This window comes from Vicugna pacos, chromosome 3 (genome assembly GCF_048564905.1).
Source record: "Vicugna pacos chromosome 3, VicPac4, whole genome shotgun sequence".
NCBI lineage: Eukaryota > Metazoa > Chordata > Mammalia > Artiodactyla > Camelidae > Vicugna > Vicugna pacos.
Window position 1 is genome coordinate 36,421,615 of NC_132989.1, and position 72,089 is coordinate 36,493,703.

Below are 72,089 nucleotides of genomic sequence, written 5' to 3' on the forward strand. Positions count from 1 at the left end.
GGCCCTGGGCTCTTTTGTGTCTTTTCTCCTGTTGAACAATTTTTTGGAGAAAAGAAGATTCCCAGTCACTAACTCAATTAAAAACATTTCCCTGGAGCAGAAAGAGCAGGGAGTGGCACGTTATTTCAGAAAGCACAGGGACGGGAGGGAATCCAAAGAGTTGCCTGAAGTCACCACCCAAAGTCTCTGTTCACTGAATAATTGCCCTAATTGTGAGGTTCAAAATCTTGTTCAGGAAAATAGACCAGAAGAAAAATGGCAACAGTTGGCTCTGAGATTTCCTGGAGATAAAAATGCCAGCTCTGATGAGGTGTGGCCCACGTGTAATTCTGCCTGACAACCATGTGACATTCAAGGCCCCCGACGTGACTCGGCACACGCACACAGCCGCTGAGTAAAAGCAGTGACGCAGCGATCACGCCAGGCGACCAGAGCACTGAGCTTGGCGTCCCATGCCCGATGGCCTTTGGTCATTTCAGTTTTCCTTGTTTCCTCTCCTCCCCTTCTATTTCTCCTCCCCACCCTATCCTAGCTCTTTCAAAAGGATTTGATTTCTGTAACTCTTTAGTAGAGAGACAGGGCTTTACTTGGCGACTTTTGGTTTACAGGATCGTTGGTGAACAATCAGTCTGTCTGGCAGGAAGGTACGCCCACAGATATTACAGGGAACCAACTGGCTCTGGGCACTTGTCCAAGCAGCTTCGTTTAAGGCATCGAGATCATAGAAACCCTTGGCTGAAAAGTTAAAGAAAAACAGAGAAGGAAAAAAAAAGTAAAACAACAAAAAAGAAAGAAAAGAAAATGGGAAAATGGATCAGTTTTCATTCTGGAGAAACTTACTCTACTTTTGATGGAAAATATTTTCAGGAAATACCTGTTGACTGAGGCTTTTAAACAAATCATATTACTTCTGCCAAAAAAAAAAAAAAGTGCTGCTCACTCTTAAGGGTTGAGAACGGTTAGCTCAGATCCGAACCCAGAGGCTTTTCAGTCCTTAGATCTTAAAAAGGGTGTTGTGATAGGTGTTCTTCACTAATTATTAACATCTTTGTTTACACACTATTATCTTGCAAATATGGCTTTTGGTCTTCTTTCAGTTGACTCTAAATATAAGCTTACAAAAAGAAAAGAACATGTATTTGTATTTTCCTCCTCTGTAATCCTTCAGTGGGATGTTTTTAAAGGCCAAAACTGATGGTTGAGAGTGAATTGAAGATGAATTATATCCTAGAAATTTATCATCTCTTTATGGCCACAAACTCAGAGATTCTTTAAATAATTAAAGTGAAGAATGCAAACCGAATAGTTAAATCTGATGAAAAGAAGTGTCCTTACGAAAACAACAAAGACAGCTGAGAGATGTATAATCTTCATTGGCAGGGCACAGGAAAAAAAAGCATATGGCTTTATTTTAGAGAAACAGTGTGGGATTTAGCTTTAATAAACTTTATTTAAATAGAATAGCTTTAGTACATTAAATTGACTATGCCTTAGAATTGCTCAAAATAGGCCCCCCAAAATGTAGCCAGGCGCTCAAAAATATATTACACAGTTTTTAAAAAATCATTTTCACAGCATATATTTCTTCATTAAAGCCCAGGAAATTCTCATATGACTTCTATCTAATGGTCCACACAACCATAGCAACCTTAGATTCTTTAACAAGCCTATTAATGTTCTTCTTATTTATTTATTTTTCTCCATAGGAAATTAAACTGCAGTACAATAGTACAACCTAGTATTTCTCCCTTGGATAAAGCAAGCAATACTTTCTGTGCAGGGTATGAACGTGTATTTTGAGCACTTTGAAAACAGTTGAAAAAAGAGTGGCACTGACTTTCTGTTTACTCATATGAGTTTTAATATGGACTCAAAAATTCCAGAATGCTTATTCTCACTTGAAGATGAGTCATTACATTTCTAAAAGTTTCAGGACTTTGGATTTGGAGGAAGAGTTATTTGAACTCTATGACTACAGCAAGACCATGGGATGGAAATGGCAATGGAATTCTCTTTATCTAGAGAGGAAGGCCACCTTCAGAAATAACAATAGCGTGGAGCCAAGAGGAAAATTGCAGAGCAGTGCAATTATAGGACCTGCCTTGTCCATCTGTAGCCAACAACAAAATGGTGAATCCTCCAGGGCTTTCAAACCAGTCATTTCTCTCACCTCTTCTAGAATTGTGATAATTATGGTCAGGCAGAGAAAGTGATAAAGATCTGAAGTGAAGGAAAGAGATGTTTGACACCAAATGAGAAATGCTGGGAAGGGAATTTCAAAGAGGTAAACAATCTCTTTGTGAGCAAATGCTCTAATTCTAGTGACGGCTATTTTCATCTTGAGTTCTTCTCCTACCTGTGTGCAGAGTCCTCCTCTTGGCAGGAACTGTGAATAGTTGGGTTCTGGCAGCCTCTGGAACTCTACCATGATAATCTAGATTCACTCTGTGGGCTGTTAAAAGACTCTCTTTGGGTCACATCTCTAACAAGAGAGCTTTGGGCTAACTGACACTAAATAACCTCCAAGGCACTTTCCAGGTATGTAAATCTATGGTTACATAAAGAGAATCAATTAAACTAATGATAATTCTCTGAAAACCGAGAATGGTTTCCCTTTGAGGAGAATCAGAGAATCGGCTGAGAAAAATGACAGTGGTAGAAATATGATGAGCAGGTCTGAGCTTGCATGGCAAACATGTGCTCGGGACTACTTCATTCTCATCCTAAGTGAGTAAGCTCAGTAATGAGGCCACACACAGCAGTTTATGGAGGTCCAGTTTCAAATGGCTTGTACAGTGCTTTACAAAATATTAACTGCAAAATTTTTAAAATATGGGCATTTCACACAGATGTCTAGATTTCCAGTTTATTATTAAAAGATACACTCACAGTAAATTTAAAGCTAAATTTCCTAATGATAACACAAGCAGGGACGAGGCAGCAGCTGTCTCCTTTAGAGGGAGCCAGTGCTCTCCAGTGCCTCATAGTCCCCACCTTCCCTTTTCCATAAATGGACAAATTTATTCAATTGTATAACATGCGTGGACCCTGTAGGCATTTCACTTTGATACCCCTGCTCTGTGAACACTGAGACACATTCACATTTGAATACATGTTTCCAGATGTCCCCAAAGGTTCTTTAAGCTTCATGTTTTTTGAGTATTGTGGTTGATAATATATGAAAGTAACTTTGGGGAAATTTGGTATATTTCAGTGAGTCCCTCTCCTTGCACAGTTGGCCAGGATGTCGTATCTTTACATCTTAGCACCTGAAGACAACACTTTGGGCAGGCATTCCAGGACTGTTTTTCCCATTTTGCTGTAGCCAAGACAGTAAATGTTGCTGATTTCAGTTGTTTGAACAAGCAAGAAAAAAATACCTCTACTCTCATAAGTTTAGGGAGATAAGTCTTTCTTCCCCAGAACTTACCAGTGATGGTCCTGAGTTCTGGTTTTTTTGGTTCCGGTCTCCTTAACTCTTTAGGCAACAAGTTGTTTTCATTATGCCATTTTTTCAGACATTGTGGCTCATGGATGGCAATTGATTTTGTTCCATATTCACGACCACAAATGTAGCAAACAATTGTTGGTGGACGCCTTATCATTGTTGGCTGCAAGTAATACAAAATACCTGTTAGATAAAATTCCAGTTTGGAAATCATACTTTAAAATTATAATACATTTAAATTTGCATGAAAAATCAATCTATTTTTTAAAAGTCTAACCATTCTGGTGAATTTAACTTTTTTGGCAGTAAAGAGAACTATATTATCTGAGTGATTGAGGTGGGGGTGGGGGTGGTTTAGGAGGAGGATAGGAAATAAAAAAGAGCCAACCAGAATTCTACATAATGGTACTTTGTAAAACGCATTTTCTCATTTAATATGACTGCACTTCAGTAAAGTCAGTCTGGCTATAATGTATCCACAAGGACTAGCAGGGCAGCATGTCTGTGAGAGCTTGAGCCTTCATGGCTCTGTGGGTAGGTAAATCGTGGGTCCAAGAGAACACCAATGCTTTGTTCTAGATAACAGAGAAGATGGAGATGTCACTTACAGAAAAGGGAGAAATCAGGAGAGACAGTTTGGGGAAGGAGAAAAAAGTGGATTCTGTTCTGGACCTAGCTGACGTACTAGAAGAATTTAAACATGAAAGTCCAGCCAAAACAAGAAACAGAGGTCTGTAGTTCAGGATTAGTGGGATTCAGAGCTATCTGCACAGAAAAAAATGTTTAAAACCATAAAAATTCCAGAAAAGGAGTATATAGAGAGTGGATGGAGAAAAATTCTTGGGAGAGTAGCTACCATAATGAGATTGGGCAAGGGAAATTGCAGCCTAAGAAGATAAAGGTTCAAGTCTGCAGTTAAAGAAACAGGGCGTGGAGACAAAAGACTCTGTTCAGATTTCTGAAAACACTTCTGGTTCCAGAAAGTTGGTATCATCAACCCTGTCAAATACTACTGAGAGTAGTGGGTGGTTGAGGAAGGTGAGTAGATCTGGTTGCTAAATAGTTTGGAGTTAAAGATTAGGTCAAGAAGAGAAATACACTTTCAAAAAGTTTGCAGAAAGGAAATTTGAGAGATAAGTAGAGTTGAAGAAAGATTTGTTTTGTTGTTGTTGTTAAGATAGGAGTATCTTGGTGGAGGGAAAGAAATTGTAGGCCTAAGAGAAAAGGGGGGTAATCAACAGAAAAAGGTCTCTGAGGAGGTGGGAGCAGGTGGGATCAAGGGTGTAACTGGAAATGTTAGCCTCTGAGGAAAAGGAAGAAAAATGAAACAGATGCAGTTGAAGGAAGGTTGTTGTAGGGAGGGAAGCTCTAGTGGAGCTGATAGAAGAAGAATTTACTCTTCAAAGTAAGAGGCAAAGATCTTCAGAGAGTGAAGAGATTCCAATTCTGGGAAACAGAATAATAAAAAATACTGGGATTCAGCACTTTGGGAAAGGCAACAGTGATTCATTTAAGGAAGAATACTCACCAAATAATGGAAAAGGCCCAGGTAAGCTGAGCTGTAAGAAATTTCAATGGAATTAAATGACCTTTTCCAATATTTCTTAAGTAGCAGTGGGTGGCATGAAAGCAGAAACAAATTAAGTTGGTGGTGTGGTCTCCTTTGGGAAAAAAAAGCATGGTAAAATGTGTGCATGTTTTAGAATCAGCTTGCTTTTAACTAAGACTGTTGGAGGTTCCACTTGCAGTGGAAATAGCACAGGGCAAGAGCAAAATCAAATGGAAATACATTTATGATTCCTGGATACCTGAGCAGAAATAACAGATTCTAGATGAGTAAATTCGCAATTAATACAGACCAAGCAAAATGGAAAATGGAGTGACTCCTGGATGAGCCAAGTCTTTAAAAGAACACATTATATGTTATGTTATAGCTATAATGGAAAAGAATCTGAAAATATACGTCTATATATATGTATATGTATAATTGAATTGCTTTGCTGTACACCTGAAACTAACATTATAAGTCAACTACACTTCAATAAAAAATTAAATTTAAAATCACATTATTTGAGGTAAAATATTTTTATTCTATTAGTCTATACTGACTTATACTAATAGACTACATTAATCAAAACAACTAAATAGTTTGTTATCTTTCCTTGTTACTAGCCATGTAGCAAAGTCTAACACCTGAAAAGTGACTTTAAAAATATTGGGGGAATTAAAGACTTAAGAGAAAGGATAAAGCAGAAGTAATAATTTTCAAAATATCCAAAAGTTCCTTATTATTTTTTACATGTTTATTTACTTGAAAGATTAATTAAGTGCAGGTTTCTAAATTTTAAAACAAGAAGTTACTCTTTTTATTTTGAGAATGATGAATTTATTAAAATTCCAGATGGAAAGCAGGAGCCAAATCTAGTATTTAACCAAGCGTGTAAGCAAAATAAACAGTGTGAGTCATAAATGAAGACATTCATGTCACATTGTCATAAAGCTTCTTTTGCAAGGAAAAAAAATCAGAAAAAAATAGACACAGAGGCTAGAAGACATGCACAAAATAACTTGCAGGGATGTGGGAGAAAATTAATACCATAAAAAGGCTAAGATGTTCTATATTATATTTTCCAAAGCCTGCCCCATCCTCTATACTTGTGGTTGAACTGCAGTTGAACCTGCAACACACTCCATATTCGTAGCTTGTGAACATCTTACTCCTAAGCAGTGCTCTAGGAAAGGGCAAGCAACCCCGACACACAGCTGAAGAGAAAAACCCCGTGGGTCTGAACAGAGATAAGAGAACCTCTTTATTGTTCATTAGTTTCACAGTTGTCAGTCTGAAATTTCCAGAGAAATCTGAACGATCTGCAACTCGTGGTTCCCACCATTGCCTTAACTGCCAAGGTTTTACACTTCTGCCTCCTCAGTGTTTTCAGATGGAAGTGGACGTGTTGGGGAGGGAGAGAAGAAACAGGAAGAAGAGACCAGAGCCCTGTAGGAAAGAGCAGAAGACCCTGCTTGGCTAATGTGCTACTGTAACTTGGCATAACTGAGCAAGGCAGTGGGGGCGAAGGTGTGCCCACGGGGCTGGTGTACACCAGGCCTGCGGGGACCAGAAGATGCCAGGAAAGTGTAACCAAAGGAGGGCAAAGAGGAAGCCACTAAGTCAAGAGTTTCTGCAGAGCAAAGGATTAGATCAGCACTTTTCCTGTCAACATCTCAGGTAGTATTTTGGAGGTGAGGCATTACTTTGTTAACATCAGGGTAAAAGACTTTTTAAAAAGTTAATCTCGGAATCTACATAAGCACTAATTCAGATGTGAACTGTTTTACGGGGGCAACTAAATGCCCCTGCACAGCAAGTTTATTAGGGCTCATCCCAAGCTTGCTTTTGTTCTTTCAGTTTCCTGGGAAAGTCTATTTAGGTTGGATACAGACAGAGGCACTTGGACACTCAGGGAGAGCTTTCTTATGTGTATATTTCTCTCAATTTGAATCCAACTCATTTTCATATGTTTTCAATCATTTTGCTGGCCACTATTGGAATTATTATTTTCCACGCAGCATTTTTTTTTAATGTCATTTTTCTGTCAGGAATGTTCAGTCTTTTAGGCCAGGACTGTGCAATGCAAAGGGAAGTGAACATTTACCAACTTTTCTCCTAATCAGTGTAGATGACCCGTCATCCATCCATTCATTTTTACAATTTGTAATATCACAATTGAAACAAAGGGGAGAGAATAAGGACCAAGAAAAGAGGGTGGTTTGCTGGAGAGGTGTTGACAGAAGAGGAACGGATGTAGGTCCAGAAAACCTGGACTAGGACACTTATTTCAAATAGCTTCAAATAGCTTCAAATAGCTTTTGATGACCTCCCTGTTAACTTGGGCTGAAATGAAACCACAGTGAGCTACACAAGTCAATTGCTAGTAGAGCTCATAGAAAGAAGTGTGAGAGGTGGCCAGAAAGAAAAAATATTCCTAACATTAAGTATTATTGCATGAATTGTAATGAAACATCAAAAACTAAAATAGAAGTCATGACTAGCAGTTTTGCAGGAGATCAGAAACACTCTACATTTGGTCATTACTTACATTAATCCCACAATAAATACTAAGTAATAATAGTGTGAAGTTATGTCAAATTATTTATAGGAGAGTTAGGAGAACATGATCCAACAATGTAGCTTTTGGGAGATACATTGAAATATAAATTAGTAATATATATGGAGCCATAAGTCCCTTTGAAAATCTTAATGGTTGCAATCATCATCTCCCCCTAAAAAAGCACGTGTATAGAGAACTGGAGAAATGATTTGGAGTGACTGGTGGACTCCCTAAAACCCATCCATTAACCCCAGGAAGTGAGCTTTTGGGCCTTTAGTCAGAGCCAAACCTTTTATTTCAAATAGATGCTCCTTTGTGTAAGGACCCATTTGGCACCATTTAAATGCCGCAAAAAGTACTAAGTTGAAGCCCGCAAGAACTTAGGAAATACACCACCTCTGGTTTTAGAAGGATCTTAAGTCCTGCTTTGAGTAAGACAGTCCCTAATGTACCTGTTGCCCTGACCAAGGATTAATAGTTCCTTCTTTTACTCTCTAAAATGTCCCCATCTAGTCAATAAATTACACTGTCACTTCTGAAAAACATCAGTTAGTAAAATATAAGCAATCTTGAAATAAAACAAAAACAGCAAAAAAAAAGTTCAGAAATACTGAAGCTATGACTGTAAGACTGGCAATAAATCCATTTAAACACAGAACTAAGGTAAAATGACTACAGAAATTGTGATTAGGGAAGAGGATAGAAAAAGGAACACACTTTGACAAGTAAAAATACAAAAATTGGCAAGGGCAGGAGTGGTACAAGGATGCTAACAATACTAAGTTCTCCACCTTTCATGGCAAACAGTCAATTAACATAGTATCAAATCAAAACATGGTGTTAAATTTTTTCAAATTCTTTAATAACATCTTTGTTTTTTTACCTTTAGTAGGTCCTTTAATATTTTAGTGAAGAAATATTCTTCTGAAGTTCAGCAATATCATCAGTTTCACTTTGCTTTCTCTTTGTCAAACTCAAGTAAAATTAAATATATCATCTCTATTAATAATAACTTGGATGTGATGATCTCACTTCTGTGAAAAAAATCTGCATGTCTATTTAGACATGTTTATTCACATAGGGAGATGTCTGGAATGATATTCACTAAGATCTAACTATTTGGAGGTCAATTGTTATGTTAATTTTTATACTTTCTTACTAGCTTAATTTTTATAATGAACGTGTCATTTTTTATATGAATAATAAAATAATAGAAAAGAACATCAACTCCTGAGTCAAAAGTCAAAAGATTAGGTAATAAAATCAGCCCTAAAAGGAAAAATCAAGTGGAGCCCAAATTACTTTCTGAAAATTCCTTAAAAAACTGATAAAAGATGATATTCAAGGTGTTGTGTATAATACAGTTTAGTGATGTAACCACTTAGTAATTGGAATCAGAATTAACATTAGGAATGAATACAGCCTTGCATAGCATAAAATAGAAGTATAATGCAAAATGAAAATATTTGCAATATTTAAATTTGCATTATTCCAGTAATACTATTTTGTCAACGGTTTATAGCTGAATACACATTAGTTAAATGCTTGCATAATGTAGCTTAATTGAAGTCCTAGAATTTAGCTCCATTACTTTAAAAAGTAGTAACAAAAACCTGGAAAAATAATTTGAGGACACAATTTAGCACAAGTCTGTTTCCACCATAAGATAATCTAAGTATAGCTCTTCCAGATATTTTCATTTTGTTCAGGCTTGTCTTCCTGGCGTGGTTGCATTTGCCAAAAAATGAATTCACAAATAACTAGAAGGGATCATAGGGTATGAGACATTTTATGCTAAAAAGTGCCAGCCAAAAAGATGATTTGTGGGGGTGGATGGAGTGAACCATGCCTTGGGTCCTTTGTTGCCCATAGTGGCTGGACTGACAAATCATCGTGTCATTTTCAACTTCCCAACTGCTTCCCTTCCCTCTGTACTTGACTATGTTTTGTGCAAACTTGGATGGTCTGATGTAATAATCAGGTTTTTCTGTGGTTCTCTGTGGCTACAGAATAAAGTCCAAACCCTTCAGACCAATTTCATTTATGCCCAGCGTTAGCCCTGTCAAACAGGTCTGCCAGCCACACCAGCCTCAACACCCTTCCCCAAGCTAGAGGTCACAGTCCTCAACTTTGCTGCCTCTATGATTTTATACGTCTGCTCCTTCCAGCAACAAGCATTTAAACTGAGTCTAGTACCGTCACCATGCTGGAGTTTATGGGGAACCCCAGGGCTTAGCTTGCCTTAGTAATAGAGACAAGCATATATAAGTGCCATGATACACAGAGTGCTATAGGAGCCTGAAGTAGGAAGAAAGGCAAGAGTTTTGACTAGAAGCCAGTGAAGGGGGTGACATTTTAAATGGGTTTGTTTAATGGGATGAGCTATAGTGATGAGGGGAGAATGCCCTCAAAGAAATTGCCGAAGGACATGACCAACTCAACAACTGTTTAGTAGTACTGTAATATGTCAACATGAAAGCTTTAAAGTCCATAGTGAAGTGACTGATTAGAGGAAGTGTGAAAGTAAGAATATAGCGCTGAACCCAGGCTCCATCCTCCTGTCCTCAGAAGTTAGTCATGCTTCAGTATCTGGGGAGGGATTTGAGAGACAGTACTAGAAGCAAGTTCTTCCTATGCCAAGAGAGCTGCCTTAGCCATGGTAAGACATTGTATTATTGTGGGAGTCAGGCAGACAGAGGGCAATGAATAAAAGTAATGGAAAGTGCCTTGATTGTGTTGAGACTTCAGTTTCAAGATGAGGACTTAATTAGACCAAGGAATGGGCCAGATGAGGTAATTTATAATTTTCAGATACTAAAACATCTTGATTCTTCCATACTGAAGACTTTCAAACTGGTTCTGTCTGCACTGAAGTTGACAGCACACTCAAGTGATAATATAAACATTAATGCAATTAGAAACATCCATGACTAGATAAACAAAGTGTAATTCCACCATTCAATGGACTATTACTCAGCAATAAAAAAGAGCTACTGCTGCTTGCTCCAACATGGATGAAACTCAGAACCATTATCCTAAAAGAAGCCAGACGTAAAAGACTACATTACTGCCTAATTCCATTTATATAAAATCCAAACCAAGCTGCAATGGTTAAAATTCAAATCCGGGGTTGCCTAGAGGCTGGAGGGGAAAGGAGAAATAAAGCTATAAGGAATCTTTGGGCATGGTAAAAATGTTTTGTATCTTGATTATGGTGGTGATATAACAGGTATATAAAACTGTCAAAACTCATTGTATTACACATGTTTAATAGATGGAATTTATTGTTTGTGTATTATCCTTCAGTAAAGCTGATTAAAAACCACTCATGCCACGCATGCAGATCTAGTTTGGTTGAGTATTTTTGCATTATCATGCTCACACAATGCAGTCAGTTCAAAGTCAGCAGTACACATTGTCAGATGAAATTCCAAAGTCAAATAATGTATTTTAGGGTGACTTTTGCCAGAAACTGGAGATTGTTTTCAAGTGACCTAAATTCTAAATACCCTTTGTCTCCCAAGAAATTCTCCACTTGAAAAAAGAAAAAAAAACAAACCATAGGAGGAAAATTGTTTTAAAAGAAAACCAGAGAAAATTAGGAAGTGTTTTATTGAGTTTCTTTTCCAGGATATTAACATTTTTGCCAGAGAAAGTACTCTAGGCAGCAACTCCAGTCACATACAATTTCATCCAGAAAAGTGTGATTCTCATGTCAGGGGCTGAGCCCCTGCAGCAGGGTTGGGTAGCTTAAAAGTGTGCTCTCTGTGCCCGTATTCATGGCATCTGGCATTTGAAACCTAAGTGACACCAGTTTCTAATCCTCCAGTAAGAGGAACTTCAGGGTCCTTTAGTAGATGAGTATGAGTGTGTGTGTGAGAATGTGTACAAAAGACAGACAAGGTTAGTCACTTTCCTCAGTTAATTTCAGGGATACGGAGAGGCTCCCTTTGTGTGAAGCTAGTCATTCCTTTACATTTTCCCTGGCTTTGCCTTTGACTGCCCTTCAGCCTACCATATCATTTTTAGACTCATTCCCCTCAGGAAGAGAGAGCTGAGCGCTCCGGTTCTAGAAGGTCAAAAATACAATTACCTGTCTCCTACCAGGGAACAGAGGAAGCCTCCTACATTTGCACATCAGAAGGCGGTAGTTAGCTGGATTTATTTGCTGTTATTGAAGCAGCTGGCCTGTTCTTTTTGAAGAGGTTATTTTAGTGGGGCTGGGACAAAGCAGCCATATCAAAATGTAAAAGACGTCTTTTTTATTACCAAATATGTGTAAATAAAATGCTTGGCTTTTTCTCCCAAGTAATATGCTTTACAGATTACTTGGAAACAAACATTGCTGAAAGTTTAATGGCCCCCCTTTTTTCTCTTTTAGGTTGCATTATAACATCCCTGCTTCAAAACAGCCACATGCCCTGTGTTCATTTGGGAACCTTCATTAACTTAAGTCAAAGAGAAATCAAGGAACATAGAGGTGAGAGAATGTCCTGAAAAGTGAAACAGTCCTCATGGCCTGAACCACAACTTCGAGTAAATTAGAAAAAAGGTGCCTCACCTTAAGACACTTTCAAACCATCTGGTTGTCATCATTAATCACAAGAAACAGAATTTAAAAATGGAGGCCATGGAAAAGAATACACATGGCAATCCTTGCCCTGTGTTGGGACGTGGCCTAGAACCGGCCCTATATGTCTTTGTGTACTTTGCTTCTCATGACTGGAAACGAGCACAGTACGGTCTTTCTGTAAGTATCTGGGTTTAATCAGGGATTTTTCAACTTCACAAAAGCTAATGAAGCAATTGGATACTGAAGCTGCACCATGAGTAGAAAGAAACCAGAGACATCGGCACAAAACACAGCTGAGACTGATGGGGGAGATGAGACCGGCACTAACTGAAAATGCATTTGGAGGAGAGGGCTGTCTCTCAGGTGGTGAGTAGAGTGTAGCCTAGATGCTGTTACTCAGAAAGAATGTTCTGATTACAGGCAATGCCCCAGGCTAGGGTTAGAGCCAGGAACTGACCCTAACAGTGGGAATGACTGTACATAAGTTACCACCTCTATTTGGGAAATATTTTTTTATTGTTTCCTAAGCTCTTTGGGGCAATAAATCAGGTTGACAGATCACTATACGGAGTGCAGAGTCCATTCCCTCGAAATTAGTCAGGAAACAGGGACAGGGTGTGAAAGGGACTTGCTGAGTGGAGTAAGCATTCTTGACTTCTCTGCCCACTGATATGTTTGAACTCAGACTGATCAGCTCTGAAAACTACTCTCCAGATGGGAGACCTCTCTAGTATCCTGGACTTTTTGTGGCCCTGTAAAATTCTTAGAAGTTTTGAGTCCCAGTTGTCTGACCCACAAAAATGGCCTCATTGCTCAGACGTCTCTCACAAGTGATGCAAATGGTAATTGGCAGCAAGGGTGAGTATTCCTTTGCCCAGGCACAAAGCGTGTGTGCCAGCGGTCCCTGTATACAACTACTACACAACTATGTGGGTTCCCTCATGTGTCCCTTATGACCCAGGTTGTCCTCTTTACAGCATCTCACCCAGGCTACCCTGTAGAACTTCCTCCCCTCTGCTTCATATCCTGGATTTCAGATTGTATATGGATAGACCCACAACCATTTCAGCCAACAGCCGGCCATGTTTTATTTGACTGGGACAGTGTGTTTAAAAATTTCAAATGCAAATACCTTTAGGCGGGGCTTACTCTTCATGATACCTCAAGCCCTACCACTCCCTATTGCCCTATATGCAGCTGCCCAAATACTGAAAGCATGTGAGCCTGTGACACAGAGCAACCTAATTTCGCCACTCCCTCTCCCCACTTATCTCCCCAATAAAAGGTACTTGCCTTATATCTCATTTCTAAGAAATGAATTAAACCTATGATTAATTTGCATACATGTAGCAATTGTTAGAAATGGTTCCCTAACTATGGAGGGGATCTTTGCATTTTAGCTGGGATTCCTTATGGAGTCAGTGCTTAAGAGTCAAAGGACTGAATCTCTGGCTCTGGAATTTTAAAAATCTTGTCAGATCGTCAGGGAAGTATTTTAGAAAAAAGTGTGCAGTGATATATCACGGTTATCACACTGAAAATTCCCTGCTTTCTTTGAATATAGGCACTTAGGCAATTTCAACAGAACTGGATAGGAGGCTTGAAACTCATCCTGAGACCAAAGAAGCCCCTCCACTAAGGGATGAGACTGGTTTCCAAGAACACGTGCCCACAGTAACTGTGCATAATTCTCAAGTCATTGACTTGCTAGAGGCTTTCTGCCTCCCCCACTTCTAGCTGGATCCCAGGCTGTCAAAAACAGGGCCCATCCTGCCAGGTCTGACCCCAGTCATTGTTAAGTGACTGTGCAGCTGTTTGAATGGGTATCACTCCATCGACAGTGTTCCTCTTTCTGCACAAGGTTAAACATACAGAATTGGGGCCTTAGCTGCTGTTTTAGATTTTCCACACTCTTGATCCCTTCTTTTAGGCCAAATAATTGAGATGTCTGTGGTCAGTGCACAAGGCATATCGTAAAATGCAGTAAGGTCGAATGGGGAAATAAGAGGGAAAGTTTTCCTCCCCCGTGCTTGAGGAAAAAAGTGTAAAACCTCTTGTAGAAATCCTTGTTGTATATTCCAACATTGAAAATGTCTGACCAAGCAGCAGCTAACAATTACCAGGCACTTTCTAAGTGCCAGGCCCTCTACTAAGCACTTAACAAGCTTTATCTCCGTATTTCTCATAATAATCCTCTTTACAAACCAGGAAACTGAGGCACAGCGCTGTTAGTAAGCAGCGGAGCTGGTTTTCACCCAGACGGTGGGTCTTCACACTGCCTATCACTGCATCCCACTGTGAAAGGAGCAGGGAGGAGCTGACACTGGAAGGTTTGTCAAACACAATCTGATCCCAGGTCTTCTGCAGGAATTCTCATGTTTAAACCTCTCACTGTGGGGAACTGAGGCTGGGGGAAGTTAAAGTAATTTGCTCAGAGATAGGTAATTTCATTATGCATCTGTTATCTGATTCCAGGTCTGTTTGATTCCAGCTACTTCTAGAAAGATGAGGGGTAAGGTCATCAGTGGTCAGCAGTGTATCCTGCTTTGCCTATGTATCCACAGGGTCAGCTGTTGCATGGGATTTGAGAGAAACCAGCAAAATTCCTACTTCTCTCTCAATTATCTCAAAAGTTCATTCCTTTGGATTAAACATGGTTTTCTCCCCCAGATCCTCTTTCAAGTGCAAATAGTCCTATAAGAGATTTTTCTACGAAGAATTTTATCAGATTTTCCCAAACCTCTTCCCACAGTATCAAGAGAAGGGGGTTGGCAGGGCAGGGAGGGTGCAGGAGGTGCTGAAAGGGAAGGGAAATCCAGGTCACCCAAAGCCATCACTTAAGTCAGAATTTCGCCTGTGGCCATTTTAAACACATTTTCAACAAACATGACTGAGACTGAAAGTGTATAATTAAGTTTCCATTCCCCCAGGCAGGTCCTACACTTGCAGACAAAGTATTAACAGCATTTTAATATATAGGAGTAAGTGCATTCGCAGAGTTATTCTAGAAACCACTGGTATTTCACATTTACTTCTGGTGTTTTTTAACAATTCTACCCAAATGGCACATCTGGAAGGATCGTTGTTTGAAATGAAATTGTTTTTGGAAGTCACTGGATGCCACGTAAAGGAATTTTCCAATTCAGCCTGTCTATTGGCCAACTGCTAGAGAGTCTGCAACTTGTGATTTGGAGTTTTGTTGTGCTCCTTTTAACAATAAGAACGATCTGGCCATTCATTTGGAAATGCTGTTAACATTAAAGGATTTTCATGTATCTGATTTTTTAAAGTAAATTATTGGTATTTTGAATACATGCTTGACATTTTATTTACTTGCTTGTCCTGAGATACAAGGCTGAAAAATACAAGTTAAAGAATGAATTCCAATTTAGAGCTTCAGTTTAGGAAAGGAATACAGTTTCTTAGCTGAAGTTTTTTTTCCTTTTTCTTTTCACATTTGAGATAAAAGTTTTGTTTTGTTTTTTTTCTTCTGTTTTTCCTGACCCCTTGGAAGGATACTGGTTGGAAAGTGAGGTGTGTGGGGTATTGATTCAATCTCTTGACAAATTCTTGTAAGAATGACTTTCCTTCGAAGAGAATGGATGGAGGGTGACCCTGGTGTCTGGTTCCTGGGCTCCTCAGTTAGGCACCAGGCCTGACCCTCATAGTCAGATGGCTTCTGGGTCACAGGGTAAAATGAAGTAAGACAGGAAAAACCCACAAATTGAGGCGTGCACTCAGTTTTTCCAGCTTCTATAGTTAGAAAGCATAGGCACAATCTGGCCTGGAGCTTGGAAGCTGGGTTATTTCCAATGTATATGCCAAAGGGCCCCCAGCTCAGGGGGAAGGCCCAGGAAAGACATTTTCCAATCAAAAGAAAAAAGATACCATCTTGGATAGGACAGAAAGGATTCTAACCTTAAGAAACAGTTGTTTTGATTTTTTTTTTTTTTGGCTTGTCTTTTCCTTTTCTTATCAGAGTTTTTGGTCCCAGTCTCTCCTGATCTTCACTACCCTTTGCCTCTGATTTCCTGAAACTTTAGGTTGGGACCAGTGATACCTTTATGTTTTTACTTTCTCTGCTTAAACAGAGTTAGCCTGGATGTGAGAGCTGCTTGGGGACTTTAAATGACAGGACACTGGCAACAGAGCTGGGGCTTGGAGCAGGATTACTGGAAACTTATTGAGTTCCTGGATTTATTAGACCCTTCAATTTGTAGGACAGCTCTCTTCCTATAAGACAGTCTCACAGAGGTAAATATTTGATAGAGACAATGGATGTAAGAAGGGAATGAATTACATAATATAAAGAGAAAGCAAGTGATGAGCCGAAAGTCAAATTCTCTCAATGCTCCAGCTATCCATAAAGCTGGACTTGTCCTCATATCTAGCAGTGAGATTCTGTTCACCAGACATTCACCTCCATTTCAATGGGAATTCTTTCAAGGTTGTATTGCACTGCCTTCCGTGGAGTTCTAAGAATTTGGGGAGAGATTTTAGTTGCTGACTTTGGAATTTGGATTTCTAAGAACTATGTATATCCATTTCGTCTTTACATAAAGACTTCCCAGGCACCTATCACTAGAAAATGTGGAAGGAGGGAGATGGGGGGACACAGAAGCAGGCTTAAGAAGACGCATGAAATCATTTAAGCTAGATAAATTATTTGAAAGTACAGCACTTTGTAGATCTCTTCATTTTAGGCTTGAATAATTCTTGAACTTATAACATGTGATCCTCTCCTCTCACAGAGGTTACAATCAGCACTTTTCTTTTTAGAGACACAGGAAGCCACACGTGGGAGCACCAATGTGAGGACAACCTATTTTTGCTTTTGTCTTTAGGCTCTGGGAGAGGTAGCTCTATTACGGTCTCTCTCACCATGGATACGTGATATACAATCATAATTTGAGGCTGATTTTAAAAAAATGTTAGACTGTAATTTGTACAGATGAGTATTATTCTTCAAACGTTTATATGAGGAAGCCAAATATCAATTTAATTGGTGATGCTGTTGCTCCAAAATGTGTAACTCTCCCCCTCCCCAACACACACCTGTTACACACACTACACATACGCACACAGATTCCTTTGGGTTTTAGGGCCAACAGTACAGAAGAAAAAGGTCCTGTTACCTTACAGTTGGGCTCTCTACATCTGAGAGCCGTGGGATCCTAGATTGCTGCCCTGATACGCAGGCATGGTTGGCACCAAGGAAAGATGAAGAAATGGCGCCTGGAGTTGGACATGAATGGCTCAGCTGGCAGCATCATCAGTGGGTGGTTTGTGAAGTCGAGGCTGGTTTTTGTGACATCAGCACAGCTGAGGAGGTGAACTAGAGCCACTGAAGCTCTCTATAAGGGTAAGAACCCCCAGAAGGATTGCACTGAACATTTCATCTATCACCTCCAAAGATTTCTCAAGTCATTCTTGTGTTTGGGAATCATAGAGGCAAATGGTTCTAGGAGCCCTAGTCTTGACTTCAGAAACTCAGTTTAACTAAAGGCGTGAAGAAACAAAGGACTAAGTAGACTCTTAAAATTTACTTTTTCTCTCTCTCTTTATACCACTCTCTTTCTCATCTGATATGTCTGATCAGCTCATCTGGTATTTCCCTGAGAAAATACATAAGCTAACAGATGTAGCTCCTTCATCTTCTCACTAGCATCCTATAAACTTGCCTTCATCTGCATTCAACCTCCTCCTGAAATGAAGACAGGCTCCCTCTTATCAAACCCCTCCCTCCGCACAGGAAGGATCCCACCCCCGGCGCCCGGTTTTCCTCCAGGTTTTCCACATGCTCTTATCACCTCTCCTGCTTTTTAAACCTTCACCTCTCAACTGGATCACTATCTGAAGTATTCAAACATAGTCTGGAAGCTCCCATCTTTTAAGGGAACCTCTCTTAACCTAAAATCTGTAGTTTTAGCCTACCCATTATTTCTCCCCTAGTCTCCAAAGCCAAACTTCTCAAAACACATCCTGCCTTTATCACTTATACACTCTGCAGACCCCACCACGACTCTGAATGTGTTTTCTCCAAGTTTATCAAACTAAATCCACATTGCCGAATCAAATAGATATTTTTTGGCCTTTCTCCTACTCAACCTCTGGACATTGCATCCTGTTTTCCACACTTATTCTTCACATTTCCTCCTCTGGCAGCTTCCAGGGCAGCATACTCTCTAGTCGTTTCTCCAATGATATCAGTCACTTGTTCTCCAGTTCCTACTCCTCTAGCCCCAAATACTGTAATGGCTTAGGACATCAGACCTGGCTCTATTTTTCGAGCCCTATACGCATTCTGATGACTTTAAATACATATTAATAATGCACAAGTGTATATCCCAACCCAGTTCCTCTTTTGAGGTCCAGACTTACATATTCAGCCTGACTCATCTACTTAGATATCTCACAAGCATTTTGAATTTGGTAAGTCCAGCATAGAACAACTGGTCTTAATCCCCAAAAGTCTACCCGTTTCTCAAGTATTTCCCATCTTAGAAAGTGGCATAACAATGCAGTTGCTCAAGCTAAAAATCTGGGGGTCATCCTTGACCTTCCTTTCCTGACCTCTAGTTCTGCCCATTATACCTTATCTCCATCTCTGCAACCAGCACCGTAGGCCAGGCTTCCATCCACTTTCACCTGGATTCCTGCAACAGCCAAATAACCGAGGCAGCTGGAGGAAACTGTGCTGTTTCTACAGCTTCATCTTGTATGTCTGTCCCCTCCTTCATTAGATTCTGGCTACATGTGGACTTTTTAGTTCCATTTTAAGATCTTTCTTGCGTCAAGGCCTTCCCACATCCTACCTTTGACTAAAATGTCTCCTCCTCCTGCTGTTCCCATCCCTACACATCCTGACTCTTGACTAATGCTTTCATGTCTTTCATGTCTCAGCCGAAATGTTGCTTCCTCCCAGAGGTTTTCTCTTACCAAGAATCTCAATGTCCCCATTTCACCATTAGACACTATCAAATCACAATTTGAAATTTTATGTTTATTTATTTCATATCTCTTCCTCCATAAGACTAAAAACTCCAGATCAAGAACTGTGTCTATCTTTATTATGACTCTATATTTAGTACTCAGTCTGATGCCCAACAATAAATATTTGTTGACTGAACAAACTTCTATCCTCTGTGTCCTGCTTAATTAACACTTATAACTCTGGCAGGGGAGCCGCACCCTTTCTGTATCACACACGTGCCTCTCTCTTTAGCGACATAAAAAGGTATGGGCCTTTTGAATTAAACAGATGTGGCTCTGACAGCCCCTGTCAAACCTCCTGCGCGACTTTGGGCAAGTTGCTTAACCTCAGTTTCTCTATATGACAAGTAGGGGAAAATGTCTGTCTTATTGTAATAGTATAAAGAATATAATGAGATCATGTATATAAAGTACTGATCATAATGGTACTCAATGCAAGTTAGTTCCCTTTCTTTCATGCCTCCTAATAAACTCCAAATACTTCTTATCCAATACATACACAACATTTGACCATGTGAGAACATCCATCCTGCCCTTCTGAGTCTCTCTGATTGTGATCTTTCCCTGAGAGCTTTGCCTTTAGAGAATGAGATATTTAGCCATGAAACAGCATTTGTAACAAATCAAATAGATAACTGTAGCCCTGAGTAACTGGAGTTTGTATTACAAAGGCACCTTCTCAAATATATTTGGACATAACACGAAGAGAAAGGCAATAATATTTTTGCTAGTTTAGGAGACATTACATTAAAATAAAACACCAGATGGCAGCACCAGATGCTAGAGATGTGCCTGACAGGATTTGAGCTCAAACCTGAGTATCTAGGATGTCAAAGTTAGCTTAAAACTGCATTCAGAAAGACAATCCTTTTAAAAAAATGATAGATTCCTTAAAGAAAAGAAAGCCTATTTTGTAATACAGGATTTTTAGAAACAATGTTTCACGTTACAAGCAAAATACTAAGAAAATAACCCCAAGTGTTATCTAATAAAAGCTAAGTAGACAAAGGCTTCATTTTGGGTTGTAGTTATATTTCATTAACTCTGTCAATCTGTGTTCCAATTAGGCAGAGAGGTCTTAAGTCAAAGAATGAAATACTAAAATTTCTGAAGAGATAATAACTGAAAAACTCCCCAACTTGGGAAAGGAAACAGTCACTCAAGTCCAGGAAGTGCAGAGAGTACCACACAGGATCAACCCAAAGAGGAACACACTGAGGCACATAGTTATCAAACTGACAAAAATTAAGGATAAGGAGAAAATATTAAAATTGGCAATAGAAAAGCAACAAATAACATACAAGGAAACTCCCATAAAGTTATCAGCTGATTTTTCAGCAGAAATTCTACAGGCCAGAAGGGAGTGGCAAGATATATTTGAAGTGATGAAAGGGGAAAACTTACAACCAAGAATACTATATTCAGCAAGGCTCTCGTTCAGATTTGATGGAGAAATCAACAGCTTCACAGATAAACAAAAGCTAAAAGAATTCAGCACCACCAAACCAGCTTTATAACAAATGTTAAAGGAACTTCTTTAGCCATCAAACCATAAGAAAAGAGAATAAAAAGAAGAGGAAAAAAAAAAGACCTACAAAAGATTGCTTTGGCAGTTTGGGGTCTTTTATGGTTCCATATAAATTTTGGAATTGTCTGTTCTAGTTCTGTGAAAAATGTCGTGAGTATTTTAACAGGGGTTGCATTGGATCCGTAGATTGCTTTGGGTAGTATGGCCATTTTGATAATGCTGATTCTGCCAATCCAAGAGCACAAGATATCTTTCCATTTCTTGTATCATCTTCAATTTCCTTCGTCAATGTTTTACAGTTTTCAGAATATAGGTAACCTCCTTGGTTAAGTTTTTATTTCTAGGTATTTGGTTGTTTTTGTTGCAATGGAAATGTTTATGTCAGTTATAAAATTCTGGTTTTTGAAGTGAAAAAAAAAGTGAATGAAGGGCCGCAAATGGCAAAATACCCTTCTTTCTTATGGGTGAGTTGTATTCCATTACATATATATGCTGTATCTTCTTTATCCATTCATCTATTGATGTGCATTTAGGATGCTTCCATATCTTGGCAATTATAAATAATGTTGCTGTTAATAGCAGGGTGTATGTATCTTTTTGAATTAATTCTTATCTTGTGGTTGGCTTTATTCCTTTGATAACTATGTAAGTTTAAAAATCTAAAGCTCTAAACCTTCTTAGAAACAATGAATAGTACATATATGTAAATTAAAAAGATATGTGCAGTATATTGTATATACATATTTACATGCAATACATTGTATATGTGCAGTCAAATTGTAACAATTCTACCTAATAAAACTGAAAAATGAAAAAAATGAAATACTATCAGCTTCTAGAAAAGAGCAATTTTCCCCAAATATTAAATGCAAATATTAAAATATATTCACTCATATTGAAATAAAGAGGCAATAATGACCTCTGTTCTACTCCTCAGCATCATTTAGGACACTGCTTACTAATATAGACATGAGAGGGTCTCATTAAATAAATACAATTAAAACATTTAAAATGATAATCTGTGTTTTTGCGTATTATACATCAAAATTTCACCTGGAATTAACACCACTTCTAAAATCTTGCTAAACTGCATATTGCTTACTCAGGCTTTCCCTCTTTTAGAGGAAAAAGGGGCATGCGATGCTGCTTTGACACCGTATGATGGGAGAGCAACAGCCCAGGTAGTTACATCTTTTAGATCAAAGTCCACATTGAGGGTTTTATTCCCCTCACGTCCTGCTTGGTATCTTTCACAACTTCACTGTGGTATCAGAGAGAGTGAGTTCAGCCCTACATTTTGGATGAGCAGCAATGGGACAATTTAAGCCCATCCAGCTGTCAGACGGCAAAGCGGAGCTTGCGCAGAATGCCCACCGACATCTTAGAGAAGGATCCTCTCAGCGGCGTTTGTTTGTTTAGATTTGATTGCAGGGTAAGAGGAGCATTTGTGTCATCAGGGAGCTGAGCCAGTCTATGCAGGAGGAACATTCCGAGCGGAAGGTATTTCACTCTGCCAGCGAAACAGTCATTGTTGCCCGACTGCAGTGAATTGCTTCCAAGCTCTGTGATCATGGTTCTGAAGTTATTTTTCTCACCTGAATCACTACAAGCTTGAGCCCCCTGAGAACACTGGGCAGAATCACTGATTCTAATCTGAAGTCAGATCAAGGATTCTAGAGGTAAATTGTTCTAACTGATATGAGAAGAAAGGAAGAAAATGTCTGAATTTTAAAAAAAGAATGCACGTGTGTCATTGTCAGCCAAAAAGCCAGCTGACACAGGCAGATGAAATTCTGAAACCTAATAACGCACAGGGCAGTTATCTTTATGGAAATGAATGATTCAGTGCACTATCTAAACCTTTAAATGACACAAAGAAAGAAAAACAGCAATAGACAGGATCAAATTGTAAGCAAAAGAGAAAACTACACCAGCCAGGAGAGGTTTTCTGCCAAAAGCACAACGCAGTGGCAAATGTCTTTTCTAAGGAAGGAATAACGTCCGTTGCTTCAAGAGATCTTATGCCTCCTGGAAGCCTAGGAGTTTTCTCCCTTTTAATGAACCCAGGCTTGCTCTCAGTCTGGCAGCTGAAGGGACCCTATGTTGGATAACCTTTCTATGCCCTCTGCTGAAGCCTGTGTGTTCCCCAAACGGGCCAGCACACATCTGACGGCAGTGGGTGCCAGTTTCTCACTGACACGCGCCTTTCAGGTCAGGAGCGGGGTTGGCTGTGCTGTGACATAGCCCTGTCCTTTAGATGCCCCTGTTCTGACAGACTCCCTCTACTCTGATCCAAATGCACAAGTCACCAACAGCCATCACTGGCTTCTCCTCCTGACATTCTTCCCTCCAGAAGGCTGGGTGAGTCAGGAGGTGTCCCCTTGTGACGCTGGAGGCCCAGGCCAGCCTCTTTCAGCAGTCGTGACTGAGAACATGCTATGCTCAGCCTGCTGGCTCCACTCTTGGGAGCGTAAAGTATGTGTTACAACAACAAGCACGAGAATCCTGACCACACTCTTCCCTATCTCAAGATCTGTAATGAGAACATTTGAAGTAAATGCACACCATCAGGAAACAGGGCTGTAAGTCAGATTGCTAACAGAGTTTCTGATTTGTGGCTCTGAGACATGGATTCTTTTGCTCTCTGAATCCAGACCCCACACATTTTGGAAGTAAAGCAACAGCCAGAAGATGAGAAAAACAGGTCGTGTTTATGAGACCAGACCGAAGCCCATGCCGCACTTACGAGTTTGGGTTTTCATTCGGCAAAGAAACTAGCTGTTCTTTCTTCAAGTTCATTGGAAAATATGCCCATTAGTCTGACTCTTTGGCTTTAGGGTCATTGTCTTGGAATCTTCCAAACCAGTAAGAGAAAGATCATTTCATTTTAAACATGGAAGTTAGGAAAAAGTACCCGACATTTGCTAAAGTAATGCAATAAAAAAGTAAGGAAGAAAAATTAGATTAAAAATAAAGGATGCCTCCCCATCCCCCAATCCCTCTGGTTTAATTTTTTTACAGTAGCTTGGGTAACGTTAGTTTCCTGAAAACAGTTCTTTTAAAGAATCCCTGCAAGGTGGGGCATTTCAAGTAGCAGGCCATAGAGTTAAAAAAAAAAAAGACTTTGGCCACCTCCTATTTCTCGTGATTTGACATTCTGTAAGGTGTGACACAGGACAGCACAATCACTCCCCTGGCTTCATGGCAGGACAAAGCACATGGATCACGTCCTGTTTTGCAGGTAACTACTGTCATAAGTATCCTTTCCCAATCCTGGTTAATGATGAAACTTCAGATAAAGGCCCAACACCACTCCACCATTCAGGCTGGGGACCCCTGGGGTCATGCTTATTTATAATTGCCAAAGTCAGGGGTCAGGGCCTGGTGTCAGACTCAGAACTGGGGTACAGAGCAGCAGAGGGAAGTGAGTACTTCCCAGATCCTTGAACACAGTTAGTTGGCTTTGGGTCTGTGCTGGGGTTAATTCCCCACGTTACAATCACGTAAGTGTTAAAAGAAAACATGCTGCATTTTAGAGTGGGTTTATTTCTGCAAGTGCTCCAGTGTTTAATTACTGCTAAAGTCATTTGGGGTTTTTGACACAGATTCTATTTTAGTAAGATAAACTCTGCATAACCCAGCATTGCCAGAAATGAATTCCTAAGGTAGATGACTAAAATAAACCAGTAATAAATATTGGCTGTTGGAATGGGAATTATATCTCTGTAATGTAGACACAGCATTACTGACTCATTTTCAAATAACAGTCTCTCCCAAGGATTACTGGTCTGAGAGATCAGGGAAGAAAGAAATCCGTCTCTCTTTTAGGCAGCAGAATGGAAGAAGACTAAGAACCCACCACCAGGCAAGGATGTTTTTATATCTGCTTTGCCACTGCAGCCCCCAGAGTCCGACAGGGGGTCAACTTGGACAGGCTGCATTGAGGCAGAAATAAGATATTAAAAGAAACTATCCTAGGGATTGAGGCAGCTGATTCTGGGGACAGTTTTCTCTCATTCCCCTGGAGGGAGAATGTACCCCCAGGTCCACCCAATGCATCTCATGTGGCATGAATTACCTTATCAGTCATAGTAGGTGCCGCCATGTTCCTTTGCTGCTTGGAGCTATTGGACTCTTTCAGGCCACCTTTACTCCATAAGGTCAAATCCTGAACTTTTGGCCCACTAGGTTGAGCTTTACAACTTCTCTGGTGTACCAGAAGGCGGTCAGGGGCAAAGGTCTGGCTACAGTTTGGGCAGGGCATGAGCTGAGCTTGACTTGGCCCCTCTTGGTTGGACTGTCCAGTTGGAAGGGGCTGAGGCTTCTGTGGGAGTGACTGGCGGAGCTCCCTGGGAAGCCGGTCATTTTCTATTTTCCACTTTTCCAGGCATTTGGGCTCATGGATAGGAAGGGACAGGGTGCCAAATTCCCTACCACAAATGTAGCAGATGAGAGTTCTTGGTTGGGTTGGGACACCACCAGAAGCTTTCTTGAGACCAGCAAGGTCATCAGAACAGTTGGGATTTGGTGCTCTGGGCACCTCCCCCCTCAGCTTGCAGATTCTCTGATGAACAAGAAGACGACCTGGCAAGAATGTGCGGCCACAGGATTCACAGGACAACAGCTGAGCCTGAGAACTCTGGAACGCTGCCTCATTCGCTGCCTGAAGATTGTAGGACCCGCTGCTGCTGAGAGGCGGAGGTTTGGAAGGTTCTGGCCTCCTCAGGTGCTTGGGCAACTTGCTGTTTTCAATACGCCACTTCTCCAAGCACTGGGGCTCATGAATGCCAAGTGACTGGGACCCAAATTCCCGGCCACAGATATAGCACACCCGGAACCCAGGCCTGCGGGATGGGATCACAGGGGGGCTGGGCTGGCTTTCCGACATAATCCTCCTACTGGACCGTTTTGAGAGTATCACAGTTCCAGGTCTATTTTTCTGAGGGTTTGTCTTTATTTTTGCACCAGGATTGACATGCTCTGTTTCTGGCAAAAGGCTAGAATGAGAGTCACTAGATAGAATGGCTTCGTTTATAAGAAAGGTAGGCTCTTTGGAATGGTGGAAAGACTGTTGCAGTGTGTTGGAAACCCTTTTCTCCTTTCCTCTTTCCATTAACAAAGAAGTCTTCAGTGCTTACTGTGATTTTAGGCCAGGCTCATTCTGGGCTTCTGCTTAGAGTGAAGGTTAGTCAGGTTGGCTGTCCTGGGGTTCCACATCATAGCCAGTACCTTAGACCCAAAGACTATGACTCAGAGCTTCATTGCAGGGCAGCAGTCTGGAATGCTGGAAAGTCCCCATGAAACCTCAGATGCCTCCAAGATCTGCAGGGGCAACATAAATCAAGAAGTTATTACTTTACACACACACACACACAAATCTTAGATTTTAAGTTGATAAAAAGCAGAAATTTTTTTTTTTTGACCTAGTATCCCCTTTGGCTAGCATAGTAACTGGCACATAGGATTTGTTCAGTAAATGTTGAAATAAGTATGAAGAAAATTTCCATTATGAATGGCACTGTTACCGTATTGAAAGCAGTGTTCTTCCCAGAGGAAGACAGAGAGTTACAGCACATCATAGACACATGTGGCACAAACCAAGAGGCATGGTGGTGAGATCATGGAACAAAGAATCAAGGCCTGTGAAAATGAGATTAATGAAAGTGCAGATCATGTAAAAAGACCTTCTTCCACTACCTTAGGGATTCTTTTTAGTGCCATGGATCCCTTTATTGGTTCTTTGAAGTCTATGGACATTGTCCCAGAATAATAATTTTAAAAGCAAAAAATAAAGTACTTACTATTACAAGTGAAACTCATTTTTTGAAATAATTTATCAAATATTTTTGGTTGTGATTTATATTTTGCTTGAGCTATAGGACTATGCCAGACTTTTTGTGTCCATGGGCCTAAGGCTAAGAACCCTGCAGAAGAAGTAATGTAACAGTGAATATGAGGATTATCAGGGAAATCCTCAGAGGGAGGCAAACTTTTTACACCATAAACTTCTTATAACCTAATCCACTCTTCATTATGGGACTGGAGTATTGACTAATTATGGCTGTAACTGTCAAGCTGAGAATGCAACCCAGGGCTGTACTCTTCCTGGTGGTGTATCTTCACACCTTCCCTGGGATGAGGATGCTCAGACTTCACTTGATGCTCTTTTTATAGCTATTGTGTTCATGATCTTGTTTTATATAGATATATATCTCTATATAGATATTATCTATCTACCTACCTGCCTAGCTATTTAATTTCCAAATATCTTTTATAAAAACATGGCTAACAGTTTTCCTAAATCAGAAGAAGGACCTGATAAGATCTTACTATGCGCAGAAGCCAAAGGAGTTTTTACCTTGGGGAAAGGCATGAGTCAGTTTTATCCAGAGTCTACAATCTAGCTACAAGAAAGATTATTTTCAAAAGTCTTAGAACCTTCTTCATTTCCTGAAGGATGACCTCACTCTGGATTAGAGGCTCTTTAGCATTGGCCCCCAGTCACAGAGGGAGCAGTACCTGATCTGAGGCTGGACCCTGCAGACCACAGCAGGCACTTGAGTTCAGGCAGAGCCAGGACAGCCATGCTGGTAATATCAAAACACTGGGCATTGTGTTTGATAAGGGACAAAAAGAGCTGTGAGATCTGTGCCTAGTTCCTGTATTTTGGTGCCAAGAAAGGTCTGCATCTTTGCAATTAAGACTATCAAATCAGGTCTGGCACAGAAAAGGAAGTTATTCTTCATTTTGACAGATCCTAAGAGTGATATTAACACATGTGACAAAAGAATGTGTTGGCCACAAACAGAATGACCAACACAGAAAATGAAGCTTGAAGAAACAAAATTTTCACTTCAGCAGCACCATCCAAAAGAGAAAGTGGTTCTAGAGGACACAAGGAATCCAGTAAAATTATTTCATTAGGTTTTAATCAGCACATGGCTAAAATAATCCTCCAACCACTCCGCTTTGTTTGTTCTGGATTTCTTGTTCACCAAGGACCTCCTGTTTTCATTTCCCATTTTCTTTGATACCAGGAAGTTGTAGACAGCAAATTATTTAAGACAAAATGGAAAAAAATCAATGCAATCAGATAAACTTACTTCCCCTAAACTTGACTGAAATCTGTCCCCCTCCACACACACTGCTCCCAGCAGATTAGAATACCCATGACTTGCCCCAACAACTCTTCCATCTCCCTTATGATAAGGTAAGAGAACTAATATTTATTGAATGCCAACTGTGCATCGGATATTGTACTAATTTTTATATACATAATTTTAGTTAATTCTCAAATGATCATGAGGCAGGCATTATTATTTCAATTTTATAAATGAAGAAACTGTGACTCAGAAAAGACAAGCAACTTGCCTAAGACAGTTTCTAAATTACAGAACTGGGAATCAATTCCAGTTCTCTTTGGCACCAATACTCTTTCCATTATTCATTCTGCCTAAAATTCCACCGGCAGAGCTTCTTCTCTGAAGTTTTTATCCCTGTTTTAATGTACAACTCATATGCCCCATGGGAAGAGAACTAAGCTCTCGCCAGCTTTAATGCTCCCCCTTTAGAAGAAGGAAGAGGTTGAGAGGGAGGAGGGGAATAGGGCACAGAACAGGAGAAACCGCTGAGATGGAAAAAGCAGGTAAGAAATTGGGGCTGCTGAAGACAGCGTTTTCTCTTAAGCGACAGGGATCATTTTATTTTGCTCTGAGTGATTTACTTAGATGAAGTTTTTCTCTGTTATGATGTGCAACATATATCCTTTTCCTGATCTCACCAACATCCTTAAGAAAAATCTACACGACTAGCCAGGGATGGGGGTGGGGGAGTGGAACTGGGGTGCTCCAGGAGGTGCAGGGTGAAAGTGAAGGCTGCCCAAAGAAGCCAGATGGTGTTCAGTTTGCAGCCCCTTCACCACTTTGATTAGGGGTGGATTTTTATGCACACAGGTGCTTGTGCACTGCAAATATTTTCCCTGCAGCAAACATGACAAAGCATCATAAAATTCCCATTGAATCTTCATCCTTTTTTTCCCCCACCATCCTCTTTCCTCCAATGTCCTCCTGAAAACTGTTTTAAATTTTTGTCTTTGTGATTAAAGGTATCAATGTATGGAAGATGAGGGAGCCAGAAGCCAGTGAAATTTGGGGGAACTGAGGTGTCTACTGGAGAAATTTATGATGTTTCTGCCAGTGATTCGGCTATGGCAATGTGACAAGGCACATGGTCAGCTGCTCTATCCTGTAAGTTAGTTCTAAAGGTGAAAGTGCTGGAAAATACTAAATACATACACTTAAATCACTTGAGAATTTGGCCTGTCACCCAGACACGCCATAAAGCAATGTTACTAGTTTGTAAAGAGAACCACTTTGCAAAGCCAACCAGTTTTACCACATCCATCCGTGGAGAAATGTTCACTCCAGTTGACTTGAATTTTTCATTTTGACCATATTTGCAAATAGGCCATTTAAAGAATGTCTTGGAAGGCAACATGTTTTATCAATATGATGCCATTTTCCCACACCCTTTGGGGTTCATGGGAAGTGAGAGACAAACACAAAGATGAATATAATAACCATGGAAATCCAAAACCCACCTTAGCATTAAGAGGTGTTTCTCTAAAAGACAGGGGAAAGAACACAACCAAAAGTGTGATTAAATCTATTAAAAAGTAAATTAGTCCTTTGAAATAAAATAAATATAAGTGATCCACGATCCCTTCTGTTAGTACAGAATGCAAATTCTTTATGGACACATGAATAAACAAGAAGGATGGAGTTGCGGCTTATGCTGGTTCTGAGTAAAATTATAAAATAGAAGAGGTTTGTCTTCAATATCCTCTATCTATCCCATTCAGCAGCCTCCCCTGCCTAGTACCCACATATACACCAATGAAATTTTGCTTTCAAAAAGGAGCTGATAGACTCTTTTCTACCAAGGCTTATGAATGATGAGGTAATATCCCTCCCAGAGTCTGGCAGAGACAGCTAGTTCCCTACCAACAGTTATTCTGCTCAACTCCCTCAAGTTAACAGAGCCCCACTTTCTAGCTGGGAACATGATTTCCCAGCCAAAAGTCTACTGGCTCTTCATAGCTAGTGGAAGTATTGTGTGGGACTTGTAAAAACTCTTCTTGAAAAGTAAGGGACACAGTCTGCTCCTCTTTCCTTCCTTCGTACCAATGCCTGATGGCTGGAGCTCTAGCAGCCATCTTGGGCCAGATTACATTCATGTAAACCTTGACATGACAGAGTAGAAATGTGGATGTACCTGGGTCCCTGATAATGTTAGAGTCATCATAGAAGCTCTGGAGTGCCTTCCTTGGGCCTTATTTACATAAGATAAATAAATGTCTATTTGTATTTTAGCCACTTTTTAAGAGTTTTCTACTCACATGAAAACCTAATACTAATTGAGTTACAATTGCATTTTAATAGTTGTCATTGGCTTGGAACAAAACGAATTCTAATTGTGACATTTCAAGTTTCAGAATAATTTTTTGAAAAGGAAAAAAATTTTGAGAGGGTATATGGGGCAAAATTGACTATTAAATATATACTTTTCCCTAAAAATCAGGAAAAAAACCTTGAAACTGTAGATACTCAACTAATGGCTCTTAAAAAACTGATTCACAACACTTATTTTTCCAGAATCTTTAAAAAAAAATTTAATGACATTTGACTTCAGGAGAATAGAAACCTACTTTTTCCATGAGCTTTTCAAAGAGCTAGGAGGCATCACTGTCATGCCAGTTATTAACATATTGTCTCTGTATTCCATACTCTCTTCTCTATATCCAACTTTGTGATGCTGGCACTGGGACTCTGCACACCCCACTTCCACTTTGCCTGCCTGCTCTGCATTATGATCTGTCAATACTGGGACTGGGGGAAGAATGTGAGGTTAGAGGAGAGAGAAGATTTGCTTCTTTTTGTAGGGTTTCCTGTCTGCTTTTGGATCCTGTATTACCCCAGAAATACTTCTTCATCCTGGCAGAAGCAGTTTTTTCCTGTAGCAGCAACTAAAACCAGTTTACAATTTTTCCAACATTTGCAAATCAGACTCACTTCCCCTTCTCCACCAGACAGCACCATCAGCCACTCTGTGCCTCCTATTTGGAAATTAAATTTTTAGCTCTATAGGGTGCTCCTTCTAAGTGTCTCAGTTTTAATAGTTCAGATCTTTTCCCTTTGATCCCTCAGCCCAAGGAATGGTAGCTGCCACCTCTCTTATACAGTAACATTCCCTTTTCACTCTAATTACCTAGGTAAAAACTTCATTCCTGGTTAACAATCTTTATATTAAATTCTCTCTGTTTAAATAACCAGCATGGTTTCTGTCTCCTGACTTGTATCACCACTATCAGAATAAGTAATAAAAATCTGTTCTATTCAAATTACATGTTACCTTATTATTGCAATAAACATAAACTCAAATGAATTATTTCATAGCATCTTGGAAAATTATTTGATGGCAACCCTCAAATCATTCAGACCACTAAAATTATATTTTTATAATGTTTACACCATCACTACCCTTCAAGAGCTAGAAAATGTTGATCTTCCAATTGTGACTTAACTGAATTAAATCATAAGCAGAAATCTGTTATTTTAAGCATATTCATATTTTCCTTAATTTTATATGACACTCTTCCACTACTGACAATGCAGCCATAAGGTCACCACTGTCACAGAAGGAATCAGAGTAAAGTGAGCCCATTCTTAGATCAAAGATGACTAGGAAGTGTTGAGGGAAGCTGGTCCAGATCACCCTGCCCAGTTCTCTGCACTCCCTCTGGGTAGCACCTGGGCCAGTGGCATTTGCAGTCTTTAGGAATTCTGATGTAGGTGGACAAAAGAGCAACTGGGAACTGGAGGTGGTATGGTTTGGAAAAGACAAGAGCAATATCTGAAAGTTAAAAAAAAATGCAAACACATTCAGAAAAGCCATTTAGGCTGAGGCGTGGCTTTGTGAGACTATGGCTGTCCATGTTGGTATTCCAAGGATAATTTTGAATAGCTAATAAAAAATTTTCCTTTCCTTATCACTTCTTCACTGTGAAGAATTTTAAACCAAGATATAAATTCTTTTACTTTTATTCCATCTAAATGTCAGGTGTAGACATAACAGTCTATGGTGTTAGGAAAGCTATGAAAACAAAAAATGGGAGAAATGCACTCTTTTTACCTTTAAGTAGAACCTTCTGCAAGGTCATTTTATGTTGTTAAGGCTCATAATATCACCCTATGAAAGCTATTGTTAGATTGAGCCTGTAATTTTCACCCTATATTGAGTATCCAAATCACAGAGTACTCAAGAGTTATAAATGCCACACAGGTATGACCATGTAATTGTAATATTGACATCTGGAGTGTTGGAGAACTGGTTATGGAAACCATTAGTATACCCACATTAGAGGCCTATAGTGTATAGAAATTCAAAAGATAGACAAAAAAGGCGGGGGTGTCAGGCCACTGAATAACAAACAAATCTACATACCATATTATCTGACATTTGGAACAGTTCTATTTCAGTAAGATAATTCTATTCCTATAGCTCTTTCTCAAGAATTTAAAGGAGTGGTTCATAAGCTAGATCTGGCCCATAGATATGTTCTTTTTGGCTGCATAGAGTTAAAAATGTTTGAAGTGGTTGGCCTTATTTTAAAATTGGGAGATATCACACAAAATTGGGATTTTTGTACAAAACAGAAATAGACTCATAGACATAGAATACAAACTTGTGGTTGCCAAGGGGACAGAGGGTGCGAAGGGATAGACTGGGATTTCAAAATTGTAGAATAGATAAACAAGATTATACCGTATAGCACAGGCAAATATACACTAGATCTTATGGTAGCTCACGGAGGAAAAAAGGTGACAATGAATATGTACATGTTCACGTATGACTGAAAAATTGTGCTCTACACTGAAATTTGATACAACATTGTAAAATGAGTATAAATCAATAAAAAATGTTTTTAAAAAATTGGGATTTTTGGTTTCTTTTGAAAAGGTGTAAGATCAGACCACAGAGCTTACATTCCAATGTGGCAACATCGAACATAAGCTGGGGTTCTGAGTAAGGGCTAAGCCTATAGCTTGGGTAGCCAATCTTCACTCTTGCAAAGTTTCTCATCAGCCCCTTGTTTCATTAAATCACAGTTCATGCTTGATTTTCAACAGCATTGAGTTTGTGACCTTTTGTGATTCTTGATTTAAAATGTCCCTTTCCTCCATTTTTCTCCTCAGTTAAATATTTGAAAATCACTCTAAGGAGCACTGGCCCTCAAAAAACTGAGAATCCAGTTCAATTATCTGCTTTTCTATAGCAGATAATTACTAAAAACATGACATATTTATCAGTAAAAATTCAGAAGGGAAACTTCCTATAAACAGTTGGGTGAGGATGAAATACTTGGTTCTAGGAGGGAGGGAAAGAGCCAAGGCAAAAGAAAGAATCAGTGGCCTGAGAAGGAATTTTCATACATTATTAAAGGGTCACAGGAAATGATGCAACTAGGAAATGATGCAAATAATTTCAGAAAAGAAAGAAAAACAAGCAATCAGTGTTCAGATCAGCCACAGGAGAGATGGTGGGAAGGGGGAAAAAAAAGAAAGAAAGAAAGGAAAAAGAAAAACATTAACAGGCAAGAAATGTGTTTTGGAGACCATCTGCACTTTTTGGAAGGATTCCCATAATTACTTAGTTATCCATTGATATAATAAGAACTACTCTTCTGCTTTAGTCAGCGGCCCTTGATTTACCATTAATTGACTCCCCAGATGAAGAATGTTGAATGTCTTAAGTTATTAGCCTAAAGAAAGAAGCAGTCAATAAAAAGGACCATAAATAAGCTATTAATAATATAGACTATTGTTGCATTTCCAAGATTTGGCCTGGAAGTACTACCTAAGAGAATTATGTCTCCTTGGAGGGATTACAGAATTTGGTGGACTTTTTCTTTCTGCCAAGCTGACCATTTTGTCAAGTACCATATGTAAGTTAGTTTGAACTGAAAATGTGTAAGAATAGCACAGTAATTCCTTCTCAACAAAGAATGAGATATCCAATACCCATAAGTGTCTACATTTGATGTATTATGATAAAAAAAAGTGGGGAAAAACTACAGATACCCTTGTTTTGGTGTTCAATTTTAAAAAGAATTACAAATAGATTCACTGTTTATCAGTTCCCATCATGTGATATGCTTGCACAGAGTTCCCACTGTCTTCACACTCTTGATTTACTGTCTCGGAGGGCTAACAGTGCAATATCTTTGGCACAGACTTTCAAGCCACAGAATATTAGTGTCAGAAGTGTAGTCACTTGACTAGTGCCTCCAGGTGGAAACAAACACAATAAAGAATACAGCTGCCCTTGAAGGGAGCTTGCCGGCCAACTTAGATTGGCATAGGATAGATGGGCCTCACTGTATCCTGGAGGAACCTTTTAAACCACATCATCCACTTACCCTACAAAAGCCTCAAAGTTGTGCCTGAGCTCTACCCACTTCCAGGAGGTCAGTGCCTCCCAAAGCCTGGCTAACACTGAAATTGATCATCATTACCATTCATTACAAACATCAACACCCTTTGTTAATAATGCTTCCTCCATCCAAAGCTGTTTCTGAAGGAAGCCCCTGGGAAGAAAGTCAAAAACAGGGCCGAGCCCATAAGGCAGGCTGGTTTTCTGTTGGATGTGTGAATGAATGTGCCTCTATTTTCTGATACATTTAGCACATCTTCTCTGGTGTTAAACCCTGGAGATTCAGTAGTTTATGTACGCCCACCAGGTGAAGGCTGTTTCTGAGCATCAGCTTTTTGTTGTTCTTCTCCCCACATCTCTCATCCTCCTACGTAAATAAGTCATTAGAAAGCTATTGTCATTCATTCAACAGCTCTGAATTTTGTGAACAAGGAACTCTTTCACAGGCCAGATGTTGATGGTTCAGAATCCTCCAATACAACCTCTCATTGCTCAGGAAATCTTACATAGGTTATCATCTCCCGCTGGAGAAAACCACTAAAAGGAGTCTCCCAGTGTCTAGGAGAAACTTGTTCTCAAGTCTCCAGAGCACAGGTCAAACATGAAATGTGACAGCTCTTTACTTGCTAACGTTCTTAGCTTGTCGTTTAAATTTTTTGTGGCTTAAAGTTTAATGAAAGCCTCCTTCCACCTCATGCCCAATAAGTATCAAATAGCAAGGAAGTCAGTGAGTATGAACTGCTTTGTTCTCGTTCCCTTTAGAAAACAAAAAGAAGATCTGTGTGTATTTTACCGATGATCATCCTAAGTCATACCTAGGATCGGAAAGATTGGAATATTTGATTTGAAGAATTCAATTTAAAATCAACTCTGTGAATGCTGTTTTTTCCTCTTTCTTGTATTTTCCACAGGCTCTTTTCCCATCACCTGTGCTCTTTCTCTTTGTTTCATTGTTTCCATGATCTGTCTCCACTTTAAGTCTAAAAGGACAAGCCAGCAAATCAAGGACAAGGTGCCATCTGCAAGTGAGTGGAGAACGTGGCATCCTGTGGTTGACTCCTCAGCTAATTTCCTCAGGAGGGATAAAGACAATGCCAATCAGCTCACTGTTAGAAAAACGTGGCTTATATTTTAACTCCATTATATTCTGGAGAAAGCAGGGTGAGAAGTCATGGGCCCAGTCTAATTACACAAGGTCTCAAAAATGGAGACCCTTTCCCCAATCTGGTGAAAGATATGGGACAATGGAAGAAAAAAAGGACTCAAGTAGCCATTGCTGACTTTAAAGGTGGAGGAAGAGTGCTGTGTGCAAGGATTGTGGGTGGTCGGTCTCCAGAAGCTGGGAAGGGGAAGAAAACAAGCACAGGGTCTCCAAAAAGGAACACAGTCCAGTTACTACCTTGATTTTACCCCAAGATACCCATGTTGGGCTTCTGACTCACAGAACAGTAAGATAATGTATTTGGGTTCTGGTAAGCTGCTAATTTTATGGTATTTTACTACAGTGGTAATAAAAGACACCCCCAAAGAAAGAGATCAGTGTTATGAATGCAGCCTTCTGCAAAAATGTTCCTCAGCTAGTTTTGACCCCACTGTGCCCTAGAATCTTAATAGTCAGCTCATGGTCACCCAGCTCTAGTGTGCACTGGAAACACCACCAGGGGGACCCTATCCCAGGGGCCTTGCTGAGACGCCCCAGTCAGCCGTCTACACTGAGAATTGTAATACAATTCACCCTATAGTAACAAAAACATAAATATTCACATAACATTATAGAGTGGGTTCCAGAATCTCTCTCTAGCTCTTGTGAGAACCCTCACCCAGTGTGAATGAAGAAATAATCCTTTAGATTTTGCATTCTCTTCAGTGTGGTCTACATGCCTTTCCTGTCCACACATCAAGCTTGCTGTCTCCTGTCCTGTGTGATTCTATCCTTTGTTATGACATCTACATATTTACAACTGGTAGAATCCTTACTATTTTCCTCAGAAATTTGACTTTAATACACTCTGCTCCTTGGCTACTGACTACATTTCTTGTCAAAGTGCCACATGTATAACTTTTTCCTTCTCTCCTTCAACTCTGTTCTCAGGACCACAGTCAGCCTTCTCTAACAACTTAAGGTGGATGTTTAAACCATTCCTGGGTGGAAAGGGTCACTTTCAATGTAGAGTCTGAGCTGAAAACACATTTCCTTTTGTGGAGTCATTTCCTATTTAGAATTGTAGGGAATCGGAATATGCTACCTTGCCCTAAGGATTACTTTGAGCAAATGAGAAGCAGATACAAGAACAGCTCTTTGTCCCCCACCCCTTTGCCTAAAAGCAGGACATAAATTTGTAAAGGTGTCACCTTTTCCTGTATCAGGAAGGGCAGAACTCTTCACACCAGGAGACAACTCTAGACTCTAATCAGCCCAGAGATGGGTACCCAGAGGAACCATAACAACATTACTAAATAGCATTTATGTTCTACTAGTTTCCTCCATATATTTACCTTCCCACAGATTGCTGCCTCTAACAGCCTAAATTCCTTTCTCTTTGTCTTGTCATATCTCCACAAATTTATTGTTCTTTGTTAAGATGCTATATAAACCTCTAGTTATGCCCACCCTTTGAGTTATGCATCGAGTGCTTCCACATGTATGCACAATGCATTTGTTAATAAACTCAGCTTTTCTCTTGTCCATCAGTTTTTTGTCAGTTTATTTTGTAAGCCCAACCACTGAACCAAAGAGAGCAGAGAAATGTTTCCTCTCCTCCAGAGCCCCACCATAGAAAGTAACATACTGCAACACGACACTTTCTGCTTAACTCCATTAAATGGCATCAACAAATAGCCCATGATCATACTATTTAGCCGTCTCATACCCAGTAAGTGTGCACCACATAAACATGAGCAAAACAAAAATGAAATTTGGAATACATGGTACAAATAGCATGAGAACGTTGGAGATGCTGCCTGCAGTGCTCAGAAAGGAGAGGTAGATTTCATTTAAATACAGGGATGAGACTGAGTATTTTGACCATAATTAAGGCATATATGAAACTTCTCCAAAGGCAGAAGAAGGTCACACAGGGAAGATTATTGCATTAATACAATGTAATCCCCCCAAAATGGGACATTCCTTGCTGAAAAGCCTTATTACTAATCTCAAGAATTTTAATTTCACTATAGGAAATGGGGAACTTCTATAGATTTTCTTATGACATTAATAATACACAATTGAAAAAAACATTGAGTGAGGAAATCTGGAGAACATCTAAATTTAACATTTAAAGACTAAGCAAAGTAAGTTCTTCGGTTTCCTAAAAGGATCCACTGCAGAGTTTACTCCAAAAGCAAACATTTAGTAGGAAAAGAGATCCCTCTGATTTACAAAATATAATTAACACCTAACTTCTTGAGACTATGTGTACTACACAAAGCCAGACTTGCATGTGCATTCCAATTCTGAAATTATGTTTAATGTTGGTTCAGACAGTTGCCTCCATGTCCCATCTTATGTTACTAGTAGTTGACATACGTCTAAACATTTTTGCTAAAAATCTTGACAAATACGTCTGGACAAGACAGTGAACTTCTGCTGTAGAATTTTGCTGCATTTAGACAGAGCTTAAGGAATGAAAGAATTTATTTCCAGCAGTGTCTTCCCTTTGGATGCTAAACCAATCTCCATTCCCCTTTCTGCGTGTCATGGGCTCAGTTCATTCAGATCTCAATCAAGATTACATTATCACAACTGGGAAATAAAGCCCAAATTCAAGCAAGCTCTGAAATACACTGGTACAGCTTAATTTGCTAAGTAAAAGAAGAAAAAGTGGCTTATAGCCAAGAATCCAGCAACACTTTGTTAGTCCCCACTTTAAAGTATTTTTGCATGCCCCTCCTATAAACTCAGGTCTAGCTCAAACACTAGCTTCAAAATGCCTATCAGCTACGGAGTCTTGGGTTATGTAACCTCTGTGTGCCTCAGTTTCAACTTATGTTTGGTAGGATGATAATACCTTGCAGGCTATCATGAAGGTTGAAATGTTTAGTATACTTTCTGGTAGGTGGTATGATATCATAATTGTTATTATATGATTTTAGTATGTCTTCTTCCCCATATTTGTATACATAATCCAGCAGGCTGAAAAATATAATTGGAAGACTAACTATAGATTTCTAAAATTATTCTTCGTTTTTCTAAAATATTCTGAGGAATTCCAAAGTTTTCATTCTGCGACTAATTCACATCACATTTTAGTCACAGTTTATTAAAAATAATTCCAATCTGCAGTCCTGAAAAGGAAGAAAATACTGAAAAGCTATAAGAAATATAAGTACATTTTCTAAAATTATCAAATCAAACCAGTATGAAATATTTTAATCATGCTTCTTGTCATACTGCTATTCCCTGTTAAGGAAACTTGCCCCACCCTCTGGAGAGGTGGTGCTAGGTGGTCAAGTTCTCTAGCATAGTACTCAACTCCCAATCCCCAATCTAAGCTGATTGGATCGGAGCTGGGCACTGGACAAAGGATGCCCATCATAGGCTCACCGGTGGTCTAGGACATGGCCTGACATGAACAGATGAACTGGTTGAATCACAATTCCTTTCTTGGGAAGGATAAGAGTAATGGTTGCTAAAGCAGAGAGGACACTGGGAAAGAGTTGTGAAGTTGAGCAGCGGCATGAAACACCATGGCCAATAAGTTATTCATGAGAAGAAGACAGAAGAGGAGATGAAGTGACTGTGGGTGAAACAGGGGAGAGCAGAGAAACAGGCTAATGTTGGGAGACTTAGGTGAGAGTCCCTAAGGGGTTGCCACTGCTGCCTGGGTGCAAAAGACAAATGATGTTCTTTAGTCTTTCTATCTCGCACTATGTCTAGAGAATAACTGTGATCCTGGAACTTTGGGATAATCCTACTAGAGAACAGAAGAAGCCTTTGTCACAATGCTCCAAATAAGAAATGAGAAATCATATGTTACTGCTATTAGTGATAGCAAGTACAAAAGAAGTAGCAGGTCACCTCACAGGCAGTGACCAGGCCAGTCTTGCAGAGCTTGACTGCAGATGGGCCTCTTTCTTCATCTCACTTAAGAAGGAAAGCAGGGTGGGGTCTCTAGTTCTGATCAGACTTTTGGAAAAAAATTCAAGAAAGAGACCTGATGCGTATAGGGCTGAAAAGCCAATGGGGATAATACCTGATTATTAACACTCTACTCAGAAGATATGAAAAGAACTTGGTTAAGGAGCTCCTTTGACTTTCCCCTAGAATGCCGAAGCTTTTATGAAAAACAACCTACTAGTTATTTTGGCCTGGAGAACAGAGTCCACTCAACTCTTTGGCTAGGGATTCCCCTGGAACAGGTAGTTCTTGTGCTTCCTGAGGTCCGGTTGTTAGATTCCCCTATTTCCACACACGTATCCTTACAATAAATGCCCCATTGTCTCAGTACACCTGAGGCCACTAAGAAAGCCTGTCTGGAACTGGATTTATGTAATAATTCATTCATCCCAGAATGCTGCCTCTGGCAGTGGAGTCCAGAACAGATATTTTGTGACATAATTTTTGAGTTCCCAATACAACGACCACCTTTTTCACTAGAGATATTTCCAAATAACCCAACCCTTCCATCTATGAGTTAACAGGCTAATTAATTATTACAATATGTTTACTTCACATGTGTAACTGTTAGGATTGTGTGTCATTGCAAATAAAAAGAATCCTAATCCAGTCACTTAAAGAAACAAGGGCACATATTTTTATCAAAGTATGGAGTCTTTTTTGAAAAAAGCAATCAGATTCTCAATAATATCAATGCTTCAGTGATGGTCTTGGCCTTTCCCAAGGATGCAACTACTGTATTATTACTTATTATTACTATGGCATTATTTGAATTATGTGCTTCTACTGTTGCATACAGAACAGATGGACCAATCCTAGGGTCCCCAGTCCTAGGGTCTAGTAGAACTGTTTTCCTTGTGGATTTTCTGTGAAGGTCTGTCGTTAGCCCAACCCTCAGGTGAACTTTCCAAACAATTCTGCCAGCCTAAGGACACCAACAATACTCACCATGAGCATCCTCTTCCTTTCCTTCTCCTCCTTCAACTTTCCTGTCCTTTCATGCCCAGAAGTCCCATCTACAAGGCTACTCCACTAAAAGACATAAATGGCACATAACTCCTAAGGTGACTAAAAAGGCTTTTCCTTCATCTCTATCTTGAGAATTATTTAATTTTCCTGGATTCCAGAGTAGGAAGGTGCAGATGAATGCACTTAGTAAATCCCCGTTAACTTTCCGTGGGCTTTAAAAATTTCTCAAGGTTTTACTTTATCTGTTCAGTGTTCTTTTCTTACAGTTGTGTTCTTAAGCTTCCATTTTAGTGTTGTAAACTAGTTTTCACTTTTTTGTTATAGTTTTTCTAGTTTTCTAATTTTTCAAATACCAGGATCTTCTAATACCACAATTATATGTCAAAAATACATTAGACTGAAGTATCTCAAAATGCATAGATTTTAAATCTGTCTTATAGATATCATGTGGAAGAATGACACAATTTCAGGCTACAAATCTTGATTCTTTTTGGTTAATTGTAAAATTTCAGTTACAAAATTAACACTGAAATAAATTCAGTCATGCTAAAGATTACTAAATTGTTGGTGAATTATGACAGAACCTATTTTATTTAGTGAAGCAATGAATAGTGTATATTTCAGTAATTACAGCAAGAACAGTATTCTTGGGTTACTTATCAATAAGCTTTTTCTGGGAATCTCTGTTGAAAAGTTTATTTGGAAACTTCTTGTCACCTGTAAATATCCCAATAATTAAAATAATCAAATTCTAGTTGACATGGTATTTGACATAGGAAATAGGCTAACTGAAGAGGAAAATGTGGTTTTAATTTTTGTTGATTGAAATGCCATGTGTTTCATATATAAGATGGTTCACTTGGAGCTGAACAGAGAGAGCAATCCAAGATTTATCTTATTTTAATGTTGCACAATCATTTGGTATTTTTGAGACGAAGTGCCATAAACTGATCCAAATAATGTAAAAACTAATTTCTTACTTCACATTTCTGATTTTAAAATGAGCCTTAACATAAATCACTTTTTCACAAACCAAATACAGGTATTTCCATTTTTTCCAAGGAATATATATACTTGCTTGGTAAGAGGCTGGAATCTTACTCCAGATGCCTTCTAGGTCAAAGAGAATATACCGATAATCATTGTCAGAATCTTCACTTGACAATGAATCAATGCCAGGATGCCAGCCCATCTAGCACTTATTAGGTAATGATATGCTGGATTGTAACTAAGTCATATGGTATTAATAAGGACAACTGTTGACTGAAAATTGAATTCTGAGTCTTTCTCCAATTGTGTATTTCTTCTATTTTCAACCCTCACTAGATTTCATTTTGTTCTTTGTTCATTTCACAGTGATTGTACTAAAATAAATTTGACCACATCTTTTGACTTGGGAGATGGTGACACTGGTGGGGAGGGTAGGTGAGATGAACATGAGGATGTTTTCCTTTGCCACAGCTCTCCAGCTAGGTTCTAGACCTTGTTGTGGGCTTATACAGGGGGAGCTGAGGGCTGGAGAGGAGAGCAAGAGGAAAGGTAAAAGGGACTAGTAGACACTCTAAACAATTTTAAGCATTTTTATTCCTATATGATTGCCTATTAATGATTTGGCAGAAAAATAAGCATCTTCTTGTACACCAGTCATCATCTTACATTTTCTTTCTGCTCACTTGCTCCGCTCCTGTACTTTTTGCTTTTTGCATCTTAATGCCTCTCCTTTCCTATATTCTTTCACTCCTATCTCCATTCTTCCACTGATACTGGATAATATTTTGTGATATGCTATATTAATCCACAGAGAAAAAAATTTTGCATATACCATTGATGTAGCGGGTTATTCCTTTTGGATATTTTGCCTATGTTTACTGCCAAGTAGGTGAACGAATGTGCCTTGCCATCTACATGCTGTTTCAGGCAGAGTATGTGAATAACCACTCCTACCCTTTAATCCATCTTTTTTCAGAGCAGTCATATTCAACTACTTCAATTATAAAACAAATCCTAAACCTCCTTGACTAAATGTTTCATGATTATTACACTACTCTCAAAATAAAATCCAAACTCTTGACCATGAAGGTCTCTGGAACTAGGTGCCTCCCTGCATTTCTGCTCTGGCCTCCCTTTACTCTCTCCTGTCTGCACTGTGCTTCATCCATGTTCACCTCTTGGTTCCGCAAATAAACCAAACCCATTCTCACTCCGGGGCAGGCTAGGAGAGAGACTGTAAAGGCTTTGCACATGCACTTCCCACTGCCTAGAATCTTCCCCCAGCTCTTTGCATAGCTTTCTCATTTCACTTCTCAGATCTCTGTTTAAATATCAACTCAAAGTGACCCTTCCTGACTACTCTTTCTCAAGTAATTTATCTCTTTCTAAAACACAAACACACATGCACAGACATCATACAGACATACGTGCACATACACATGCACACATGTACCATGTGAACGAAAAATACTGCAAACCATATCAGTAAACAAAGAATGCTGAAGCCGTCAAGTCATCAGCCACTGCCGCCACCCCTCAGTGAAGACAAGCCTGCAGCCTGGCCTGGTAGCCACTCACAAAGGTGCACCCTGAGGGGACTCAGAATAAGAAAGGAGAGGATACTGGCCTAGATAGCTAACACAGAAAAGCACTAAATTCTTTAACTTGACCTGTCTAGTTTTCTTTAGTTAACAAGTAATCTTTTAACGTTCCAGCTACCTGGTCTTTGTTGTAAAATTCCTAAATATCTTATCTCCTCCCCTACCTCTTCGGAGCAGTCCCTCAGAGCGATCTGAGAGGCTGTTATCCTAGGCTCGAGTCCTCAGGATTGTCCACCGAACTAAACGTAACTCTCATAGCTGTGTATTTATTTCAGTCAACAACCACTGCCACACCACCAGTATAGTTATGTTACAGAGTTATGACACTGCTGTTTATTTTCTGCACAGCACTCAAACAGCATATGTTTTTGTCTTGGTTGTTTGCTTACATGTGTAGTATCTGTCTCCTCCACTTGGATGTAACCTGTAAGACATGAGGGGTTTGTCTGCTCCCTACACAGCTGTATCCTCAGCACCTAGTCCAGTGCCAGGTACATTGTGGGCACAGACAAAATATGTTGACTGTTGAATGAGCTGAGTAAGATTAGCTTGATTTTATACTAAATTTTTAAACAAAAATCAAGCTCATTATTTAAATAGAGGAATAAAAATAGAAAAGGACTTTGGGGGAGAAAGGGTTAAATGCTAATTTTGAGGTATTGTCTCAAATCTTAGGGATATCTGAATATCTCACCCTTTTTAATCCTTCTAACAATACTAACTCAAGGGATTAGTATTCTAGATTTAGAAGTGTAACTACAGACAGTCCTTCATGTCTGTGGGTTGCACATCTGAGGAATTAATCAACAGCGAATTGAAAATATTAAAAAAAGAAAGTCTGGAAAGTTTCAGAAAGAAAACCTTGAATTTGCCACAAACCAGAAACTATTTAAGTATCATTTACCTTTTATTTACAACTATTTATATAGTATTTACTTTGTATTAGGTATTACAAGTAACCTAGAGATTATTTAAAGTATATGGGAGAATGTGCATAGGTCATATGAAAATATTATGCCATTTTATATAAGGGACGTAAGGATCTATGGATTTTGGTATCCACAGGGATCCTAGAACCAACCACCCAAGGATACTGAGGGAGGATTGTCCACATACCAAATCCAAGAGACATGAGAATCCAGCCAAGGACTATGTACCAGACCAAGCCCTGTACCTCAAGGTAAAGACTGTTCATCAGTTAATGAGCCACCACTATCTCTGGCAGGGAGCTGCCCCCGAGAACTGAGCTAGACAAGCCCAACAGAGGTGGCCTTATGACTAGGTAAACACGTGCACCGATTGCTGTATGACTGGGTAGGAAACTGAAGTAGAAACAGAGCTGGGCTTTCCTGAACTGGGTTTATTCATACTTTGTCTTTAACACATGCGTTCTGAGTGCAGATGACTTTCAAAGTTTAATTCTCCTTGAAAGTCATATCTCTTCTGAAAAGAGCCCCAAATACTGGGTATTCAGAGGAAGAACAATTTTGAGGCCACAGGCCTTTAAATGTCAACGTATAATTTGGAAGATACTTCATCAGAATTCCTTGAAGATTAGAACAAGGGTTGCTAGACTCTGGCTCACTGGTTAAACCTGGCCAGCTGTCCACCACCTTTGGTAAATAGGTTTTATTGGAACAGAGCCAGGCTTATGTATGTATTTATCTTAGACAGTTTCTGCCTTACAACTGAAGAGCATATGGCCTACAAAGCTTAAGTTATTTAATATTTGATCATTTATAGGAAAAGCTTCCTAACCCCTTAATCAGAGCATACAATTGAGACTCTATTTTATTTTAACAGTGAAACATCCAACTATTAATCAATGTGAATTTATAAAATAGCACTTAGTGCAACCAACAGCCCACCAGGTTCTGCTTGCATAGAACACCATCAGGCTCCTCTTAGAGTCTTCTCTGAAATAAACAGATTTGCCCGCACTGCACTTGGGATATTCTATTTGCAGTTTGTCTTCACTTCTAACCTATTAACAACTTGTCTCTTTTACATGTCCTCTTCTTGTTCCCCCAACATGGCATATGCCTATTGCTGTATTTGCATGCTGTAATATCTAAAAAAAATACTTCTCTATGTTCTTAAGACTTCACAAGGAATCGCCACTGCTGTCTCAAAAAGGGTGTTCTGGAATTGTTCACATTCTTCACCACTTACAACTTATTTCTAGAAGTGCGTATACTCCTGAAAATGTTTCATTCACCAGAGAGTTTTGGGAAATCATTTAAAATAATAAAATAAGAATATAGTAATATTCATTTAAAATATATAAACCCAGAGAAGAAATAGCTATATTAAAGTCCAGTTTGCGAACAAATTTCTCTTAGAAATAATATGTAAGATTCAATTTCTAAAATAAGCTGGAAAATACAGCTGACAGAAATGCTAGTTTACATTCTCAGGCTCAAAAGAAATGGATATTTTATGACAGTGATAGCAAACTTGAAAAGCCTGAGGAAATGCTTTTCCTTAGTAAACATTTGAGCACTGATAATTTTCTGTCAGTTCATAGGAATGCATAAAAACATTTAATTTGATGCTTATTTTACCAGACATAGTGTTTTTTTTTCTCTGTTATTGTAAGAAGTACATTGTTAAATAGGCAGAGTAGAGATTACAAAGAAAACTTTTCCTTCCCTCTTTCTTTGTCTAGAACATTATCTGAAAAACAATAGACACTCAATAAATTACTGAATGAATAAATGAATGAATAAGCCAAACTCTGTATAAATGGGTTTGAAAAATGCATCCTTTTTACTGGGATTATCATTCTTGAATAAATTTATAACTGTATATTTTTGGCTTTTGCTTATTACAGAATCACTTAAAATCAGATTAGTGATTTTAAGGAAAAGATGTAGACAACATACAGGAAAGAATAGCCAACCTGGTTCAAACTCTTGTGCGTGGTTCCACTGGAAAGCAGTCATGGAAGGACTCCACTTGCATATCTCTTTTTAATACTTGCTTCATTACATACAAGCCAAGATGAGCTGGCTTATTAAAAATTAATGATGCCAAAAGGATAAGTAAATAGACTAATGTGACAGAATAGAATCCAGAAATATATGGACAATTCACATATGTGGTGAATTCATTTTTGACAAAGATGTCAAGATAATTCAATGGAGAGAGGAAAATCTTTTAAACAAACAATGGTGGAACAACTGGATTCATGTAATAGAAAAATTAATATCAACCTCTACTTTCACCAAACACAAAAATTAACTTAAGGTAGGTCATAGAACTAAATATAAAAATTAAAACTATAACATTTCTAGAAGAAAGTATAGGAAAATACTTTATGACCTCAATATTTATAAAGATGTCTTAGATAAAACACAAAAGCTCTGAATATAAAAGAAAAAGAATTTAAAACTTTACTTCATAAAAATCAGAAACTTCTGCTCTTTAAAAAAGACCATTAAGGAAATTAAAAGGCAAGCCACAGATTGGGAAGAAATGTTTGCAATACATATTTGATACATATATGGCAAGTAACCCAGTATGGGTTGCCTAACATGGACAGAAGCTTTGAATAGATTATTCACAATAGAAAATGCATAAAATATCCATAAGCTCATGAGCTAACAGTAAATATCATTAGTTGTTATTTATCAGGAAAATGCAAATTAAAACCACAGAGATACAACTATACATACACTAGAATGGCTAAAATTAAAAAGAATACCAATACCAAGTGTTAGGATATGAAAAAACTGCAACTTCCTTATGTGCCTGGTGGGAGTGTGAAATATTACAACCACTCTGGAGAACCATTTGGCCGTTTCTTATAAACTTAAATCTATACCTACCTGATGACATGGACATTCTATCTACAAACAATTATCCACGAGAAATGAAAATATATCTCCACAAAGAATATATATATAAATGTTCACCAAAGCTTTTACTCTTAACAGGGAAAAACTGGAAACTACATAAATACACATCAACAGGTAAATGGATAAACAAATGATGGCACATTCATACAATAAAACATTACTCCAGAATAAAAATGAAAAAATTATTGATACACACAATGACATGGATCCCTTTAAAAAATATTATACCAAATAAAAGAAGTCAGATTCAAAGAAGAATATACTGACTTATTTCATTTATATGAAATTCTAGAACAGACAAAGCTAATCTGTAGGTGGCAGAAAGTAGATCAGTGATTACGAGGTGGGTAGGTGAGTGGAGAATGAACTACAAAGGCTAATAGACATGTTCTTCTATTGTATCATTGGTGGCAAAATGGATGTAATCGTTTGTCAAAACTCATCTAGGTATGTACCTAAAATGGGTGCATTTTACTGTATGTGAAGAATATATCAATAAAGATGATATAAAAAGGAGGAAACATTTTAAGTGGGCAAAAAAATATGAATAAATACTTAACAAAAAAGAGATACACATCTCCAACAAGTTTTTGTAAAAATGCTTAACTACATTAATCATCAAGAAAATGTAAATTATAACCACAGTTACATATCATTTCATGCCCCTTATAAAGTTAAACACACATCTATCCTATCATCCATCAATTTTAGTTCTAGGTTTAAATCCAAGATAAATGAAAACATATGTCCACCAAAAGACTTGTGCAATAATGTTTATAGCAGCTTTAGTTATAGGAGACCCAAACTAGAAACAAACCGAGTATCAATCGATAGGAAAACAGATAAACAGATGTGGAATAATTCTATAATGCAGTACTACTCACCTACAAAAGGAACTCAACTACTTTTATACACAGCAACAGGAAGAATCTCACAAATATTCTGCTAAGCCAAAGAAGTCAGATACAAGAATATGATTGTACTTATATACAATTCATGAATGGCCAAATTATCCTCTAGTAGTAGAAATCAGAACAGTGGTTGCTATGGAGGGAAGATTGACTGGAAAGAATGTGAGGAAACTTTCTGGGTAACAGAAATGTCCTATGTCTTGATTAAGGGGATGTATTACATGGTTGTATACATATACCAGGTCACTGATTTTTAGGAACTTGAATTTAAGAACTTAAGATCAGTTACATTTCACTCCATGTAAATTTTATCTCAATTAAAAAAACCTAACGAGTCAGTTGAGTAACTATAGCATTTATCATCAGTTTTCTTTCACAAATAATCCAGTTCATAAACATATAATCCTGAATTAATGTTAAGAACATATTTATCAACTTTTCTTTGCAGAAAAATTTTTATTCTCTTTTAGTCATTAAAACATTTAATCTATAGTTCACACTATTGCCAATATCATCCAGTGAAATAAAATATTTGCTAATTTGTTTAGTATTACCTTTTTTTTTTTAACTTGAGGACTGATTACTTTTCTTTGAATTCCTTGTCTATAGCAAGGACATATTTACTACACTCTAGTGAGAAGGAAGTGGAGGAGATCAAGATTATCATTGCCAGTTGAAAGGTCAGAATTGAAACTTGATTAGCTACCAGACCACAGAGAAAGAATACACCTTCTGGGAGCCTCACCTTGTAACATTTGTTCTTTATTTCTATTTTGGCTTCTGTCATGGCCTGTTGAACCCCTCAGTGGGAAAGCTGGTGGAAACAGGAATAGAATAGCTGGGAGCTCCACGATTCATATCTCCTCTTGTGGGAGTTGATGTAGTTGTGAGGCTGGCCACCAGGAACAGGAACCCCAGCCTTTGTCGCCTGGATGTATCCTGGCAACCTGTCAACAAAAGGGACAGGACTGAGTTCTATAGTAACAGACTGGAAAAATTCAAAACAAGGGGTGAAGAAATTCAGAAACAGAGAGCAAAATAAGTATGGGCCTCAGCTTTCTTTGAAGTTGACTCTGGGAATTTTACCAATGGACTAAGCATCACACAAAGGGAGGCAGATAAATTTAAGTAACAAGGCTCTTCTTGGCCAGGGGATGGGTGGGGTGAAAACACAACTTGTTTTCCTAAGGAAGAAAAAAAAATTGCTGATTGTCCTATTGATCTTTTCTAGGGTCTTTAAAAAGTATCAACTATATAGGAGAGCTTGGGCCTCTTCTAAAAGAGGGAGATGGATATTCTCATTGTCACGGCACTCAAAGAGTGGATTACGCTTTGGTCTAAAATGTGATGAAATCCAAGATGTAGAAGCTAATTAGTTTATTTTCTAAAGTGTCCGAAGATATAGGAAACCTTTTTTAAAACCAAGGCCAACATTTAAAAATGTATCTGAAATAAAGATTTTTAAAACCCTATATTTAAAAATACTTTGAGATATTAAGCTAATCGTCATACAATCCTGTAAAAATTGTTTTAATTTTGTAGTATTAAACCTCATGAGGTAAAGCAGTATATTAAGACAGGAAAAAAGTCCATAATATATTTCTAAACAAAAAAAAGAAGCTACAAAGCAGAATTAACAGGATGATCTCATTAAACTCTGTGTGTGCACACACGTGTCCCTGTGCCCAGGCCAACATGCATCTGCTTAGAGAACATATACCAATATGATAACAGCAGTTATCACTGGATGATGAAATTAAGAAACATTTTATTAAATGTCCCTTAGGGTTAGGAATTAGGGGGAACAAACTCTAACCTCCCAGATTCCAAAATCCTGTCCTTCATGCCCAGATAATTGAACTGGGAAATATAGGTAATTCACAGGACTGTTATTTCTGCTGAAATGACTTCAGACTATACAGTTTAAAGACCCCACTGGATAATGAAGTTCCAAATTCTAACATTCCATAATGTTCTAAGGTGAGCAGTTACATCCTCTACAGAGATTTAAGGATATCTCAGTTATACCATCACATAAAATAGTTCTAATTTGGATGATTTTCTCCTGAAACTTTTCATCAGATGCCATATATAGATGATAAAGCATGCATAAAGTGACTTAAGAGCTGCTTTAAGAGTGGTTAATATCGAGATGGGGCAAGAAAACTTAGTTTTACATTTGGTTTCTTACTAACTTGTGAGTTCCTAGTTAATATATTTCTTACTTTATACAAACTGCATGCATTCTCAGCCCCATTGTGAGCTAAACAAGATAACTCTCTAAAGAAATTGCCCAATAAATAAACACCGTCCCAAACGCACACACAGTATTCAGTCCAGTGGCCAGCTACTTGGGCCAGATGGCAGAAGAACAGACAGGAAGTGCTGGCCTAGGACAGGACAACCCCGGGAGAACACCAGGAGAGCAGATATTTCCATGCTAAAATAGAGCAAGGAGTTCTTTATCTGGACCGGAGCGACCAGTCTGGACTGGGCTCTCACGAGGCCCGAGAGTAACAATTTCTCCAGCAGCAGGCGCATGTGTTAGCTGGGGAGCTAATGGTGCATTCACAGCCCTCCCTTCCCTGGTGGGGTTGCTGAGTTGCCAGCTGGGTTTTCACATTCATCAGAGATGCTTTGGAAACTGGCCGGAGAGGAGGATTTGTTTTCCCCCAAATTCTGGACCAATTTGAAATTCTTGGGTTTGTAGTTTCAGCTTTAATTGAACTTCCTGGTATTCATATTTATTTCATCTTTGCAAAACAGGCCTTCCTAGGTATCTCTCTCTCTCTAACTTTTAGAGAACAAAAACTTTTAAGCAGCTTACATTTAAAAAAAATCAAGCTCAAAAGTCATCTTGGACATTGTAGAGCTTTACAACACAAACTTTTGATGATTTAAGTGTAAATGAAGCAGAAACATATGGATTCCATTTCCCATAAATCACATACAATCCTTAAAAAATCAAGGGAGAATGTGCTCGGCATGACGTATTCCATTTGGTTGAACCCAAAACATCTGAAGAAATACTTGGAGGCTGATGAAGCCAAAATATTTACCCATCCCTATTTATAACATTGTTGGGGGAAAAAAGCCCTTGATTCATGGCGACAGTTAAACCACTGACATGTGCTAGGTGGGCAACCAGCACAAGTTTACAGATCACTGTATTCCTTCTTCTGTTCCCACTTAGGATATTCAACGCAACCTCAGAACAAAGTCACTGAAGCCCTTACCTAAATGGAGCTGGTCAGGTCTGGAATTGCTTAAGTTCTTCTCACCTAAAACAACTGCGAGTTATTTCAAGCTATTTGATACCCAATCACGTTTGTGTCACTGTGGGATGATACCAGCCTCTACCAATAAGCCAGATCTGACCCCTTGTGGCAATAGCCCCGCCACAAGGAATTCTGGCTTATTTTTCCCTCATAAAACCACAGCTGTTGTGCCTGCACCAGCTCCTACCTTTTTTCATTAAAGGAATAAATCATGGTGATTTTATGGAGCAGGAGAAATGCTGCTCCTTGCTGGTATTTCTTCTGATGGTCCTGATGTCTCTTAATGGATGCAAAGTCCAAATCTTACTCTGAAAGATACTGATAGTCTTTCTGAGTTTATTTAAACTGGGCAGGGGCTACATTCTGTGTGGAAGAATTTTTTGTTTGTTTGTTTTTAACAGCAGCAGCAGGAACTCAAACAGGATGTTTGTGGAGTTCGGTAAAATAGGTCCACTGGGCATCTGGGCATCTCGTCCTTTTCTATGCAGTTATTGTTTACTTCCCCTTGCCTTACCCCTAACTCAGAAACAGCCACTAGACATCAGCTATCTCAAATCCTTTAATAACCCTACAACAGGAAGCATTAGCAGCCTTGTTTTACAGGTGTGGAAGCTGAAACTCCGGGGCTTTACTCGACTTGATCCTAATTGCAAGGCTAAGCCAAAGCAAATCTGGGACTGAAATGTAGGTATGTCTTTCTCTTGTCCAGTGACTCTCCTTCCCTTGCTTGCTGCAAGACCTCTCTGCTAGATTACCACACAGAACAGTCTGACTTCAAGGACAGAGTTGTTTTTCGAGATACGCCTTTTGTCACAACACAGTTGTTAAATAAAGTGAGTATTATATATTGCATTGCATTAGAAAATGTCTAAATTTAAAACACTGCAAAATGTATCCTATGGTGATTAGAATGAAAGGGGGTAGGATACACTTCAAATAGAGACCTCTAAAACTTAAAAAGAAAAAAAAAAGAAAAAAAGTATTGTATTTAATGTGTTAAAGTCCTACCCAATAGAACTCATATCCCCACCTCCCCCAGGACTCTCCGTCCTGGGGCAGTTTCTCAACTTTTGTTTTTTATTATTGCTCCCACTCCAAGTCTTTTTAGATATTTTTTCTAATTTCCCCCCACATCTCATCATGAAATTTTACCACCACAGATATGCGTTATATCTGTTTACGTATTGTGGCCCTTTGGTGGCCTACAAACCAATGTATTATCTAAGATTACATCATCCCAAACCAATTTTTACTGCCCCCAGGGAGGAGGGCATGCCCGAGGGACTTAAGTCCAAAGAGCTGACAATGTTGGCCTCAGATAATCTCATGGTCAAGCCAATGCACAGAAAAAGTGACCAAGAGGCCATAGAAACCATGGAAACTCTTTTAAATTGCCAAAATAAAAAATTACAGTAAGCCATCCCTTAGCTGTATTCAAGAGAAAAATGGACTTATTTGAAAAGGGGCAATAAATGCATTATATTTTCTATGCATTTGAGTGGTTTTATCATAGAAATAGAACTCTTGGAGCTCAAGTGAAATGTAAAATAGCATCTAGCCCAGCCAACTGTCTTCAGGCAAGAATGTGTGATTGGTCTGTTTTAAACTGATGAGGCATCTAAGCTGAGGACATTAAATTATTTGTTTATGCGCCACAGACTTAGACTCTAATGAAAAAAATTGTCAGAGGACTCCCTTGCTTTATCTTTGGCACAGTGAAAATATTGCTAGGGCAAGAGAAGGATTTCTTTCGATCTCACTTCCTACAGGCAAAGGATGTTTCTTCAGTATATCTGGTGCTCCACTGATAATAAAATACTTTGGATATACTGTGCTATAAAACCTCCTGTTTCAAGGCCCTGAGATTCTAGATTTTAAATATTTGCTGTGAGTCTGGGCAACTCATCATAGTTCTGGCTTTCCAAGCTGTCCTGACACAGCTCTCCACCCTGCTCTTCCACCTTTTTTCCAACACCCACTAAACCAGAACCACACACAGCACTTGAAAATAGTAGATGCTTAGTAAATGTTTGCCCTCTAAGTTGAGCACATATCTTTTTTGTTGTAAGAGATAATAGTGACCAGCTTGGTTGAAGATGAGTAAAAGTTACAAGATGTTAAATCCAGATTAATACTCAAAAGTTTTCTATTTAATATAATGTAAACATTTTGAAATAACTTTTGCCTTTCTTTTCAGAGAATTGGCAGAAGTCCAAATCCTTAGGGCATGTAAACAATAAATGTTTAATAAATACTTAATCACTAGTTTATTACCCATAGATTCCTAAAGCTGGTTTAAATTAGAGTATTCATGGCTGATAACAGTCTAATATTTCACCTTTTCAAGTGTGTTTTACAAGGGGCATTTCAACTTTCTTAATTGAAAACAGTAAATTATACGGGAATTCCCTCTTATTCTAATTCTTTCCACAAGTTTCAGGGGGAAGGATGTTTCTTCTCTGGTATGTTGCTTCCTTGGTTCGTCCCTCCTCTCTAGCACTTCTGATTTCTTCTATTCTACTGGCTTCAATCTTCAGACAATCTCAGATGTCCTCTGTCTCAAAAAAAAAAATCTGTATTTGCTGTGTGCACCCCCCCACCTTCTTGAGAAAGAGGAGTCTAAGCCACTGACCCCATTCTCCCCATATCTTCCTTCATTTTAATCACTCTCTCCAGCCTATCATTTGGTTACTATCCTCTTCTCTCACTGAAGCATCCTCTTAGAATATCACAAGTGCCATCCTGATCAACTCAGCCAAGAGTATTTCTCAGTTCCCATCACCCACAATGACTGTGATGCACTTAACGGTGTCACCATCCCACCTGTAAGAAATTCTCTCCTCTCTTAACCACTCCATTGATTTTTTTTTTAAGTACAGATTCCTCAGACTGACTTCAAGACCTGATGAATCTAAGTATAATCCATCCAAACAGAGTCCAAAAAACTAAACCACGGCCTGCAGCTCCTGATGTGGATGCTGCTGGTCACTAGGCTGAGTGAGTGGGCAGAGATGGCAGCCGGTTGATAGAGAGCACTGAGTCACAGAAGGAAAGAAGAGACAGGTTACTTTAGTTGTTTGTCAAACCTTGAGGCAGGCAGCTTGCTCCTAAGTTCTCCCGTGGCTGCAAGAGGATGGAGTCTTCTGTCTCTCCTCCCTCCCTGATCTCTTGCCGATCTTTGCTGAGATAGAAACTTGGTTACAGTAATAACATGTGAAAGCTTTACCAAAGAGTTGGTTAAGATCATCAAGATCAAGTTTGTTTGGCTTGTAGAAGCTCTCTCTGAATTCTCTGAAGCCTTAAGTTAACTCCTGTGGCAACCATGTCCCCACTGCCCCAGCAAGCTGCCCAATAAAGCTGGATTGAAGACTCATGGTAAGGAACACCAGAAAAAGACAATATTGTCCAGAAACCCAGCCTAGTCTGACTCTGTATGAACCAAAATGAAACTTGATAGGAAGCTCATCCTCTGAATCAGTAGTTTTCAACTGGTGGCAATATCCCCCTCCACCTGCAGTGACATTACATTTGGCAATGTCTAGAGTCAATTTTGGTTGTCACATATGGATTTGGGGAGTGCTACTGGCATCCGGTGGGTACAGGCCAGGGATCCTGCTAAACATCCTACAACACACAACACAGCCCCTCACAGCAAAGAATTATTTGGTTCAAAATGTCAGTAGTGCCAGCGTTGAGGCTTGTGCTCTGGACTCTCCATGTGTTCAAATGAGAATGCTTTCTTTCCAGAATAGCCTGTGTTAACAGGTTTTTCCAGACTCATGGTGCATAACTAAGAGATTACATTACAAATGAAGCAGCAGGCACAGAGATTTTAAGCAGCTTAGTCATATTTCTACAGCCAAGTGAGGACACCTTTGAAATGTGAACGCAGGCCCTGCCTGACGGACTTCGAAGCCTAGACTCTTTTCCACTTCATCTGCCCCAAGCTAGAAGGCAGACATTCAGTCCTACATGACTAAGGGTGAAATCACTTCTGCGATGCAAAAGCCAACTAGAGAAAGTGCAGAGACAGAGAACTGAGCCGAATCTTCCCCAGTGAAAGCTATAATGGAATTAGAGTGGGCGAGAACAAAGTTAGGAGATGTCTGAGCTGTGGGCAAGTGAGAACTCTAACATATGGGGCCAGAGCCCACTTACAGGAAGCTACTTAGACAAGGTCAGCTGGGCTGGACAAAGGCAGTCACACCAGTTTGTTCCTAGATAAAGCAAAGACGGGCAGAGGCTCTGCTGAAGTGATGATCCCAGGTAGGCGAATGTGGTCTTAATTCATTCTGCCCTTGAATGTGCCATTTCTTATGTCCTTTGGGCCTTTAGCCATCTTGCTCTGTTGTTCTCCACAGGCTGCACCCAATAAGAAGAAGTAACTTCTCCCTTCCCCATTACTTCCCAAATGTTCCTTCTCAGAGCAGATGCTCAATATATAACCATTGAATTTTGAACGTTATGGTTAATAAGATACTACTTTTGATTCATATTATTAGTAACAGTATATTCTTTCTCCAACATCAGATTCAGATGAAAATTTTTATTTTCTATAATTGTGGAGTCCCTGATTTAACAAATATTAGCTATTTCTGTAGGCTAAACTCTACCCCACTTTAGTTATTTTTTGTTTTGGGGGGATGGGGAGATAATTAGGTTTTTTTTTTTTTTTAATGGAGGTACTGGGGATTGAAACCAGCACTTCATGCTTGCTAAGCATGCACACTTTACAACTGAGCTATACCCTCCTCCAACCATTTCATTTTACAAAAGAGGCTTCTAAGGTCCAGAGAGAGAAAATAATCCATTGAGTTTAATGTAGAGCTAAAAATATATATATGTGTTCTTTCTCACTCTGTCTTTTGATATTATTATTCATTTTCTTGAATGGTGTGTGTGTGTGTGTGCAGTAGAAAACTGAAAAATTAAAAAATGATATACATGAAAAAATAAATTCTCTTCCCACCCCTGACTCACCAGATTCCCACTTCAGGACCTCCTACAGCAGCACATCTGTTACCAGTTTCTTGCGCTTTCTTCCAGTCTGTGCATTTGCAGAAGTATACCTATGTGTGCATATCACCTCCTGACCTGCAGCCTGATGCCTTGCCCATTCCTCTCTGTGGCCACCACAGCTACTATTGCTCAAGACCAGCCATGACAAAACAGATGACACATTTGTCCTGTTGAAGGAAAACTTGGTGACTCAGACCCAAACTGTTCCATACACCTTTCATCCTCATTACCAGGTAACTTTGCCAAGGTCAAGTGGTGACATTCTGATTTACTACTAAGCTGACTGAATACAACTCATATTTGACGAGAATCTGAAATTCAAATACCAAAAAGAAACAAAATATTTCCTTAAGGCATCCAGTTTCGTAATCGAACTTGCTGTTTTGCTTTGTTGAAAATATTATTTTCCTTTTGGTTCAATGAACAGTCTATTTGAAAGAACAAAAATAAGACTTCCCCCAAACTCCCAATTAATCACCAAATCTTTAAATTTAAGATCCAGTTTTTGCCATATTCTGAAATCTCCATTTAGCAGTTCAGAGAGCAAGGGCCAAGGAGCCTCATCATTTTCACTGGCCAGATTAGGCTGAGCCAAATCCAGGCTCCAGGTATGAAATGCAAATTTGGCTGACTGTGGATTTGCCATTTACTAGAACCTGTATTCGAATAAATCAGGGATACATTTCTCTTGGCTCTTATAGACAGTCTTTTAAATAATGACTTCAACCCTCCTAAGGTTTTTGTCCAGGTCGCCTGAAAGTGAACAATTTTCACAAGTTTGTTTTGGCATCCATGGCATAAATTTTTATTGAAAGTCACAGTTGTTTTAGTGGGCACCACAGTCTCCCAGGAGATCTCTGTAGGGGCCTCCCAGCCAATTTGATGAGAACTATGTGCACCTAAAACATGCCAAGTGTTGTAAGGGGTGACCTACCCTCTAACTCTTCGCTTGTCTGTACAAGACCACTGACTCATTTGTAATTTTGATTTAAGGACGTGCTCTTGCATGTGTCTGCAGCATTTCTGAAGCCAAACAACCATCTCTATATTGAAGATTCCTCTGCTTTTTTTCCTGTAAAAATTTCTGTTTCTCTGGAGTTACACTCAATTTATTCTGTTATATCAAACAGGTAAAGCAACAGCAAGATGGGTTCATTGGGACCATACTTTTTCCATGGAATTAAACAAAATAAACATTTGGTTGGGAAGAGACAGGAATGTAGCTCAAAACCCATTTTCAAAACGTCCTTTAAATAACCAATGGGAAAGATCACTGATTTAGAGGCTTCAAACAAGTATGCAGAGGTATTTTGAGACAAAAAAGGACATCTCTTATTTCTATACTACCATCCATAAATCATCACATAATCACCAGGAAGTCAAACCAAAATTGGCTTAAATCAGAGTTTACAAGGTCCTTGTCTCATGATTGAGAGGTCCCTCACATTTTTATTTTATTACTTTTTCTATATGCCATTTTATCCTTGTGTTTTATTACTTTGTTTGATTGGAAAACTTGTTAGAATTTTACTTTATAAAACACTTAAGAAGGCTTAACTTATTAATGGCTTAACTTTGAAACAGCATAATTCTCATTTTAAAAATTAAACTAAAATCCTCTAAGCCAGTTATTTCATATTTATAAGGCTTTCTTAGTAAATTTTTAATAAGGACAGAAAACTAATGCATAACAAAGAAAAAGATGTACATGAAAATAAATTTTGTTGCTGCTCTCAGTGAAAAAATGTTTCACACCAACCAAAAGTGAAAAGAAACCTGCTATTTTACAATTTTCACCTTCCCTTCAATTATACTAACTTTAATATTTTTCCTTTGAATTCCCCAGGGTCAGACAACAGTCTTAAACCTCAAGATTATAAAAATAAGAAACCTTTCCAAAATCATAAGGGTAAAGTCTCAACCTGCTGTTAAAAATACCACTGCTGAGGGCAGTGGTTCCTTCTCTGGGCAGGTTTCAAAGGCTCCATGAACTCAGAGAGCTACAGTGGGTAACACTGAACTCCATGGAGCACGGCATTCTGCACCACTCTGTCGCTGGAGAAATACTATGGCAGATCCTGGGAGTTGTCCCACCAACAGTCATTCCCTGCCTCATTTTCCCTTCCCTGTTTCCCACTACAGAGGCTAAAAAAGGAAGATTACTTTGCCATTATCCCTTCCATCTGGGGATAGCTATGTCACCAAGTTCTGGCTAAGACATAAGAAGCAGTTTATAAAGGCAGTGATTCTCAGACTTTACTGTGTGTAAGAATCACCTGAGGGATCTTGTTAAAATGTGCAGTCTGAATCAGTAACCAGGATGGAGCCTGAGACGTTGCACTTTAAGTTCCCAGGTGTGGTCGGAGGACCACAATCTGAGTAACAAGGTAACTTGTAACAGAGGGCTTCTGGTAAGGATTTTCCTCCTTTATTTGGATAGAGGTGTGCAAGGAGAAAGCTGCTTCCTGTCCTTTCCTCTAACTTGCTTTTGAATAGGACTGAAGAAGGAGGTGGGTGTGGGGCTGTGTCAGCCATCTTGTATCCAAGAGGGACGGAAGCCAACAGGCCGAGCATAGTGAAGGAGAAGAATGGAAAGTGTCCACGTATTTGACAACGTCATTATGCCACTGAAGGTAAATAATCTTGGGCCCTCCTACCTCTAGACTCCGTATTTTAATGGTATAACAAATATCATGAGGTTTAAGTCACCAGTTGTCATATTTTCTGTTGTGGGCAAAGAAACAGTTCTTATCTATTACATGAACTAAACTGATCTATTCAGAACCGGGCTTATAATCTATCAGCCCAGAGGCAAATCCTGTCTCTTACAGCCTATGGCCCACGGAGAGTCACTGGGCCTGGAGAATGGTAATTCTATGGTTTCAAGATATCTAGTAGAGAACATTCACTCATGTGCTGCTGGAAAAGAATTTATTCTTAAAATTGTAGCAATTTGCTTTTTAACCCCTGGCATAGAAGTAGGGTAATAGGAGAATGGAGAGAGGCAAAAGATATCTAAGTGTTTCTTCTACTGCCTTACTCTTTTTAGTGAAACTATTCTGAAGAATAAGAGAATTAAGCTGTTTCCTGCAGTAGAGCTCATAAAGTGAAGTTAGTTGTAGAAATCCACGGGCATTTATAGGTATCTTCTGATGTTCAGTACTGAGGACATGGGTTGCCGAATTACCATAAATTTACTAACAAGTAATATTTTGGAAAAATCTCACAACTGTTCTTCTTGTACTGAACAAACACTGGTGGGTGTAACTTTGTCAACAATGCATTTTGAATTTCTTTGCTTTACCTTAAGTGCTCTTACCTCCAAAAGAACTCCAGTCTTTCCAGTTCTGCTCAAATTTTTGGTAGCTTTATGTTTACTGTCTCAATTTTCTCATTGCAGTAGTTAGGTTATAATCTTATCTGTAATACAAAACAAAATAACAGTAGCTTAAATTAGAGAGAAATGTATTTATGTCTTATTTAACAGTCTGAGTGATAACAGTATAAGACAGATACAGTGTCATGGTGTCAAGGACTCACATGTGTTGCTTCACCATCATGTGACTTCCATCTCATGGTATGAGGTGGTTGCTCAAGTTCCCACCATTATATCTCTATTCCAACCCGTTAAAAAGGGGAAAGGAAAAATGGAAGGGATGTCCCTTCCATTAAGAGCCATGTAGGCTTTAAGGACCATGTAACCAAGTGAAACGCAAGTTTTTGTTTGTTTGTTTGTTTTGTTTTTTAACTAAAGATGTGAAGTGTGAAGAATGCAGTTGAGGGGCAAGCAGTCTCTGCCACACTCAACTGACATTAATGAGTGGGGCTGTAGCTGTCCTTGTGCTTTGTTAAAAGAGCGACTACTTTGCTCATTGCCATTGCCATAGTTATTTGGAACAAAAGAGAAGGTCACAGATGGCACACTGCAGCCAGAAGATTTGGCTGCAGAGCACAGCAAGAGTTTCCTGGGAACTTTCAGGACTATCTGGGAGAATTTGAGAGTTACTAGTTTTTCCACAAAGCAGGGGCTGTGTAGCTAGAAAAATACTGATTTGTAATTGTCCATTTTCCTTCTTGCTGTGATTATGAGAATTCATTCTTCATTCAATAGTTCTCACAATTCCACATTTCCCAATGGCTATTATACGGATATGGTTCAAAGCAAGCCTGATTGATACCATCTTCCAGGGGCTACTGCTTCCATCTGAAAGAGACACACATCACTTTTATTTCCATTCCACTGAGCAAAAAGCAAGTCACAGCTTTAAAGGAGGGCAGGTAATGAAAATAACTACCACATGCCCAAAAGGAGGAGAATATTTATAATAGTCAAATAACTACCATAATATTTAAACAGTGAATTACAAATGTCGTACGATAAGACTGGAAATATTACTATGATGATTGCTATAGCCAAATCAAAATTAAATTACTCACCCTAATTTTGGCACCAACCAACTGCATTAGTTACTACACTCCTCACCTAGTGCAACTCTTCATGACTCCCTTAAATACGGGTTGTGCCTACTAATGCATGACCTAATAGCCAAGGAGTATAAAGGAAACCATGATTCCGTTGGTCTGCATTACATTGAAAAATTGGCCATGAAACGAAAAAGGTCTCACTTTTGATGCAGAAAAGAAGTTATATTTCAAAAGTATTTTCCACTTTCCTCTAGAATGCTGCAGTAAACAGGGCTTAGACTAGGAAAATTTGTGAATAAGGTATGATTTGGAGCTATTTCACAATTGTTCGGGGGTAATACCTTCTTTCCACTCCTACTCCTGTTTTCCAAGTCTTCCACAAGTCTAAGATACACACCTAAGTTTTCATTTTCTAAGGAGAAACTCTCAGTAGGAACTGTTTCTATTGAAAAGTTCATAAAATTTAACACTACTGTAACCCATTCCTTCAGGACATGTGACTCTTTCCAGTAATAAATTTACAAATTAGCAAGGGCTTTCAATACCTGAAGCCAAAGCAGAGAGAAACAATAGGGATTTCAAAGTTCAGGAAAAGAATGGTAGGAGATCTTTTTGAAGAGAGCTTCCCTTGGGGGTTTCCATCAAATCATTCCATTGAATTTGAAATGATAGTCTGATGATGATGAATGTTAAAATGTGAAAGAAACATTCAAATATTCCTACACATGCTTCCCTCTGCAAACATAGTACTTCCTTTCAGTTTTTTGTCCACCACATATGTTCCTCTGCTTTGTGGGCTTTCACACGCCATTAGTAGTGCCTGAAACGCACTTATTCTTCCCTAGCCCACCCAGTTTTTGCTGACTAGTTCTTTATTCTTTAGGCTTTATTTAAATGTTACTTCTTCTAGGAAGCCCTAGAGGGCTCTGTAATTAAGGGATTGAGCCCCATCTACATGTTTTCCTAGGACATCTATTTTCCCATCCAAAGCACTGTCTCTTCTGTAGACTGGTCTGCTCCACTCATAACAAGGAAAGCTTTATTAGGACAGGGGTGGTGTCTCCCTTGGTCACTGATGCTTTCCAAATACGTCAGGAATAGTACTTGACGTAGTGCTCAAAAAGGATATTTTGGGTAAATTAATTAATATACTTAACACTGTAGAAAAGTATCTCTTCCTAATATATTAATTATATATTATTGCGTAATTGTACCCTTCCTTAATGTTTGAGTTTCAAAATTTAACCATTGTGGTAAATTAATAATAAACGTATATAGACAGATACACTCTATTAGATTTAGATCTAGGCAAATTAATACTCTATAAGTAGATAAATAATCCCCCAATAGGTTAAACAAAATATGTATAAAGCTATGATGAGTACAAAGATGCTCTTAAGAGTCTTGTTTATCAAACTTAAATATCAGATGTATTTCAAATGGTCACCAATATGGAATTATGTAAATAAATTATAATGTGACCTCTGAATAGAATAATGTAGCCAATGAAATGCTAACTACAAAAAAAGAGGGTTGAGGAGACTATGTCATAACATGGAAATGCCTTATAATAAAATGGTAAACGATTACAAAGTAAGATACTAAATTATATGGCCATCATTATTATAACTATCTGAAAATAAATAAATTAGTGATTACATTAGAGTGGTGGATTATATTTTCCTTTAGTTCATATTTTAACTCACATGATTGTTACTTTTTATGATTATGCTACTTTTATAACTAAAGTATGTAATAAAGATATTTGTGACTTTAAGACCTAATCAATATATATTATGGGTGACAAAATATGAAATTTGACTAACCATTATGATTCAAAATTTGAAGGATGTGATGCTAATAATGGAAACAATAGTATTGACAGATAAAGAGCTGAGATTTTACTTAGTATGACTAACAGGAAATAAATTACTAGTGAGATAACAAATGTTCTTTTGGCAGAACTCCTTTTGCCCAACAGAATGAAGGCAGCTGCCTTGTTACCAAGCAGGGAGGAAGGCACACCTGGAAGGTGGCCATGCTAATCATAATAGGAAATGCTCGTGTATAATTCTTATCTCTGTAAATAGAAATGCTGAATTTTTATGTGAAACACCTGAATGACTGGGTGCCAAACGCAGAAGAAATGTAAAGGTAGAATGAGCAAACAGCTAAGCAAGGTAGTGTTTCAGAAAAGAAGTATCATGTTAGGCCTTGTCTCAAAAGTCAGTGGTCTTCTTGTGAAGAGAAGTGTTCACAGAATCTATTAAATGCACACTCAATCACAAAACAAAACCCATCTGTTTAAGATCAACAATTGCAATAAACATGTTAAAGGAAGGAATGTGGAAGGCAAACATATATTATAAAACAAAATCTACCCTCTTGGGATAAGTAATATTTCCTTTAAAAGAACTGCAGTGCTCCAGAACGTATTCTTTATACCAAAAGAAATAACAGTTAGATGCAGAAACCACGTTAGCAGAGGCATATTCAGTTCTTTGAGAGGGAAGATTAAGCTGAAAATCACGCACATAATCCCATTGTGCAGCATGCCAAATTTCCTTAGATGCAACTGACAAAAGAAAAAATATGTATAACTGGAGTGTATCCTAAAATTTAGAAACACAAATTGCATATCTTAAACTCATGACTTAGATGTATTAAATTGTTTGGCTAATCTAAGAAGTTATTTGTCAGGAACTTCAACACAGTATCATGATTTACTAATTTATATTTGGACACCAGCACTAAATGAATGTATAATCATGTTTAAAAGGATGTATTTGAGGGAGCAAGGCTGGGGCAATAGAATACTGAAGGCTAAACTGAGGGTTGTTTTTCCCCTTTTCAATATTTTTGTGGCAAAGTTTCATGCACAGGGACACATGCCATATTAGGTATGCAGCAAGTGGAAAGAAAAAATATCTTTTTTATTTTCCTGTTTTTTTTTAAACTAGTCCTGTTTTTAAATATCTGTCTTGAGAAACACACTTTAGTAAGTGTCCAGTTCAGAACAAGTGGCCTCTTGGTCAATGTTGAATGGTTGGGAGCTGTGCCATCCAAGGTAATAACCACTAGCCACACATAGTTATTGAATGTAAAAGTAAATTAAAATTAAATGTGACATTTAATTCAAGTGCTCAGTAGGCACATATGGCTACCATACCGTATACTGTAGATTACAGAACATTTCCATCACCACTACTGGATAGCACTGGTCTGGGGGAAGTTTGAGAGGAACTACTCTATAGGAATCTTGGATTTAGAGGACCAGTAAAACACTAAGCAAGATCTGAAGGGTAGGGGTGAGAGCTGCAGTGTTGCGAGGAAGCGAGGTCCTTATTAGAAAAGAGGGCCTGTTGGTTATAGAAATTTCTGGAGTATTTTTAAAACACAGATATCTAATATTCAGTGTGAAGTGCTCCACCTCATCCCATCCATACCTTTTATTCCATATCTTCTGGAAACTCTCCTCTACACACAGCCAGTGGTATTTAAGGAGGAATGGGTCAGTGTCCTAGATTGTAGGTGAAATGAAGAGTGGAAATCAGAAATTCAATAGAAGTAGGAACTTAAGATAAAAGATAGCCAGGAAAAAAAAGACACCCTCTCTCTCCACCCCGTTATTGCAAAATAGCCCCAAGTAAGAACCCCCAGAGAGGGGCTAGCGTCAACTTTTTATTTAAACTAATCAAAGGAAGGTGATCCCAACTGACCCTGGAATTACTTCAATTTGTCAGATGACACAAGTTATACATGTGTGAAAAAAACTGTAAATTACCATTTCATTGTCTTTATTTTCAGAGAGACAATAAACCTTTTCTTAGGCATTAAGGATAAAATAAAGAACCCAAATGCATTCTATTTATTCAGCTCAGAAAAGGCTTTAAGTTAAAAAGAAATAGAAAATTTTTTTTTGAGATGGGAATTCTTTGCTTGCTGATGAAAAATTGATTTTGCAAACTTCCTCTTAAATTTATGTTATCTCTGTCTGCTCTTTGCTACCAGTTTCAGAAACTAAAAATAGAAAGGGCCTTCCTGCAGCACCTACTTTTTGAGGTAAATATTCCAATTCAGAAATAAATTAAAACTTATGTCATGAGGTTTCTGTTGTCAATACCAGAATGTCCGCTGGCTTTTTGGGTGGGTGCAAGAGTGACTGACTGTTCTTTTGTTTTTCAAAAACCAATAACATCCACCATATTAAACAGGAATTTGATGTTTATTTGTGGATTTTTAAAAAAGCCTTTTAGTCAGCCCTGCAAATAATGCAGACTTCCAAAATTAAAGAAATACCAAAATAACTGTGGCATTTCCTCAGTTGAGCAGAATGGTTCCTTTAGAGCAGATCTGCTGCATAAACACTGAACATTTTCTTTCCCTCCAGTAACATCTGTGAACAAGTTTACCACTTGGGAAAATGAAGGACTAATAACTACATCCAGACATGGGTGGGTACAGGTGCTTCAACACATAGTTCCACAAACACATCCCAGTTCCGACAAATGGGCTATTTCTGACTAACCTCTTCAGACTTCAGTCACACTGTGTGTTCGGCCTGGGAGAAGGGCGACCTGCTGGCAAGGCTGTCAGCAGCATCATCTAAAGGCACTGACTTTTTACTGGAACAGTGCATTCCCTGAACATATTGACTCTCTGAACAGAGAACATCAGCCCAACAATTTATTAAAAGCAATTGTGTGTTTCCTAGGTCTAGCCAAACATTTGGTGCATGTTATACAACACTCCAAGACCAAACTTCAGTCCTACGTCTTTGAAGAAAAGCTTCCCCAAGTAGCCCCGATTTTGAAGAACCTCTGATTTCCCATGGCAACCATCATCTGGACTGTTCATTGGACACTTAGCCATGTACTGCCTTGTGAGAGGTACCTCTCTTGTTTGTAATAAAGTTATATACAATTTTTATTCTATTTAATTTCTCTCATTTAAAACTTTTCCTCCTTCCCTCTTGCTATACTTCATACTCTTTAATGGCAAAGACAACTTTTTATACTTATTTGTTTGCCACATAATTCTGGGTATGATAGACTACCTAACAGGCCTTAATACATTTTTGTTGATTTGAAAACAGAATTTTTAAATTGCAATTTAGAAATATACATAAACTCCTATCCCCTTATAAAATTGTTTTGGGTGGCAAGATGACATTTGTTTCACACCTGGTAGTATGAGAGGGAAAGAAATTAATTTTTTGTAGGAGGGGATCTTTCCTCTTATACCTGAGGATAGGCAGCTTGAGGCATTTAAGTAAACCTGTCAATAGGCAGGTTTTGGTATCATACTGATGCATCAAACATGTATATATACATGAAATCAATACTACAATCAGAACAGTCAACATGATCATCTCTTCTGAAAGTTTCCTTGTGCCCCTTTGTGTCCTTCCCTCCTGCCCTCCATTTAACATGAACCTACTATCCCCAGACAACCACTGCCAACCTCCCAACACTATAGATTAGTCTGTATTTTCTGGAATTTTATACAAATGGAATCATAGTGAATAGTCTTTTGTTTAGCCTCTTTCAATCAACCTAATGATTTTCGAGGTTCACACAGGTTGGTGTATTCATAAATAGCTCAGTCCTTTTTATTGCTAAGTAGTATTCCATTGTATGGATACACCAAATTTGGTTAATTTATTCACGTTTGATAGACATTTGGGTTGTTTCCAGCTTTACAAATAAAGCTTCTATGAGTATTGGTCTATTAAGTCTTTGTATGGACATATACTTTCATTTCTCTTGAGTAAATGCCTAGGAGTGTAAAGACTAGATCATGATAGGTGTCTGTTTAACTTTTTGAGACCACCAAATAGCTTTCCAAAGCAGTTGTATGATTTTGTATTGCCAACAGCCGTGTGTGAGTGTCAAAGATCCTCCACATCCTTGCCAGCACATGATATAATTAAACTTCAATTCTAGCCACTCTAATAGGTGTATAGTGGTATCTTATATTTGTGGTTTTGCTTGTATTTCCTAAGAACTAATGGTTTTTAATGTCTGTTCAGGTGCTTATTTGCTATTCATAGGTCTTTTTGGTGAAGAGTCTGTTAAAATATTTTTCCCAATTAAAATTTTTGATAATTTACCCACTTTTCAATTTTGAGAGTTCCTTATGTAATTTGGATACAAGCCCTTTATCAGACATACAATTTTCAAATTGATTTCCCAGTCTGTGGCTTAATTCTCAGAATTTAAAAATTTTGATGGAGTCTAATTTATCAAATTTTTGGTATTTTATTTATGATCTTTGCCTAAATCAAGGTCAAAAAAGTTTTCTCCTGGAAGTTTTATAGTTTTAGATGTTATAATTGAGTTCATTTTGTATATGGAATGAGCTATTGGTTGAAATTTATTTGTTTGCCTATGAATGGCCATTTGTTCCAGTACCATCTGTAGAAAAGAACATCCTTTCTTCACCCAATTACCTTTGAATTTTATTGAAAATCATTTGACCATATACTTGTGGGTCTGTTTCTGGACTCTGTACTCTGTCCAGTGATAAATCTGTCTACCTTTAAAGGAATACCATATTGCCTTGCTTTCTGTAGATTTATAAATCTTCAAATCAGGTAGTGTTTAGTCTTCTGATTTGTTCTTTTTTTAAATTGTTGTGGCTATTTTAAGTCTTTTTTCATTTCCATATGAACTTTAGAATCAGACTGTCAGTTTCTACAAAACAGCCTGCTGGGATTTTTTTTTTCCAGATTGAGCTGGATCTATAGATCAGTTGGGGAGAATTAACATCTTATCAGTATCTTAATACTTTCTGACCAATGAACAAGCTATGTCTCTCTATTAATTTAGGTTTTCTTTAATTTCACTCAACACTGTACATATTTCCAGTGAATGGGACTTAAATATCTGTTATCAGATTTATCCCTAAGTAGTTCATATTATCTAAGGATAATGGAGATAATTGTTTTTTACTTTTAACTGATGATTGTTGCTAACATAGAAAAAGAATTGACTTCTGTATACTGACTCAGTATTCTATAGCCTTGTTAAACTCACTTGTTAGCTCTATGAACTTTTTTGCGCATTCCAATAGATTTTCTACAAACACAATCAGGTTGTCTTTGAATACAGTTTTGTTTCTTCCTTTCAATACTGGATGCCTTTGTTTTTCTTGCCTTACTGAACTGGCTAGATCCTCTAGTATAATAGTGAACAGATGTGGTGAGAGTAGACATCCTTCTCTTGCTGCTGATCTTGGGGGAAACATTCAGTATTTCATTATTAAGCTATTAGCTGTAGTTTTTTTTTTTTTTTCATAGATTCTCTTTCTCAGGTTGAGTAAGTTTCCTTCTATACCTGGTCTGCTGAAGTTTGGGGGGCTTTTTTGTTTGTCTGTTTTTAATCAAGAATTGGTGTTGAATTTTGCAAATGATTTTTCTGTGTCTATTGAGTTGATTTGTAGTTATATGTTTTTTGTTGTTTTACTGTTTCTCTGCCTTCTTTAGAAATATTTTATGCTTCCAATTTAATGTTTTTTGCTTAATATTTATGACTTTTTGTTTTGCTGTTTTAGTGGTTTTGGATTTACAGTACATATCTTTTACTTACCACAGTCTACTGACAAGTGATATACCACTTTGTGCACAGTTTAATAATCTTATACTAATAATATACTTCACTTTTCTCTCAGGGGTTTTATACAATTATTTTCATACATTTTTTCTTACCCACATTATTTTTTAAATAGCCATTATCTTTTAAAAAGACTTAAATAATAAGAAAAATACATGAATATATATACATTTATGTATAATTGAAAAATTGTGCTCTACACTGGAATTTGACACAACATTGTAAAATGATTATAAATCAATAAAAAAATACATTAAAAAAATCTAACCACCCATTGACCAACTAACAAAAAAAAAAGAAAAAAGAAAAAAATGTACAAATTTGCCCATATATATTTGCAATTTCCTGGTGCTCTTCATTTGTGTATATTCATATTCCTACTACTGTTATTTTCTTTCTTGCTTAGAGACTCCCTTTAAAATTGTATATAATGTAGGTCTATTGGTGATGAAGTCTTTAAGCTTTTTTTTATGTCTTAGGAAGCATTCTGCCCTCAGTTTTTGAAAACTACTTTGATTAGGTATAGAATTCTAAATTGACAGGTTTTTTTTCTTTCAGTACTTGAAAGACATTTCACTGTATATCCTCACTTGTATTATTTCATTAAAAATCTGGTATCATTTTTATCTTTGTTCCTTGGTAGGAAAGGTTTCTTTTTCTCTCTGACTCTTAAAATTTTTTTTGTAGTTTGGTTTGAATTTCTTGGACCTGTACATTTACAGTTCTCACCAAATTTGACAATTTTCAGGCATTATTTCTTCAATTTTTTTTTTGTCTTTCCTCCTTCAAGCACTCCCAATTATGTGCATATTAAGCTGCTTGAAGATTGCTCATAGCTCTTCTTTGCTCACTCTATATATTTTTTAAGTTATTTTTCTCTCTGTGTTTAATTTTGGATTGTTTCTATTGCTATGCCTTAAAGTTCATTAATCTTTTCCTCCACAGTATCTAATCTGCACTCCTCCTAGCTCCATTTTAGAGAAACTGCAAGGCATTATTAAGCATACTAAGAGTGGGTATCATGTTTCTTAAGCTTTAGAGCATCTTATAGATGAAATCTTTTTCTTGCTGGTGTTGACCACCTCTCAGAGCATAACTTCTGTGGCATTAGAGGATAACGATATATTCTAGTCTGACTGGGACACTCCTGGCTAATGCCCATTGTTTTGAGCTAATTAATGATGTACTCCCTTTTACTCTTAAAAATAGTTTTGAAAATAAAGTATATAGTCATCTAAGCTATTGTTCTAAGAAAATCCCAGTTCATTTACTTTCTTTTTTTATCAGTCCTCTCAATGCACAGCCCTCCAAAGAAAAAGGCAAAATGAATGCAACTCATCAAAGACTAGTGAGAAAGAGACTGTCCTCCTCCAAAACTCTAAGGATACATTAGCTTCCTTTTAAATCCAGATGCCAGTTTGAGCAGGAAAAAAGGAGTAAAAATCTTGAAAGTAAAAATTAACACTTGTAATAAATTAGAATTTTAAGAGAATAATTTATATATAACTGGCAAGTGCAATTATTTTTCTGCCATCAGCAAAAACAGGGGTTCCAAGGCAGGATGAGATCAGTTTTAGAAAATAAAGAAACCACATTTTGTTGCAGATTTGAATCTTGGTGTATATTTTTCAACCCCTCCTCTCATTGCACGACACATTCCTAAGTGTCAGCAGTCATCCCTAACGCAGAATTCTCTAGGGAGAGCCTAGTGCCTCAGGGTGATGCAGATGCCTCCAACCTCCCAGAGTCAGAGCTGGAACCCTAGGGTTGCTCCCCTCTCTGAGCAACTGATGCTGCTGCGTTGTGCACAAGAATCTCCTGGAACAAGTAAACACACATAGTGATGCTTTGTTGAATCATTTCACCTTCTCACACTTTCTCTCACATAGGGGAAGGCAAGAGAATTAGATCCTTATTCTAACTCTTCTTCAAATGTGAAAAACATACATGAAAGGGAGACACAAGGAAAAGTTTGTTATGTCTTTCATTCCATTCCCTTAGTCTTATAAATAGCTCTATATAGAATATTTATGAAAATAACAGAATTCATACTTAAATTTTAAGCTTTTAATTGGTTCTAATAGTCACATATGGCAGAAATCCTGATGCAATCTGAGTCAAAAGTTGGTCATTAATCAAAAAATCAGTTCCTGTGCTTATTTATGAAAAATTATACACATCTTTAACTTTTTATTTCAACCTAAAAATACACATTTATTCACCAATGTGCAAAAGAATGCACATTTATTCACAATCTTTTTATGTACAGCCAATAGATTAAATGATTAAACATATGCTGTTTTTTTTAAATAAACCACTTCATCATGCATTATCTATAATCTCTAATTTTTTATTTCTTTAAGGTGGATTGAGATTTTGAAGTTACTTGTAAAGCAATGTGAGTATAAAATCCTTTTAGGGTAAAATGAATCTCCCCTCTCCCAGTTTTCTACACTAATGGTCTACATGTAATTCAACAGCAATTTTTAGTGACATCTCTATCAAATCTTTTAACTTAATTTTCATAGAAACAACTACTTTCCCCCTTTTCACTCATATTTCATTAAATTTATATAATAATTTATATATTTGAAATTACAAGTACAACTGACACAAACAGGTTTAGGAACAACCACAACTGACTATTACATGGGTAAACATACCTCCACTGGTAGGAGCTCAGCTGACTGGAGAAAAACCTGATGACTGTCTACATTCAGCAAACTGTGGGCACTGATCAGTGTGCTTTATGGAGAGGAATGGAAAACACTGGTTACTATGGCAAGATGGTGAAATAGTCATAAGTTAATAGAGCTTCTATTCTATTCATAGCAAATTCATGGTATATTACAGGAACTTTTTTTTTTTATACAGTGCCCACCAGCAACATCCTTTATCACCAAAGTCAACCTGGTTTTCATTTATTTGCTTTGTAGTGTTCAGCACAGGCACTCTCTATATAATCCTATTGTGATTTTTTATTGTCTTTATATCTATTTCTCACCTAGTCTTCTAGCTTTGAAACACTGCATCAGTTCTGTTTCTTTTATGTACATAGGGAACTCTTAGCCGCATTTTCTTTTTATCTCCATCCTGCTTTTCTGGGACTATTCCTTATGTTCCTGTCACTATTTGTTCCACTTTTTATCTATTCCCTGAATCAGTTCTATTACCATCTTCTAAACTTAAGCAGTTTTTCATCATGTTTAACAATCAGTAAAGGCACCTATCAGTTAGAGTGAGGGCTGCCTAATGGTAGAGCTGGGTCCTCCAGGTTCTCTGCTGGGCTATATTTTAACCTTTTAGTTGCTGGATCATGGGGAGATCCAGGTGGCCTATGCAGGCAGAACACAGTCAAGAGGCTTAGAACAGCTGCTATTCACCTACAAGTGTTTTAATATTTTAGCAAATAAGGCTAAATCTGTGTTTACTGACTGAATATAAGCCAACAAACTACAGAATTTTCTCTCAATTCTAAGGCATTTTCATTGTGTGTATATGCAAACTTGCAAATACATATGCACACTAACATTAACTCTCAAAAGTTGTTTCCATTGCCAAGTTATAATATCAGGAGTTGTGAAAAAAATCAATATGGCTATTTTAACAGAGATAAATAATTACTTTTAGACTTCCTATTATATAAATCAAGTATTAACAATTCTACCCCCAAACTGGTAGTAACTGGAAAATATTCTTACTTCTGATGGAAAACTTTATTTAGACTTCAAATGGTCTTATTTGTTTCCATTAGTAGCCTGAATCTAGTTTAATCATCAATACATTCTAAATTCAGTGATAAAAATTAAAAGCAAAAAAAAAAAAAAAAAAAAGTAAAGAGAGCCTTAAAATCTCTCTCTGCTTCAGCAGAGATTAGCTGACCATACTAAAGAAATAAAAGTACTTTTTAGTATGAAATACCACTTCTGGTCATGTTTCACTTTAACTAGAAATATTAAGTTCATGATAATCATCAATCATTTCTGGAAATTTTTATTCTCTTCATTTAAAACTGTGTTAGTTCTCAAGTATTTCTAGATAAACTGACATTCTCTCATGATCTGTTTCAAAAGAATCTAGTAGAGGAGTGGAGGGGTAGGGGCTATAAATGAAATGAGACAGGCCATGTTTGGTAACTGTTGAAACTGGTGGGTACCTGGAGGCT

The 72,089-nt window shown here is 38.2% G+C and overlaps 1 protein-coding gene and 1 long non-coding RNA gene across 4 annotated transcripts in view; both read right to left on the reverse strand.

The window, feature by feature from the left end:
* Nucleotides 1-563: 563 nt before the first annotated feature.
* ZNF475 (zinc finger protein 475) lies at nt 564-48,531 on the reverse strand. 3 transcript variants are annotated; one of them, XM_006216504.4, is made up of 4 exons: nt 48,335-48,531; nt 24,730-25,973; nt 3,431-3,611; nt 564-735 (listed from the first exon to the last, which is right to left on the reverse strand). In XM_006216504.4, the coding sequence occupies exons 2-4, from the start codon at nt 25,762-25,764 to the stop codon at nt 584-586; spliced, it is 1,368 nt and encodes a 455-aa protein (XP_006216566.1). In that variant the 5' UTR covers nt 25,765-25,973; nt 48,335-48,531; the 3' UTR covers nt 564-583. The 3 variants fall into 3 exon arrangements, with proteins under 3 accessions (XP_006216566.1, XP_072813906.1, XP_072813904.1); XM_072957805.1 differs by having other exon boundaries at nt 25,790-25,973; nt 48,335-48,489; XM_072957803.1 differs by lacking the exons at nt 24,730-25,973; nt 48,335-48,531 and adding an exon at nt 17,266-17,380.
* A 21,124-nt stretch (nt 48,532-69,655) lies between these two features.
* The window catches only part of LOC107034767 (uncharacterized), a 4,746-nt gene continuing 2,312 nt past the window's right edge, over nt 69,656-72,089 (reverse strand). The window contains exons 2-3 of the long non-coding RNA XR_001460293.3: nt 70,588-70,669; nt 69,656-69,742 (exon numbers count right to left, since the gene is read on the reverse strand). This is a non-coding gene — a long non-coding RNA (uncharacterized lncRNA). The remainder of the gene's footprint in view (nt 69,743-70,587; nt 70,670-72,089) is intronic.

Bases quoted from the DNA above. Each gene is read 5' to 3' on its own strand.
- ZNF475 (XM_006216504.4), bottom strand. From the start codon at position 25,764: ATGGAAAGAGGAAAGGAGAAAAGGGTTTCCAACACACTGCAACAGTCT. The intron at 3,612-24,729 runs GTAATTCATGCC...TATTACTTGCAG, and splicing joins CACCTACTATGACTGATAAG to CCAACAATGATAAGGCGTCC. The intron at 736-3,430 runs GTAAGTTCTGGG...TTAACTTTTCAG, and splicing joins AGAACTCAGGACCATCACTG to CCAAGGGTTTCTATGATCTC.